Source organism: Leucopleurus acutus (assembly GCF_964270905.1).
Source record: "Leucopleurus acutus genome assembly, chromosome: 11".
NCBI classification, from domain to species: domain Eukaryota; kingdom Metazoa; phylum Chordata; class Mammalia; order Artiodactyla; family Delphinidae; genus Leucopleurus; species Leucopleurus acutus.
The window spans coordinates 84035792-84107712 of NC_139152.1; the positions used below are offsets into that span (position 1 = coordinate 84035792).

General features: G+C 38.3%; 2 protein-coding genes across 3 annotated transcripts; one reads left to right on the top strand and one right to left on the bottom strand.

Annotated features, from left to right (window-relative positions):
• Positions 1 to 612: 612 nt before the first annotated feature.
• Positions 613 to 35724, top strand: CHPT1 (choline phosphotransferase 1). Of its 2 annotated transcripts, none has more exons than XR_014326586.1 (9): positions 613 to 1051; positions 15959 to 16106; positions 16386 to 16527; positions 24392 to 24476; positions 27265 to 27396; positions 29623 to 29781; positions 30247 to 30372; positions 32573 to 32772; positions 35538 to 35663. XR_014326586.1 is itself a non-coding variant. In XM_082849878.1 (9 exons), exons 1-9 carry the CDS (start codon positions 779 to 781, stop codon positions 35580 to 35582), a joined length of 1221 nt encoding a protein of 406 aa, XP_082706004.1. In that variant the 5' UTR covers positions 615 to 778; the 3' UTR covers positions 35583 to 35724. The 2 variants fall into 2 exon arrangements, 1 of the variants encoding a protein (XP_082706004.1); XM_082849878.1 differs by having other exon boundaries at positions 615 to 1051; positions 32573 to 32683; positions 35538 to 35724.
• On the bottom strand, positions 35564 to 41142 carry SYCP3 (synaptonemal complex protein 3; the record flags this gene model as incomplete). Its single annotated transcript, XM_082849879.1, is given in 9 exon segments — positions 35564 to 35617; positions 35747 to 35851; positions 36812 to 36910; positions 37551 to 37650; positions 38488 to 38605; positions 40320 to 40354; positions 40519 to 40585; positions 40948 to 41110; positions 41113 to 41142. Coding segments are annotated over 9 exon segments (771 nt in total).
• Between the last annotated feature and the right edge of the window lie 30779 nt (positions 41143 to 71921).

Genomic DNA, 71921 nt, shown 5'->3' on the forward strand with positions numbered 1-71921 from the left:
AGTGGTAGGTCCTATACCTTGGAATCTGAACCCTGAACATTGATCCCTGAACCTGCAAGTGAGGTTTCTCTAGAGCTAATACACAGCCAGGGCCCCAGTCCTCGGGGTTGGAAGAAAGAACTGTGCCCGTGTGTTTATCAGGCAGGACCTCTCTTCGGGCCGACGGATGGAGACCTCATGCCGGTGACCCAAGACGTGCAAAAATCATGTTCTCACACAATACTTCGCTCCCCACCCCCCGGCTCTGCAGGCTGCGGCTAAAGGCCAGGGCGTTCGCACACTAGGAGATCTGAGCTGTGCACACCGCATGAGTTAGAGCAACCCGCTTCTAACTGTCCAGCCGTCGAGACTTCCTTCTAGGGAGCGTCACCAGCCGTCCCCGGAGAAGAATCGGGACTTAGAAGCATCAGGCTCTTGGGGAAATCTGGGCCCTTTTCGCGCCAATTAGAAAGTGACGATCGGCGGAGCCACCACGGTGACCCGGTGGCCAGTGCGGGCCTGTCCCACCTGCCCCGACACCTCGCGGGGCGGAGGCGGCCCCTCCCCCTCTCCCGGAGCCCTCCCCGAGGCCCCGCCCCCCGCGGCCGGCGGCTCTGGGGGCGGAGGCCCCGGGACCAGGGGCGGCCTGGCCTGACCTCGACCTCCGCCGCGGACCCGACCGGCGAGTCCCACCGGGCCGGCGTAGGCCCGGGCCCGCGAGCCCCTCCCTCCACCTGTCCCCGCCCGGGCGCCCGGCTCGGGCTGCGCTCGCTCGCAGCGGCGGGGCCCGCAGGCGGCCATGGCGGCGGGCGCCTGGGCCAGGCCGGCGCCGCGCTGGCTGAAGGCGCTGGGCGAGCCGCTGAGCGCGGCGCAGCTGCGGCGGCTGGAGGAACACCGCTACAGCGTCGCGGGCGTCTCGTTGCTTGAGCCGCCGCTGCAGCTCTACTGGACCTGGCTGCTCCAGTGGATCCCGCTGTGGATGGCCCCCAACTCCATCACCCTCCTGGGCCTCGCCATCAACCTGCTTACCACGCTCCTGCTCATCTCTTACTGCCCCACGGTCACCGAGGAGGTAGGGCCAGCCGCCCGCCCGCGGACCCCCAACTGCTCTCCCCCGGAGCCCCGCGTCCCCGGCCCGAGCCGAGCTCGCCCCGCCCCGGGTGCGCCTCTGGAGCCGCCCGGAGAGCCCCCTGCGCGGCCGAGCCTCTCGGGGACGCGGAGGGGCTAACGCCGCCTCTGCCCCAGCGCCGCAGTCGCCCCGAGCGTTCCCCGGCCCGCCCTGAGGCTGTCACGCCGCTACCCGGTCCCATGTCCACCCCGAGCCTCCCCCGGACGGCGGAGGGGCTGTCAAGGTCACTGTCCAGTCCCGTGTCCACCCCCACTCTCCTTCGGGCGGCGGACGGGCGGTCTCGGCCACTGGGAGCGGGGAGCGCCTGCCTGCCTGGCCGCCGCCCCATCCCGCGCCAAGTGGGAGGTGGACAAGCAGTCGGTTCCTTGGCGCACTGGGCACTGAACACCCCCAGCTCCGTCCCGCCTGGCTCCGGGGATTGTGGTTGGGTTGGCCAAGCCCGAGATGCCCATTGAACACTTTTATACTCAGCCGTCCGTTTCTCAAAGGTTGCGCTAGTGATCCTGTAATTACTGGTAGCACTGATCAGAGATAAGTTACTTTTAAGAGGTTACTTCCTCGTTGCTTCGTTGACTTTCTCGTGGAAAACAAAAGTATTAGCAAGGTGTTAATCCTTATCTTCACGACCCAGGGATCGTAAAAGCCATCGGATTTTATTAGCAATGAATATTTGACCTATGTCCAAAATAAGACGAGTAAATAATGTGGGCTTTCTATACTTGGTAATCAGGAACATCCCTCGGGCTGAGTGTGATGGGGGACAGGGGGCAGAGGGAGCTACTCCCATATATAGCTTTTTAGAGTACATGGGATAAATATTACATTGCACGTTTTGTGACATTGCTTTCTTTTCCCTCAAATAGAGAACTCCGTTTATAATCATATTTTAGGATAGGTCCTGTGGAGAACTAATTCGAGATGAGGTTGGATAGCAGGAATACAGTGGAAATATTTCATGCCCTCCATACATGGATCCATTTTTTAAAGTATTTGATGAAACCTACATTTTAAACGTATTGAATATCTTGCTGATTGATGGATATGTTATTATATATGATTTTTCAGCAGACGTTCCCGTTGTTAATTCATTTACATGTTGTTTTTAAAAAAGTAAGTTGCAGCCTGTTTGCAGAATTCCCCAGAGGCAGTGCGCCAGAATGAAAAGTGCGCTGGGTTAGAAGTGAAGGCTTGGTTCTAATGTGGCCCTGCCACAACATGGAGTGACATGTGGGTCTTGCTTTCCCTGTGTAAAATAGAAATAATACCTGCCAAACCAACTTCACAAGAATGCAGTGAGGACTACATGATATCTTACATGCAGATAAATGTAGAAAATTAGAATTTGTTCAGCATGTTAAAAATATTACTGGTATTAAAAATGTCCTGAAAACCCATAATAAAATTTAGTTTTTACTGGGCCTAGATTTGTCTAACAGCATTTGGATATTTCTGATATTTGCCAGTTAAACTGTGAACTTTTCAATGTTATTATTAATTTAAGAACCATTTGTTGAGCACTTCCAAAAAGCAGGGCATACCAAGAAGTCCAAGAGAATCTGTTTAGGGATGTCGGGGTGAGGGTGGGGGGCTGATGGAAAAGGTAAAATGATGATTAAATTAATTTTTAGGCTATGCTTCATTTAAAAAAAAAGGTGGCAGGTGGGAAGAATCTGAGGCACTTTTCAAAAAAAATATATATCGCAATGATCCAAAAATGGGAAGTAAGGGTTGAAATAATAAAATGAAACTGAGAAGAGTTTCTGAAATGTAATTAGATCCTGCACTGCTTCCAGGTGGCTGAAGCAGTGAGGGGAAGCACCATTACAGGATTCACATTGCCTGTCTGATAAAATCCCAGCAATAGCACAAAAGAAGCATAGCAGTTCAGGCTATTTGGCTTTCAGGCCGCAGAGCTAGTAAATGACAGGACCTGGTAGGGTTCAGACCCAAGTTGGTCTGACTACAAAGCCGGATTCTTTTTTACCACATACCACCACCATCTCATCTGCAGTTCTTGCCTTTCTGTGTGTTGTGTAGGAAAAATACCTTGGGTTCTATGTAATGCTTATTAGGTATGTAACGTACGTTCACATTCATTATTGCATTTGTGTCTTATATCAACTCAAGGAGGCTGGCAAGTTTTTTCCCTTCCTAGAATGGCCATCCCACCATTTTAGTATTTCTTCTATCCATCCATCCTGAAGTAATAGTAGCATACATTTTTATTGAGGAAATTGAGGCTGGAGGGTTAAGTGACTTTAACTTGGCCTGAAACTTGTTTTCTGATTCTTAGACTTAAGAATTCTTAGTGCTTTTACAGACTTGACAAATTGCTTCCAGAAAGGGTCAGGGAAAACCCATATGGTTTTTGGACTCTGATGCTTGGATTTATCTATCCATTGAGGATGTAATGCTGACTACATATCTATATTAATAATAACATTTGATCTATTTTTTAACTGTTGATATTTCTAGGACATGACGGGATGAAGGGAAATTAATAGGAAAAAAGTTAAATGATTTATATTAAACTTCTACAGTGCTGTTCTGAACTGTATTTCACACCACTATTTCGTTAAGGAACTTTCCGCTCCAGCCAAATTGAACTACTTCTTTTTTTTTTTTTTGACTGTGTTGGGTCTTCCTTGCTGCGTGCGGGCTTTCTCTAGTTGTGGTGAGCCGGGGCTACTCTTCGTTGCGATGCACCGGCTTCTCATTGCGGTGGCTTCTCTTGTTGCAGAGCACAGGCTCTAGGCGCGCAGGCTTCAGTAGTTGTGGCTCGCAGGCTCTAGAGCGCAGGCTCAGTAGTTGTGGTGCGCAGGCTTAGTTGCTCCACGGCATGTGGGATCTTCCCCGACCAGGGCTCGAACCCGTGTCCCTTGCGTTGGCAGGCGAATTCTTAACCACTGCGCTACCACGGAAGCCCTGAACTACTTCTTATGGCAAAGATTTCTCTCCTTCTTTTCCCTCTCTTTTCTCCTTCCTCTTCCTTTTTCCTGTCCAACTTCATCTCTCAGTGTCCAGTCCTAATGCTACATCCTTAGGAAATTTTTTTTTCTTCTCTGGAGTCAAATCAACCACTTAATCCTATAAGCTCCCATAATAATGACAATGATTACTAACATTTACCGGGTTTTACTTATGTACCAGGCATTAATTTAAGCTGCTTTTGTCTATTATATCATTTAATCTTCTGAACAACTTTAGGTATTATTATTATCCCCATATCATAGATGAGGAAACTGAAGGGAAATAAATTAACCTCTTTAAGCTGATACCAGGATTCCAAGCCAGAAAGCTATACTTCCACCACAGGTCTTTGTAGCTCTCTTGTGGAACGTCTCCATTTTGTTTTGGTTATGTGTGTGATGTGATTTTGGTTATGTATGTCCTTACTGAGCAAGACAGTCTACCATATTTTAAGTTCAGACAGCAGTTGCCCATTTGCACATTCTCCACAGCATAGTGCCTTGCGTAAAGCAGGTGCTTGGTAAATATTTGCTAAATTATTGCCTGCATGCATGAAATAACAAATTGTAATCTTGGGAGATGATGTTTTTCCGCCGTTATTCAGTTTTAGCTGGTCTTAGATTAAATACTTAATCAATTTGGCCCGGGGGAATTTTAACACGAGTAAGCAAAAGTTGGGGCAAACAGAAAACAAGAACTGAATTGCATCCCCCTCACCTTGATGAAGCAGTTCTGTCTGAATGCTGCTCTGTATATAGTCCTTGGCCCCCATTCCTTGGCTCCTTAATCCTAAAATAGAATCACAGACTCTGACTGCTTGAAGGACCTGAGAGCCTCTTTAACACAATTCCTACATTTGTAGATGAGAAAACTTGGTGATTCGAATCTGCTTCTTCTGGCTTCAGCTTAGTAGCATTGTCTACCACAGAACACTCATATGCTTGTTTCTGGCTGGAATAAACTGTGGCTCCATTCCCTTTTCAGCTTATTTGAGTAAATATTTTTGCTCTGCCCTCTTTTTTTTCTTTTAACATCTTTATTAGAGTATAATTGCTTTACATTGTTGTGTTAGTTTCTCCTGTATAACAAAGTGAATCAGCTGTACGTATACTTATATCCCCATATTCCCTCCCTCTTGTGTCTCCCTCCCACCCTCCCTATCCCACCCCTCTAGGTGGTCACAACGCACTGAGCTGATCTCCCTGTGCTATGCGGCTGCTTCCCACTAGCTATCTGTTTTACATTTGGTAGTGTATATATGTCCATGCCACTCTCTCACTTCATCCCAGCTTACCCTTGCCCCTCCCCATGTCCTTAAGTCCATTCTCTACGTCTGCATCTTTTTTTTTTTTTTTTTTTTGTAGTACGCGGGCCTCTCACTGTTGTGGCCTCTCCCATTGTGGAGCACAGGCTCCGGACGCGTAGGCTCAGTGGCCGTGGCTCACGGGCCCAGCTGCTCCACGACATGTGGGATCTTCCCTGAGCAGGGCACGAACCCGTGTCCCCTGCATTGGCAGGAGGACTCTCAACCACTGTGCCACCAGGGAAGCCCCTCTACGTCTGCATCTTTATTCCTATCCTGTCCCTAGGTTCTTTGGAAAGATTTTTTTTTTTTAGATTCCATATATATGTGTTAGCATATGGTATTTGTTTTTCTCTTTCTGACTTACTTCACTCTGTATGACAGATTCTAGGTCCATCCACCTCACTACAAATAACTCAACTTTGTTTCCTTTTATGGCTGAATAATATTCCATTGTTTATATGTGCCACATCTTCTTTATCCATTCATCTGTTGATGGACACTTAGGTTGCTTCCATGTCCTGGCTATTGTAAATAGAGCTGCAATGAACATCGTGGTACATGACACTTTTTGAATTATGGTTTTCTCAGGGTACATGCCCAGTAGTGGGATCACTGGGTCATACAGTAGTTCTGTTTTTAGTTTTTTAAGGAACCTCCATACTATTCTCCGTATTGGTTGTATCAATTTACATTCCCACCAGCAGTGCAAGAGGGTTCCCTTTTCTCCACACCCTCTCCAGCATTTATTGTTTGTAGATTTTTTGATGATGGCCATTCTGACTGTTGTGAGATGATATCTCATCGTAGTTTTGATTTGCATTTCTCTAATGATTAGTGATGTTGAGCATCCTTTCATGTGTTTGTTGGCAGTCTGTATATCTTCCTTGGGGAAATGTCTATTTAGGTCTTCTGCCCATTTTTGGATTGGGTTGTTTGTTTTTTTTTTGATATTGAGCTGCATGAGCTGCTTGTATATTTTGGAAATTAATCCTTTGTCATTTGCTTCATTTGCAAATATTTTCTCCCATTCTGAGGGTTGTGTTTTGGTCTTGTTTATGGTTTCCTTTGCTGTGCAAAAGCTTTGAAGGTTCATTAGGTCCCATTTGTTTATTTTTGTTTTTATTTCCATTTCTCTAGGAGGTGGGTCAAAAAGGATCTGGCTGTGATTTATGTCATAGAGTGTTCTGCTTATGTTTTCCTCTAAGAGTTTTATAGTGTCTCTCTTACATTAGGTCTCTAACCCATTTTGAGTTTATTTTTGTGTATGGTGTTAGGGAGTGTTCTAATTTCATTCTTTCACATGTAGCTCTCCAGTTTTCCCAGTACCACTTATTGAAGAGGCTTCTTTTCTCCATTGTATATTCTTGCCTCCTTTATCAAAGAAAGGGTGACCATATGTGTGTGGGTTTATCTCTGGGCTTTCTATCCTGTTCCATTGATCTATATTTCTGTTTTTGTGCCAGTACCATACTGTCTGATTACCGTAGCTTTGTAGTATAGTCTGAACTCAGGGAGCCTGATTCCTCCAACTCCATTTTTTTCCTCAAGATTTCTTTGGCTATTCAGCGTCTTTTGTGTTTCCATACAAATTGTGAAGTTTTTTGTTCTAGTTGTGAAAAATGCCAGTGGTAGTTGAATTGACTCTGTAGATTGCTTTCAGTACTATAGTCATTTTCACAATGTTGATTCTTCTGATCCAAGAACATTATATATCTCTCCATCTGTTTGTATCATCTTTAATTTCTTTCATCAGTGTCTTATAGTTTTCTGCATACAGGTCTTTTGTCTCCTTACGTAGGTTTATTCCTAGATATTTTATTCTTTTTGTTGCAGTGGTGAATGGGAGTGTTTCCTTAATTTCTCTTTCAGATTTTTCATCATTAGTGTATAGGAATGCCAGAGATTTCTGTGCATTAATTTTGTATCCTGCTACTTTACCAAATTCATTGATTAGCTCTAGTAGTTTTCTGGTAGCATCTTTAGGATTCTCTGTGTATAGTATCATGTCATCTGCAAACAGTGACAGTTTTACTTCTTCTTTTCCAGTTTGGATTCCTTTTATTTCTTTTTCTTCTCTGATTGCTGTGGCTAAAACTTCCAAAACTATGTTGAATAATAGTGGTGAGACTGGCCAACCTTTTATTGTTCCTGATCTCAGTGGAAATGGTTTCAGTTTTTCACCATTGAGAACGATGTTGGCTGTGGGTTTGTCATATATGGCCTTTATTATGTTGAGGTAAGTTCCCTCTATGCCTACTTTCTGGAGAATTTTTATCATAAATGGGTGTTGAATTTTGTCTAAAGCCTTTTCTGCATCTATTGAGATTATCATCTGGTTTTTATCCTTCAGTTGCTTAATGCGTATCACATTGACATTTGCATGTATTGAAGAATCCTTGCATTCCTGGGATAAACCCCACTTGATCATGGTGTATGATCCTTTTAATGTGCTGTTGGATTCTGTTTGCTAGTATTTTGTTGAGGATTTTTGCATCTATGTTCATCAGTGATACTGGCCTGTAGTTTTCTTTTTTTGTGACATCTTTGTCTGGTTTTGGTATCAGGGTGATGGTGGACTCGTAGAATGAATTTGGGAGTGTTCCTTCCTCTGCTATATTTTGGAAGAATTTGAGAAGGACAGGTGTTAGCTCTTCTCTAAATGTTTGATAGAATTTGCCTGTGAAGCCATCTGGTCCTGAGCTTTTGTTTGTTGGAAGATTTTTAATCACAGTTTCAATTTCAGTGCTTGTGATTGGTCTTTTTGTTTGTTTGTTTGTTTGTTTATTTATTTGGCAGTACACGGGCCTCTCACTGTTGTGGACTTTCCCATTTTGGAGCACAGGCTCCGGACGTGCAGGCTCAGTGGCCATGGCTCACGGGTCCAGCTGCTCTGCGGCATGTGGGATCTTCCCGGACCGGGGCACGAACCCGCGTCCCCTGAATCGGCAGGCAGACTCTCAACCACTGCCCCACCAGGGAAGCCCTGGTCTGTTCATATTTTCTATTTTTTCTTGGTTCATTCTCGGCAGGTTGTGCTTTCCCAAGAATTTGTCCATTTCTTCCAGGTTGTCTGTTTTATTGGCATATAGGTGCTTGTAGTAATCTCTCATGATCTTTTGTATTTCTGCAGTGTCAGCTGTTATTTCTCCGTTTTCATTCTAATTCTGTTGATTTGAGTCTTCTCCCTTTTTTTCTTGATGAGTCTGGCTAATGGTTTATCAATTTTGTTTATCTTCTCAAAGAACCAGCTTTTAGTTTTATTGATCTTTGCTATTGTTTCCTTCCTTTCTTTTTCATTTATTTCTCCTCTGATCTTTATGATTTCTTTCCTTCTGCTAACTTGGGGTGTTTTTGTTCTTCTTTCTGTAATTGTTGCTCTGCCCTCTTGATCTATGTATATAAATCCATGTCAGTGTCTGTTAAGAGAGTGTTTGTAGGAGATAGGTGCCCAGCCTAGGGTGGGTCAAAGGGCATTGAATAATTTCTTTCCTTCATGATGATAGAAAGTTGAATCGAAAAGCAAGTGTATCTGTGGAAATTAGAATGACCTTAAGAAATGGTTTATTCCCTGTCTAAATAATTCAGATTCGATTGGATTTTGGACTATAAAGTAAAGAGTTATTTGTTGGGGGAATAATAAGAAAAGGCAATAACCTAGTCTAATTCTTTTATAGGTTTGGTTTCTTTGAAATCTAGAATATATCCTCTTTTTTAAAAATCACCTATCTCCCTCTATTTTTTTTTAACCAGTTCAGTAACTTAACAAGCATCGCTTATTAAGGCAGGACTCTTGTAAGAGAGTGGCCTCTCTTACTAAAGCAAAATAACTTGCAGGAGGTGAACGTTCTAGAAGCAGGGCACAGAGTAGAGTGAGGCAAGCAGGCATGTGCACGACCCTGAGAGTAGTAAATGCCACCTTAAATTCTGCAGCCACGGTGCCTTGCTTGCCTCACCCTAAATCCAGCCCTGTCTAGAAGGAGCTTCTGCAGGTAATGTAGAAGTAGCTTTGCTTTGGGGATCGTCCCTTTGATTCCTGTGGCTTTCCTATACTTGATTCCCAAGAAACAAGCTGTTTCTCCTTTAGAATTCTGGTTCAAGTGTGGATAAAACATGGCATTGTGAAAAAAAAAAAAACAAAAAAAACATGGCATTGTGGTGTATAGAAGGAGCTTTAAATCCCACTCCTGGTCGGTTTGACCTGGGTGAGGGTCCGACCACTTGGTTTCTGTGAAGTTAAAGAGCAGAACAGATGTGAAAGCACCCAGCACAGTTGATGATGATAGATCTGCCCAGGGGATTCTCTTCATTCCCCTCTCTCTGCCTGTTTCCCTTGGCCCAGTGAGAGGCTGGCATTTTCAACAAGGATTCTAGTAAGTACTAAAAGAGGTTTTTAAAAAGAATACAACTATTCACAGGAAATTTACAAAGCAAGAAGAATGCCTTTCAAAGTAAAGATTTCTAATGTCCTGAGAAAGCCCCTCCAGCCCTGAGATGCTGGTTGCCTGGTGTTCGTGCCCAGCCCCCCAGCTTGTAACCCGCCTCATTTCCTGAAGGTGGGTGTGCCTCTCAAATGCTGGCCTGCACCCGAGCTGAAGCCAAAGCTCGTGGTGAAGCAGTAAGCGGCTAGGGTCTTCCTGCTGGGCAGGACTGAGAATGACCCTACCCTTTGTGACCACCAAGTCTTTGGAGCCTCCCCAGCCTCGGTTCCAACGGGAACCCTCCTTCTGTAAACAAGGAAGTGCCCCTGGCCACAGGTTCAGCTGTGTCACAGGCACATAATACGAGTTAGAGTCGTGTCAGATTAGCAGCCTATTAAAATTCCACGAGTTTAGCTTAGAAATCACTAGAATCACTTGACTGGGTACAAAGTCCACCTCTAACGCCACACCAGCGTTACATTTTTTCACATATGCCTGACCTGTCTTCTGATTTTCTTACTTCCTACCTCTTATAAATGCAGCTTCAATTTTTTATGGAGAGAGAAGTCAATTGATGTTTGGATAATTGAAATCTCCCTGTTACAAGGTGACCCAGTCGTTACTGATTATGTAATACCTTTTGCATCTGTATCAACTTATATCGAAAGCTATTTAAAGCAAAGAGACACTTTTTAAGTATGAAAATTCATATAAATAGGCATTGTATAGTTTCAGTATTTCCTAAATTTTAATTGAGGAAGATTTTTGCTTTTCTGTATTACCTATGCTATTTTTTATTTACTGTTTTTCTTTACATCAACTTTAAATCTACTCCTTTTTAAAGACTTACACTTGAAGCCTTAATATCTACAATCATAAATTTGATAGCTATGCTAGATAATTTTTAAATTAATATTTTCCAAAATACATTAAATAAAGATATAAGTATTAAAATGAAACTTTATCTATGAATCACCTAAAATTTTCTTATATAGTATCAGAAATAATAACTAAAATATACTGAGCTCTTCCCATATGCCAGGCACTTTTCTAAGCCCTTGACATGTAATAATTCATTTAATTCTCATAGTGATTACTCCCATTTTTCATAAAGGGAAACTAAGGCACTGAGAGGTTAAGTAGCTCATCCAGCTCACTCAAGGATCAGGTGCAGGTGGAATGCAGAGTCTATACTCCTAACCACTCTGCAAGAAAAACCCAGGACATGTATTATTCCTTTTGGAAACCATTTTACCTGATAGGTTACCAGGTAACCTGTTAACCTGATCAGTTGATTTTAATCGTCTAGTTATTTAGCTCTCATGGTATAAACAGCAGATTTTAAAAACAGAGAACATACCTCCTACTCTTGAGAGGATTCTAGTTCCATATTAAAGATGGGGCCTTAGAGACTACCTAGTCTAGCATCTTCATTTACAGAAAACCTAAGAATGTATTCCCCAAAATCCAGTATTCTAAGTTCTGAGCTGTAAGTAAAATTTGTCCAGTGAGCAGAAATGTGTTCACTGGCACTGGTGGCACAGTGGTTAAGTACCCACCTGCCAATGCAGGGGACACAGGTTCGAGCCCTGGTCCAGGAAGATCCCACATGCCACGGAGCAGCTAAGCCCGTGCGCCACAACTACTGAGGCTGCGCTCTAGAGCCCGCAAGCCACAACTACTGAAGCCTGGGTGCCTAGAGCCCGTGCTCCGCAACGAGAAGCCACCGCAATGAGAAGCCCGCGCACCGCAACAAAGAGTAGCCCCCGCTCGCCACAACTAGAGAAAGCCCGCGTGCAGCAACGAAGACCCAACACAGCCAAAAGAATATAAATAAATTCATTAATAAAAAAAAAGAAATGTGTTCATTGATCACTTTCTAAATCTTTTCGTCCTTTTCCTGATGTGTGTGCTCATTCAAACACGTATAAAAAGGGGTATAATACCCAGGATAAATAATTGATCTATATATGAGTGTTCTTTCTGATCCAGAGTTATTTTGAACGAGAACAGTTACCATACAGTCTGGTTCAAATCTCTGGTTTCTCTAATCCTTTATTTCAAGTAACTGGAAAAAGTAAAATATCCCAAATAGCTAGTTGTATACAGTTCTTTTTCAGTGATGTAACTGAAAAGCAATTTAAATGTATTAGTGGTTTTTTTTTAATGACTAGGGCTTATGATTGATTCTTAGTAATTATTTTGTTTTCTAGAATAAACTTATATAATAGTCTTTCACACAGTCATGTAAGATTCATCATTAGTGAGTTATTACTTAAATTGTGATATAGCTACATAATTGAATACCATGCAGTCATGTAAAAGAATGATGTAGATCTTTATGCTTGACCTGGAAAGGTTTCTATGATGTAGTATAAAATTCCGATCTTAAAGGATACAGTAGATAGTATAAAAATTATATAATTAAGAACTTTAAATATTAAGAATCTAATATGATCTGGAGAAGTTCCACTTTTTATATAGTCTCCTTCTGCAGAAGTACTCTGATATATTGCTTAAGACTTTGTAATCCACACCTGACTTTCCCATGCTTACATTTAAAATTTTAAAAAATAAGTTAACATGAAAACTAGAATTGCGTTGGGGTGGCCCTGTAGATCCTGCTTCCACCCAGAGTGTCTTCTGTAGTGACACCCACGTTAAGCAGACTCCTGGAAGGAAGGGGCATGCTGCTCCCGGCAAGTGGATCTCCCGGCTGGGGCCTGTTTTGCAGAGATAACAGGTGAGAAAAGAAGTTGAAAATTTGCAGACTGTTTCAGAGCTCCCAGGTGGGAATGGAGGTGATGACAACAGAGTAAAGAGAAGATAGGTCCAGCTCCTGTGGCCTTGGGAAGACTGGAAAGGTAGCGAATGAGCAGCTGGTGGACTGGTATGCCTTTCTGGGCTTAAGAGGAAAGAAGTCTCTCTCAGCTGCAGCGCTTTCCCACCCGTCTGGTTCACTGCACCTGGAATTGTATTGTGGGGGCAGGAAAGTGCTTCTCAGCAGGTTTGAAAGAATAGGTAAGAGTCCAGGTGGGAAGCTGCATCCAGTCTGTGTAGCCTGCAGCATGACCAATCTGATAGATCTCCCATAGGGCGGGTCAGAAAACCTGGGTTTGATGCCTAGACCCAGTCTAGCTGCTCTTCTCAATGGAACTTTATCACCCCTCCCTAAGTTTCTCTTTTATCTGTAATGCAAAGAACATGATAATGCCTTGTCCGCCTTGTCTCTGTGGATTGCTGTATCAAATACAATAATGCATTTTTAAAATATTTATTTATTTATTTTTGGCTGCATTGGGTCTTCGTTGCTGTGCGCAGGCTTTCTCTAGTCGCGATGAGCGGGGCTACTCTTCTTTGGGGTGCGTGGGCCTCTCATTGCGGTGGCTTCTCTTGTTGCGGAGCACGGGCTCTAGGTGCATGGGCTTCAGTAGTTGTGGTGCATGGGCTCAGTAGTTGTGGTTCATGGGCTCTAGAGCGCAAGCTCAGTAGCTGTGGCACACGGGCTTAGTGGCTCTGCAGCATGTGGGATCTTCCCGGACCAGGGCTCGAACCCGTGTCCCCTGCATTGGCAGGCAGATGCTTAACTACTGTGCCACCAGGGAAGCCTTTCATAAGTCTTTTAAAGCAATTAATAGTGTAGTCATTAATACTGGGCATGTAATATTAACAAATGATGAAATGTTTATTGAAGTTCAAAGTAAACTTCTACTTACTTAGATTGAAGAATGAGGTAGCAGGTTGATTGGTATTTGCAGAATTACCACATAGACCATACATACATTGATGGTTTAAAAACTATATTTGCCACTAAAAATATGCAAAACACAATTTAATGACAATAGCTAACTTTTTTTTTTTTTTTTTTGGCCACTGTGTGCAGCTTACAGGATCTCAGTTCCCCAACTAGGGATTGAACCCGGGCCACAGCAGTGAAAGCCCAAAATCCTAACCACTAGGCCACCAGGGAACTCCCTACAATAGCTAACCTTATTGAGCACTTACTATGTGCCAGGCTCTGTGTAAAGCGCTATCTAAGAATATTTTTCATCAGATACAATTGCAAGTATTATTCACATCTTACAAATGAGATAACCAAAGTTTAGAGAGTTTAAATGACTTTCCCAGGGTCACTTGGCTATTAAATAACAGAGCCAAGAACTCAAACACAGATCTAACTTTAAAACCCTAGTCAACAATTTTGCTGTACTTCCTCTCTGAGACATAGAATTCTGGGTTGACCATTGCTATCATCACACAGGTCCCTGAGGAAGTGGAATACATTTATAAAGTGCTGAAAGAAAAGAATGGTCATTTTTAAATCTTTTTTCTCTCTCTTGTTTAAATTGCATCATTTCTATTGACCTACCTTCAAGTTTACTCTTTCGTCTGCCATTATTATCTATGCTTCTGTATGTAATGTGTCTTTTTCCTCTGGCTTCTTTAATGATTTTCTTTATCACTGGTCTTCAGTGATTTGATTATGATGTGCCTTGGTGGGTTTAAAAAAAAAAAAAACTTATTCTGCTTGGGGTTTGTTGAGCTTCTTGGATATGTAAGTTTATAGATTTTAATCAAATTTGGAAATTTCCAGCCATCATTTTTTCTTATATGTTTCATGTCCAACCCTCTTTCTTCTCTCCTTCTGAGATTTCAATTACATATATGTTAGACTACTGTTGCCTCACAGGTCACTGATGCCCAGTTCAATTATTTTTAGTCTTTATTTCTGTGCATGATTTTGGGTAGTTTCTGTCAGTACTCTGCAAGTTCACTGATCTTTTCTTCTGCACTGTCTAATACGCTGTTAATCTCATCTAGTATATTTTACATTGAAATATTGTACTCTCCATTTCCAGAGGTTACACTGTAGTCTTCCATGTTTTCCTCCACCTTCTTGAACACATGAGGCATATTTATAAGAACTTTTAATGTCCTCATCTGCAGATTTCGTTATCTCTGTCATTCCTGGGTCTGGTTCTATTGACTGATGTTACTCCTAGTTGCAGAGCATATTTCCCCGCTTCTTTGAATGACTAGTAATTTTTATTGGATGCCAAACATTGTGAATTTTACATTTTGGGGTACTAGGTTTGGTGGGGTATTCCTTTAAGATGTTGTACTTTGTGTTGGCTTTAGTTAAGTTACCTGGAATCAGTCAGATCCTTCTGAGGCTAGATTTTACATCTGTTAGGGCCTTTGGTCTAGGGCTAATTAATGCCCACTGCTAAGGGAATACACTGCTGAGAACTCTACCCAGTGCCCTAAGTATTACATGGTCTTACATGCTGTGCCTGGTGGGAACATAAACCATTCGCAGCTTTGTGTGGGCTTCAAGAATTGTTTGTCCAGTGGTTTTTTCCCTGGCCTTGGTTAGTAGTTTTGTCTCATTAGGCACAGGTCACTCTCAGCCAAAGACTCCAGATCTCCACAGTTTGTGCCTCTCTCCTCTCCAGTGCTCTGCCACACAGATTCTAGCTGTCTTGACCTTCCTGACCTCTGCTGCGTTTCTTCTCAGCACAGCAGGATTGCTGGCCTCTGTTCCGGTTCCCCACTCCTGTACTGTGGCCTGGAGACTGCCTATAGGCACTAAGCTGGAGCAGTCACAGGGCTCAGTTCATTTGTTTCCCTTCTGTCAGGGATCACAGTGCTGCACTGCCTGCAGTGTCTGAAAATGGTTGTTTTATTTATTTTATTGCTTTTCTAGTTATACAAGATGGGAGAGTAAATCCAGCCCCTGATACTCCATCATGAAAGGAAGCTGGGGTCTGTGGTTTGTCTACAAGATCTTCTTTCATAGCAGAGACTTACTGAATAATTTCAAATCCGTGCCATATATGAATAGTATTATATTAAAAGCGCTGTGGACTAAGAATCAAAATCAGGGTCCTAATCCTTGCTTGGTCATTTAACTTTCGGCTTCTCACAGTACGGACTTTTGTGACACTCTACGCAGATGACCTAGAGCAATTCACTTCTCAATTTAATTCTCACCTGTAGAAGGAAGGTTATAAATGTTCCTTGTAACATAACACACTGAGGTGATATAAAGTGCGAACATAAGAAAATGTGTCACTTGGCTTGGGTTGAGCTGTTTTCAAGCAGAAGCTGGCTTATTGTCACTCACCAGTCTTCATTGTTTCCATTTCTTTTCAGGCACCGTACTGGACATACCTTTTATGTGCATTAGGACTCTTTATCTACCAGTCACTGGATGCTATTGATGGGAAACAAGCCAGAAGAACAAATTCTTGTTCTCCTTTAGGGGAACTTTTTGACCATGGCTGTGACTCTCTTTCCACAGGTAAGGTTTTAGTGGAGGTTTTTTTCCTATAGTTGTTTTTTTTTTGTTTGTTGGTCTTTTAATGATGGCTTAAAAACTGAGCTGTTTGGTTTGTTTTGGTTTACAGTTGGAAGCAGTTTTGCACAGTGTGTTTTGAAAGTCTGTTCAGGAATTTATTTTGCTTAGTGTGCCTTATTTTCATGCCAAGATTATGCACCTTAAAATTCTGTATTTCTAAACAGTCAGTGGCAATCATTTAATTAATTATTTTAAATTCTTAATGGTTCTTGTTTCTTTCAGTTTTTATGGCAGTTGGAGCTTCAATTGCTGTTCGCTTAGGAACGTATCCTGACTGGTTGTTTTTCTGCTGTTTTATTGGGATGTTCATGTTTTATTGTGCTCACTGGCAGACTTATGTTTCAGGCGTGTTGAGGTTTGGAAAGTAAGTATGTATTTTAAGTTGTACATTTAAAAATATAATCAAATTCATTTTCACTATCTGTCATACTTCATTTATCCATAGTAAGGGGGACAAAGTGTCAATCAGGAATTCAAGTTACCTTTTAACTTATTGAAGCATCCATAAATGCTACACCTTAATTTTAATCTTTCAGGTATTCTTCATGTTATAGTTACATATTTGATGATAATTGTATTTTTTTCCCTCTTCTCCAACTTACTAACCCAAGTTTACATTAGACAGGAGAAAGAGAAAAATAAGGGACCTGAATAATATAGAAAAAGGATATGCAGTACTTAAAAAAGTAGCATTTGCAGCAAAGGAAAGAATAAACAAGACGAAAAGACAACCCTCAGAATGGAAGAAAATATTTGCAAATGAAGCAACTGACAAAGGATTAATCTCCAAAATATACAAGCAGCTCATGCAGCTCAATATCAAAAAAACAAACAATGCAATCCAAAAATGGGCAGAAGACCTAAATAGACATTTCTCCAAAGAAGATATGCAGACTGCCAACAAACACATGGAAGAATGCTCAACATCATTAATCATTAGAGAAATGCAAATCAAAACTACAATGAGATATCATCTCACACCGGTCAGAATGGCCATCATAAAAAAATCTAGAAACAGTAAATGCTGGAGAGGGTGTGGAGAAAAGGGAACCCTCTTGCACTGTTGGTGGAAATGTAAATTGATACAACCACTGTGGAGAACAGTATGGAGGTTCCTTAAAAAACTACGAATAGAACTACCATATGACCCAGCAATCCCACTACTGGGCATATACCCTGAGAAAACCATAATTCAAAAAGAGTCATGTACCAAAATGTTCATTGCAGCTCTATTTACAATAGTCCAGAGATGGAAACAACCTAAGTGTCCATCATCGGATGAATGGATAAAGAAGATGTGGCACATATATACAATGGAATATTACTCAGCCATAGAAAGAAACAAAATTGAGTTATTTGTAGTGAGGTGGATGGACCTAGAATCTGCTGTACAGAGTGAAGTAAGTCAGAAAGAGAAAAACAAATACCATATGCTAACACATATATATGGAATCTAAAAAAAGAAAAAATGGTACTGGTGAACCTAGGGCCAGGAAAGGAATAAAGACACAGATATAGGGAATGAACTTAAGGACATGGGGAGGGGGAAGGGTAAGCTGGGACAAAGTGAGAGAGTGGCATTGACATATATACACTACCAAACGTAAAATAGATAGCTAGTGGGAAGCAGCTGCATAGCACAGGGAGATCAGCTCTGTGCTTTGTGACCACCTAGAGGGGTGGGATAGGGAGGGTGCTAGGGAGATGCAAGGGGGAGGGGATATGGGGATATAAGTATACGTACAACTGATTCACTTTGTTATATAGCAAAAACTAACACAACATTGTAAAGCAATTATACTCCAATAAAGATGTTAAAAAGAAAAAAAAGCATTTGGCTTATGTGATAAAATAATGAGATATGGAATCTAAAGGTCCTTTTTGGTCAAATTTTTGTGTGTCCAGAAAGGGTAATCCCTTTACAGCAGTCACCAACAACAGTAATCATGAGACTCTCAGCTGTGGTAGACAGTTGATGAGATGATGTAATAACATTGTAATATTGCCCCGATGCCTCATTCTTAGACACCAGGAAATAGTGCACAAGGCAGGAACTCTGTTCTCTATCCCTCTTTCCATCAGCTCCCTTTCTGCCTGGTCCTTTAATAGCTGTCTGCCATTGGCTCATTCTCTGCTTTGGCTTCCCCGTCTACTGATTCTTTTTAGCCACACTTTATTGCTGCATGGGAAAAACAGTAGCTCTGAAAAAAATCTCTGATGATGATAAATGAAAGAAGCTCAAAACTACGGATCGTTAGCAGAGTGAAGGCCTTTGGCAATTTTCCACATTGACTCTAAATTAGGGAATACTCACAGCTATCACCTCTGAGCACTTGCATGGTTCTGGCATTGTACTCAGCGCTTTACATGCCCTATCTCATTTATTCCTCACATTAATCCTGTAAGGGTATTACCGCCACTGTACCAATGAGGCAGAGAGGTTCTGTAACTTCCTTATACTGCTAAAAAGTGTAGAGCCAGGGTTAAAACTCAAGTCTCCCACACTCTTAACGACTGCTGCTCAGTACTGTGGGATTATCAATGTATTAGGTACTGTGGAAGGATACAAAATGCATTTTTAAAAAATCCGTTTTAGGAACTATATAGTATACTGTAATAAAGGGATAGGATAATACTTCTGTGACACTGCTAATACAGTCCATAACCATGTGGAAAATGACCTGCTTTAGGTTTCCATAGCACTGAAGAAATCCTAAGTAAGGAGAAGCTGGCTGTAGGCTGAGTTCGTTTAGGAAAGCTTTTATGGAAAATGTGAGTCTTCAGCTGATTCTTTACCCACTGGTCAAGAACCCAAGGATCAAATTCCCAGGCTAGGGAATTCCCTGGCGGTCCAGTGGTTAGGGCTTGGCGCTTTCACCGCTGGGGCCTGTGTTCAATCCCTGGTCAGAGACCTAAGATCCTGCAAGTCGAGCAGCCAAAAAACAAAAAAGCCAGGCTAAAAATTCAAGGCAAGAATGTAAAATTAAGAATCTGTACCTATGTATAGATTAAAATAGGCTAAAACAGAAACATAGCTTTGCAAAGTCTAATGCATTTTAGTTAATATGGTGAACTTGCTATGGTAAACTGGAGTCATATAACAATGCAATGTTCTGGTTAATTGTTATTTAATGACAAATGCAATGTTCTGGTTAATTGTTGTTGTTATTTAATGACTTAGACTTTACCTTTCTGGCTTATAACTTCATTCAAAATCTTTCTGAAATGAATCAGTTCACATTCCTGGCCCAGGTGTATATTTTATACTCATTTGCTATTGACTGAGAGCCTAACGTGTGCCTAGAACTGCACATACAAAGATGAGTCACTTGCCGATGGAATATGCCAGACAGATTGGGGTAAAAGCATTCTAGGCAGGAGCATGAGGAAAGGAAGTACTCAGAACATTCGGGGAATGGCTGTTATGGTTGAGCACCATGCATGTCAGGGACTGGAGGAGATCCTGCAGTGCCCAGGGGTCAACCATGTAAAATACTTACTCTGTATGGCACAGATCCTAGTCTGTGTATTTTTTCACTTTACCAAAGTAAAGATGCCATTGAGCATTGAGTAGGATACATTGGTTCCAGCTTAACACTATAAGAAGGATCTGTATGTAGGACATCAACCAAGCCTCTGGAAATGCTTACAAACTCAGTCAGTATCAATTGTTGACTAGGACGTATTTCCTGAAAATCTGTCAATTTTTGAGAGGTTTAATTTTTATGGTGTTTATGTTGTTAGAATACAGATATATGAAACCAGGCTAAACAATCTCAGAATCTACTGTGGAAATTCGTTTTATGAATGTATTCTTGGTTTAAGCCTACTTAACGTGGTTTCCCTTGTTCTGAAAGACTGAAGAAAAATATGCCAAATGAGAGCTTAATTGGACTAAAAAACTTACTACATTTTGCTGTTTAATTTTTTTCCAATTTTCAAAGACCTTTAAGTTATTTATTACTATTGCTCCTGTTTTAAGTTTACTAGTGAAAAGCATAGGCTCTAGAATCAGATTGGGTAGAATCAAATTCTGTCTCCAAGATACCAGTTGTTTGACCACAAATAAATTATTTAACCTCATTTTCTTCAGTTTCTTCATCTGTAAAATGAGAATAATCATAATTGTGTTTAAAAGGTTATTGTAAAGATTAAATAATAATGTATATAAAGGACTTAGTACAGAATCTGGAGGACAGAAGTACTCAGTAATAAGGTTAGCATTATCATGACATATCCTTTAATTTAATTCAGTTTCTTTTGTATGTTTACTTTGAGTGACATTGAAAAGTAACTCTTACTAAAAGAAAATCAGATATCATGTATTAATCAGTAAGTTACTGATAAGGAACTAATTTCATAAGGAAATAAGCATACAGAAGAAACTGAGTTAAAATAAATTTGAGGATGGAAGGTCAATATAATTTGAGTGATTTTATTGAATACTGATGTAATATTTTTACAATGAATTTTAATAAATATTTTTGCAGTATTCATACAAATATTTATTAAGCATCTGGTATATATGCCAGGCCTTGTTCTAGGTTCTAGGGTAACATGAGTAAACAAAATATGAGTAAACAAAACAGACAAAAATCCCTGCCCCCCTTGGAGTTTATGTTCTAATATGGGAGACAGACAATAAAGCAAGCCGAACAAGTAAATACTGCACATAACACATTAGCTAGTGAGTGGTGAGTGCTCTGTGTCATGAACTGTGAAGCGTCTGGGATTTTACCCTTACAAGCTACCGAGCGAGCCGGTTAATGTTTCATGAATGCTGAGAGAAGACACAAAACTCCTGGGTCAGAGGCAGAGGACAACTTTATAACTCAGGGCAAAAGCAGTAGCCTGAGGTTCAGGTTCATGCCGGGTTCCCCTGCTCCACTCCCGAGCCCCATGGGGTCATGCGGTGGGACTGGATGAATGCCTGCACATGTGGTGGGTGGCATTATGGGAGAGGAACACTGAGGGATCTGTTGCTTTTATAGTAAGTGGAAGCAAGCCTGCTCTTTGCGGGGAGGTGTAACCTCATCCTTCAAGGTTGCTCACTGCATACACAGCCCTGAGAAATGGCCCGGGTAAAGGGTGCTCAGGATCTTGGATTCCTTGCACACCCCACAGGAACGTGCAGGGATGCTCAGGGTCCATGGCAGAGTGCCTCTCCTAATTGTATGAAGAAAAATTAAACAGAGAAGGAAGAGAGTTACGAAATACTATTCTGTTTTTCTTATGAACATAAAAATACTGTTTTATACTGTTTCATAGAACAGAAAAAGAAATACTATTCTATTTTACTTGTAGATATTTTGTTGTATGTTTTATCTCCTGAAAATATGTAGATTTTAGTAGAAATATGAATTTGTTATCTTGAATAAGATAATTTAAATGACAAAACATTAATAACTATCTCAAACTATAATTTTCAACTTTTAATTAAGGATTTTTAAAAGTTAATCAGTGATATATTAGTATTTTCCTTAGTATAGTTAGTGAAATAATTTACAGGATAACAGTTAAAATCTGTCCCTATATTAATACTTGCCATGTGAGATAAGGCATATCTTATTTATAGCATATTTGCTCCCATGTATCAAGGGTCTGCTTCCATGCAATTCAACACAGCAAACAATACTTAAAGTTTAATTAAAAAATCTAAACCAAGTCCAATGTTGACTTGTATTATGTGGTACTTTGTTATTTACATGTGAATATGTAGACTCGGTGTTAATTTTCTCTTCTTTCAAAATCCTTAGAATTTCCATATGGTATTATGTCCATTTTTCCACATATTTGTGGTAAAGAACTAATTTCTACCCCGCCCGCCCCCCAAATCCATCATGGAGAGATAACATGCAATTAAAAAATTAAAAAACAGACTTACAAAATGCAGTCCCCAATATTTCATTCAATTCAAGAGATACAAAATTACTCTATCAAACTATGATGAAAGTTTCTAAATGCTTACTCTCAATTTCTATACTTATTGCGGACTGTAACAAACCCTAGACCACACTTTGAAGAGCACTGTTGTAGATTGTTCTCTATAATAGTTTGAGAATGTACCTGCACCATATCCCCAGTATCCGTCTTTCTTGGATTTTTTATGTCTTTGGATTTACTTTTTAAAATCTTGGACCCCCTAATGAGTTCTCTAAGTTTGTAAATTGTTATACAGATTATTCTTTTCCTTGTCTAATATATCTTTCAAGCTTCAACTGGCTCTTCATATTTCAGATATTTAAGGATTTTGTTAGTGATTCCACCCTTTTTACCATATCCTTTCAGCTTTCTTTTTTCCAGACTCAAGAATTGTCATTTAACATACATGCATGAACACCAACATTCTTCATTGTAAAGAAAAAAATTACTGAGAAAAAATAAACAATAAAAAATTTCCAAAAAAAAATTGTCATTTATTTCGTTTATCCTTAAAAGGCAGAGAGGAAGAATGAAGCTTTCAGTTTAATTTAAAATCTGTGGTGTGAATGATGCATATGTGAAACCAAGGTTCCTAGCTCAATCCCTGTATGTGTCATTTAGTTCAGAGAAAGTTTGTTCTATAATTTCTGTCAGCTTTTCTAGTTGCTTCTGGTCACTAATCATATCCTGGAAAAATTATGGATCAACTTAATGTAATTCTACCACTGTTACTGGAAAAAGAGTGCACAATTCTAATAATAAATCACAGGTGTAGTAGCAAGAATGTTGGCTCTGGAGTATAGTAATATCCTATAGTAATATCCCCTGTTTCAATACAGGCATGAAAAATCATTTCAATTTCCCCTTCCCAAAAAACAGGCATAATTTATAGTTCATAAGACTCATAACTGATCTTAGTAAATGTTATTACTTTTCCTCCTTTTTCTCCACAAAATACCGTACATTATATTATTACATTTACCTTTTTCAACTAACTTGACTATTTCTCCATGCAGCCTGGAGGCCTTGGTTTGCCCAGCACTGATCTTACAAATCCTGGATGTTATTATTTTCCTTTTATTTATGCATTAATGTTCCATTCACCTTCTCCTTCTAAATGCCCCCAAAATAACTCAGTTGAGAAGTCTTTTCTTCTATATCTGGATCTGTTCCCTACATTTCTTATATTTGCAGAACAATAAGTATTCCTCTAGCATCTAAAAACTCCAGGGCATCCGAATGGAGATGCGAAGTAGGTAGACAGATATAAAAATTTGGAGCTTGGAAAAAAAAGATGTGGATTAGGAGAAACGGATTTAGAGGTCATTAGCATATAGATGGTAGTCTTAGGTATACATGTAATACTCAGAGAATCTAAAAAGAGAAAAGAGGAATTCTGGAAACAGCATTTAAGATGTGGAGGAAGGAGCCTGGGAAGAGCTTCCAGCAAGCTAGGAGAATCACGAGAGAACATGGCAATAAAAACATAGCAAAGCATTTCAAGAAAAAGGGAGTGATCAGCATTTTAAATATTGAGAGGAGTTATGCGAGATAGTAACTGAAATGTATCCCTTGCATTCAACAAATTGAAAGTCACTGTTTACCTTAAACAGTTTTAATAGAACGGGGCCAAAAACTGGACTATAATGGATTAAGCAGCAAATATGAAGAGAGGAGGAAATTACAAATGTGGACTACTTCTCAGCCTGTTTTTGGAGCAAAGGAGAGAGGAGTTGATAGCTGCAGGGGATAGAGATTAGAGACTGATGTTGGTTTAGTGGGTTTTTGAAAGAAGTTTGTTTATATATAGGGGGAAAATGTCTGTGGAAACCAAAAAACTATAATGACTATTAGTAACATAATGAGAAAAACTGTTGGAATTTTCCCTACTTTTTAAATGAGATTGACTTGAGAGTGTTTAAGAATTTGCCTTAAATCATCTGGTGGTTTTTACATTATCATAATTTTTCCTGATTACAAGAGTAATACATGATTGTTATTAAAAAATTCAAACTTTGCAGAAGTATGTACAGTAGAAGATAAAAGCCTTCTGTAATCTCCGTGATAACTGTTATTAGCAATTTTATATATGATATACAAGTTTTTTACCTATATGTAAGTGCATTGTTCTGTAGGCTTTTTCACTTAACAGTGTAGTTAATTGATAATTCAGTGATGAAACTAAAGGTAAAAATAAACTAAGCTTATAGAGATTTTTACATCTTTTGATTTTAATATAAGGTTAATTAAGCTTCGTATTTAGGAATTTGATTTACAAACATCTGTTCTTTATCTTTCCTCTTTAGAGTGGATGTAACTGAAATTCAGGTAGCTTTAGTGATCGTCTTTGTGTTGTCTACATTTGGAGGAGCAACAATGTGGGACTATACGGTAAATCTGAGGATTTAAATTTATATTTAAGTACTTTAAAAATATTTAGGAAAAATATTGCATTGTTAATTTTCTTCAGAAATCCTTGGAGTTGTATTTAATAGTCATTCCATTTCTTAACCTTTTTTTTCATTTTATAATTTTACTATGCTATATACCTTATTACAGCATAAATATACTACCCTATGCATGAATGTACTACCACATAAAAGAAAACGACCCCATTTCCCTAATATAAAATTAGACTAGTTGAACTACCTTTTCAGGCCAAAATTTATTTCATAAAATAGATACATAAAACATAAATTCAGTAAAATATTTTATGCTTGAAACTTGTCCCTCAATATTAGGAAAGAAAAGTTGCTAATTTGCATTTTTTTATAACCTACTATAGTGAAGTTTCCCATGTTAAGGAGTGTTTTTATTTTCTGCGTGGTTGGAGACCTCAGTATTTTGATAAAATCTGACTCTCAGGAGGCCACTGTTATAAATTCATGCTTTGTATAGGCAGAAAATTTATGAAGAAACTATTCTGTCTCTACAACCTAAGTTTACAGTATTGGCTGACTAACACTTCATGCCCAGAGAGTTAAGAAGAGTAATAAGGATAATATCAATAGTAAACAACTAATACTTACTCAACATTTACTATGTTCCTAAATATTTTACTATCACTGTTTTCATCTGACCCTCAGAACAACCCTGTGAAATAGATACTGTCATTTTTGTGTTTTATAAATAAGTCTTAGAATGATTAAGTAATTTGTCCAATGACACATAGCTAGTAAGTAAGTACTGGAGCTGATTCCAGACTCTGTTTTTAGTCACTAAGCTATATAACCCTGGTAAAAATAGTAAGAGATACAAAACTAAACATACTCTTACCATAGGATCCAGCGACTATGCTTCTTGGTATTTACCCAAATAAGTTAAAAATTATGTCTATGCAGGGAATTCCCTGGCAGTCCAGCGGTTAGGACTCTGTGCTTTCACTGCCGTGGGCCCAGGTTCAATCCCTGGTCAGGGAACTAAAATCCCACAAGCTGCATGACACAGCCAAAAAAAAAAAAAATTATATCTTTGCAAAAACCTGAATACAGGTATTTATAGCAGCTTTATTCATAATTGCCAGAACTTGGAAGCAAGTCCTTCAGTAGATGTCCTCCAGTGGGTGAATGGATATGGTACATCCAGGCAATGGAATTGTATTCAGTGTTAAAAAGAAAGAGCTATCAAGCCATGAAAAGACATGGAGGAAATGTAAATGCATATTATTTAGTGAAAGAAGCCACTCTGCAAAGCCTCCATATTGTATGATTCCAATCATATGATATTCTGGAAAAGGCAAAATGATGGAGACAGTGAAAAGACCTGCTATTGCCAGAAGTTATGGGGTTAAGGAGGGATAAATGGACAAAGTCCAGGAGATTTTTAGGGCAGTGAAACTATTCTGTGTGATACTATAATGGTGGATACCTGTCCACCTGTCATTATGCATTTGTCATTTATGCATTATGCATTGTCATAGAACGTACAACACCAAGAGTGAACCCTAATATATACTATGGACGTTAGGTGATAATGATGTGTCAGTGTAGGTTCATGGATTGTAACGCATGGATTGTATCACTCTGGTGGAGGATGTTGATAGGTGGGGAAGCATGTGTGTATGAGTGCAGGGAGTATATGGGAACTCTGTGTACTTTCCGTACAGTTTTGCTGTGAACCTAAAATTGCTTTAAAAATTAAGTCTGTTTTTTAAAAATTGTAAGAGATTTCCCTGTGGCATTTAGTTTCAGAATTGCCAATCACAGTTCATATCACTAGGCTCAGAAATAGACTTTGAGCATATTTTTAAGTAGAGGAACATTCCCTGAGATACTCATATTCCTTCTTATCATGTAAGAATAAATAATAGAATCAAGGATACATAGGCCTCTAAAATATGCTAGAGGGATGTGATGTGTCTTTCATGGTACCTGTTCAGCCAGTACCCATTAGAAGGGGCATGTGGACTTAGAGGCAGTTAGGCAACTCTGGTCATTGTCAGATGTGGTGTTTTAAATTTGGAATTCTGATTTGGTTATACTGGGGAAGAATTTAATCTTAAAATCATTTCATTCAGTGTTTTGGCAATACCATAGGAAGAAAGCATACCTACTTATTCTCATCAATAAGAATACTTAATTTAGATATAGATCTTCTAAATTTAATTGTTGATCTGTAGTTTCCACAAATTTTGGTGCAGTATTTCAAAGTATATTTTCAGTACACAATAGCCTACAGCTTTTGGCAATTCATTGTTACTGTCTTTTAAATCCTTTGCTGCCTTTGGAAGTTTTCTTGAACAGCAATTGACCAACAGGTAAATATATATTGCTAGAGATTTAATCCTGGATATTAACTACACAAAACTTCTGCATGCATACACGTTTGTCACATTCATGATGCAGACCCTGGTGTCTGACTGTCCTGTGATGCTGCCTTTTAGACGTACTAAAGTCAAGTGAACTATCCTTTTTCATGTTTCTTTAAGTCAGATGAAGGCTTGTGAGATGAAATACTTCATCCCACTTATTTAAATAGACTTAGCTGGATTTTTCACTTTAAGAGATAAAACCATTAAAAGAAAAGTTACCACTTCAGGTTACATTCCAGAAGTTAAGGTTTGATTATAAGAAAAAGAATAGCTTATTGTACAGGGCTGTACCATAATGTTTCTTTACTTTTTAATAGGAAAAGAAATTCTGTTTTCTTAATGATGTGTTTCTTTCCTCTACCCCTAAAGATACCTGTCCTAGAAATAAAATTGAAGATCTTACCAGTTCTCGGAGTAGTAGGTGGAGCAATATTTTCCTGTTCAAATTATTTCCATGTTATCCTCCATGGTGGTGTTGGCAAGAATGGATCCACTATAGCAGTAAGACATTAATTTCATCATCATTCAGTATTAATTTTATGATCAATTTTCTTTTCACCCAGCTACAGAGATACTAAAAATATGACAAAGTTCAAGAACAGGGAAGGAAACTAAATATCTTAAAAGAATTCTTTTTAGGCACATAACACAAAAGCATTTTTAAAACAGTTTAGACTGATGTTAAAGAATTTTTCCTCTTTCTACAGCCTTTCTCAGAGTAGACTTTTGTGACATTCGATTTAATCATCTGCTGTTTCATTACTGTACATAATCAAGAGTTGCCATTTGTCTTCTTGCTCGTTGTGCCTGGCCCTGATATAGGAGAGGAGGAGGAGGAGGGAATGAGTTCCTGGTTGAATGTCAGGAAAGCTGCCAAAGGTCATGGTTTCACATATGGGGCAATTTATTAGTCATGATGTAAATTTTATTGAAATTTCACTGAAATGTATTTTTAAAACTATCCCAATATTTTAAAAGGTAAAAATTTTATCCTCAGTTCTGGAGTCGGTACAACTTGTATTTGTGTTCTTTACACTTTGCTCATCTATAATTCTTTTGTATTTATTCATATTTGTTTTTTAAAACTTCTTCAATACTTTTACACAGGAAAGAGGCAGAAAGGAATTCTGCCTGGTTTTTAACAAATATAACATAATATCCATGTGTTTAAAAAAACATATTGTCATCTTCAAGGTAGTTGATCACAAGAAGATAAGTACTTATTCCAGTGATGCCATCTTCTGTCAAAACCTTCTTGGAACGCCTTTAAGCTATAGTTAATTCTCTCCAATTTCTTCAGTGCTGTAGTTCAAAATTTCTATCTTTTAAGGGTGGGTTTGATTTTGAGAAAAAGTCATTTGAAGCTAGGTCTAATAAATAAGAGGAGTAAAAACATGAAATATAGCACTTTTAGTTTTAAAAAAGACTCATTCTCTTAAATGACTTATAAATTGGCTCTTAAGCCTATTTTAAAGGAATCCACATAATTCATAAATTATCTTTATGAATATATTTTATATACATAATTCAAAGGCAAAGTATAAAACTCACTTAGATACATAAGTTCTGATATATTTGGAAATTTTAATTTGTTGTGTTTTGAGGTGTTTTGTCAGTTAACCTCAGAATTGCTTTAGAAATGTTAAAGTATTCTGCATAAGATGCTTAAGAATACTTTTTGCTTGACCATGGATGATAAAATAGAATACTTGTAGGAACATGAGCTCCACTAAAGATGATGAGATCTAGTGATAATCAGTGTCCACTTTAGAATATTTTACTAAGACATAATTCATTAAATGTTTGAAGGAAGCCAAGAAATCAAACACTATGTCTAAGGAGTGGTTGATTTCAAACTCTTAAACTGGTCGTTTTCCAACTTTTTTAGCAGCAGATTTCCTTGAATAAAATTTACAGAACCAAAGTACAGGTAAAAGCACTGTTTTAATAATCTAAATATTTATAACATTACTATATAGTATAGTGTTTTATTAAGATACAATTTTGTAATATTTATAATATTCATGTAATTTTATAGTAAGTTCTAATTTATAACATATAGACTTAATAAACAAGAATAAGCCTGCTTTAATGGATACATTTAAATTGGTGGTTATATATTTAGTAAGCCTTAAAATCAGATTTATTTCAATATTTTGTTTAGGATAAGCAGTGCTGAGAGCATCCTGATTCGCATAGATAAAAATGTAATGGGTCGGGTTGTACAATGTTACGTAAGAGGGCATTTGTAGTCTAAATGCAAAAGGCAGGGGCAGGGGTGGGATATTGGTATAGTGAGAGACCAGGGCAGAATTAAACTCCTCCTAATCAGTGATTAAGATTGTGAAAAAGTGGCAGGTTAAGCTTTATTTCAATATCTGCACAAAAATATGTTAACTTGGCAATTGGAGTGTTGATGGCCTTCAGCATGGTAAAATTTGGTATGGAATAAATCATGTTATTTTTTTAGTGGTTATTAGTTTAAAATGTGTGTTCATATAAAATTGGAACCAAACCATCTAAGCACTGTATTACCTCTGTGTAACCCTAGGTTTCTGTGGAAGTTTGAAAAGCATGGCTAAGGTCTGTATACTCCTTTAGGCCATACATTATCATACTCTTCTCTAGGTCTCTAGTTCCTAACACAAAATAGATGCTTAGAAAATATTTGCATTGTAATAAATGCATTTTTTAAATTTGGTGCTGATTTTCTGCTTTATCCATTAGGGTACCAGTGTCTTGTCACCTGGACTCCACATAGGAATAATTATTTTACTGGCAATAATGATCTATAAAAAGTCAGCAACTAATCTGTTTGAAAAGCATCCTTGTCTTTATACCCTAATGTTTGGATGTGTCTTTGCTAAAATCTCACAGAAATTGGTGGTAAGAACTTCTTTTAATTTATGATTCATGGTATAAATATGTACTTGTTCCTCAAACACAAAGCTGGAAACTATTTCATACAATGGGTAGGTTTTTTATGGTGTTATCATCACAATAAATAGTTAGCTCTTTGTGCTCCAAGTAATACTGTAAATGAATGTTAGATTCAGAGACAGACTCCTTAGTATAGTAAGTTCTTTTAATTATTTGTTTAGCAATGATTATCAATTATAACTTTCTGATATCAAGGAATTTAAATATTAGAAACTTTAATAAGCTACCCAGTCATGAATTTGAGAAATTTTAGATTCACTATTCCCATATCAAATGTGAGGTTAAATAAATGGTCTCTTTATCCTTATTTGTCTTAATAGTAAATTAAAGTTCTAGGTAATTCTATCCTGAAACTAAAAGCTAAAACATTTAAAATTTAATGGTGAAATTATTTTGTTTACTTTTTTATAGATAGCTCACATGACCAAAAGTGAACTGTATCTTCAAGACACTGTCTTTCTTGGCCCAGGTCTTTTATTTTTAGACCAGTACTTTAATAATTTTGTAGACGAATATGTTGTTCTATGGATAGCAATGGTAAGTGCTTTCTTGGTAAGATTTTTATTTATTTTTAACAAATATCAGATAATACTATGCTTAAATGAGTCATTTCAGTGAGATATCAGGTAGCCTTACTTTCTAATCTATACAGTAACTGTTTCTGAACATTTAAAATTACTTCTTTAAAGCTTGCTTTATATTGTGTTTGAAAACGGCCCACATATCTGGAGATCAGGGTTCCAACAACCTAAATCCTTAAAAACACAACTGTGTACCTTAAAAAAAATAGTACCAAAAAACCAGTACTAAGATGTCAAAAATCACTTCAACTCTCTGGCAAAGGACTACAGACATGTATTAGTGTCTGACTTATTTAATCCAGCTTGTTAGAATTATTATGAGCTTATAGCAGATAACAGGTAAATTAAATGTAGTTGGTGTTAGCAGAGGTGGGCACTATTGTATCAAGAACTGTCAGCTAATACTGAGGAAACAAAACAAAACAGAACAGACAGGACTACCCAGTACAAGGTTCTGGGACCATTTTATGCTAGAAGTAAGCAATGCTATGTATCTGTATGGCCCTTGAGGATAGTGCAAAATTTATATTAATAATGATGCCTCTTATCAAGCAAATTAAATTCTCATTAATTGCATCCTGCTTAAAAAGTGATTTGGATAATACATATATTAATTTCTGTTCAAAATGATTATAAAATAGAATTATGGTGCATAAGAGAGAAGCTTTAGCCATCTGAGGAAAAGAAAATCATTGTTGGTAACATTTTAATCACACAAGTGGATAAAGGAGGCATTGCTAAATTTTTTCTTTTACTAAGACATTATCTTTATGGTTGGTCTTCAATTAATGGTAGTTCTGGACAATTTTGCTACCTCAGACCTCACTGGACTTCACCAAATTGTTAGTGATATACAAAAACTAATATTAAAGTGAGCTAAAAGAAACACTGAACCTTTTGATAATTTAAATGATCTCACACTATTTGTTAGATAGAGGTATTAAAACAAAGCCTGTCTGTTCTGTGCATGGACCCCTGGGGTACATCTGATCATCCTTTATACTAGGTTCTATAGTATTATACTTTTTTTTAGAGTAAGTTAATAACTTAATATCCATTCAGAAGTCTTCCATTCTTCAAATAGTGGTGAGATGTAAATCCTAGTCCTTGAAAGTTTCTCAGGCAATATGCTAAAAAATATCTGAAAATCAGAATAATTTCTTTTAATTTGCTATCCACTATAAATATTATTAGGGCTCCAAAACAATCTAAATGTAAGAAATAGGTGGTGATTTTTCAAAATATCTGAAAATTCAATGTAGGGTTTCTTTTAGTGAACGTTAAGTATTACCAAATGGAATTAACAGAATTAAAATATCAGGTGTTAAAAATTTGAGCACCTCATTTGTAATGAGTGAGTTGGCCTGGTTTTACATCAGTGGTGGAGATTGTGGTGAGAAAGTCGAATTCAATTTTTCTTTAAAACACTTTGTGGACCACAATTAAAAACAAACAAAAAACCACTATGTGTACCAAAATAAGCGTATTGTGCCCTTTGGCATCCTTAGGGAAAAGGTTCTTGCTTCAGAGAGAAAAGAGTCAGACAGAGTTTTTCAAGTAACTGATAAGGAGATTTTTTCCCCCCATTGGTGAGAATTCCCTCTCCACCGGCAGAGCTGTGAGGCTCCTTTTTCTAAAAGGAAGCATTTCCCCCCAGCCTCTGGGAAAGTTCTTAAATAGTGTGCCTCCCGCTTAATTTTGTAAAGAACACAATTTTGTATATGCCTTCCCTCAACTATGATGTCTCTTCCAGGCCTTTACTTTCTTACAGCTACTCTCAAAGGAGTAAGAAAAGTATATGGTGAAGTGATTTCATGATAATGACTGATAGCCCCTTCTAGTAGAAAATTTGAGGCTTTGTTGTACAGTAGAAAATTGAAAGGATATGGAGTCAGAAGACTTGAGTTCTGTTGTTTTCCAGCTTTTGTAATTTATACCTTTTACCACTCTGAGCCTCAGTTTCTGTAACTGTGAAATACCCTGCATATTCTAGAGGACTACAGTGAGGTCCAAATATGAACTATAAAATGTAATATTTTCGGTGAAGAATTTTTGGTTAAGGTTTGAGTTTAGGGGGTGAGGGGACAGAAAAATAGCTGCTGCTTTAGAAAAGATAGACCATAATCCATTTTATATTTTCTTTTTTGCTTCTAAAGGTCATTTCTTCATTTGATATGATGAGGTACTTTAGTGCTTTGTGCCTGCAAATTTCAAGACACCTTCATCTAAGTATCTTCAAGACTTCATGTCATCAAGCACCTGAACAGGTTCACAAGCATATTGACTAATAGCCCAAGGAAAAGAGGAGAAGCAGTTAGGGGAACCTAGGAGTGAAGGGAATCCCCTTTTTCAGGAGGCTAGTATACTATCAAATAAGGTTATATTTTAATATAAACATTAAGTCCTGTAGATTCCATTATGTCTGTTTCAGTGGCAAAGCCCTCGTTGTGTAGCAACATTTTTTATCAAGGTATTATCAGAGTAATACAATCTGTAAATTAATTAGAAACAAAACCAAAGAAAGAAATTTCAATTTTCTGAGTATAAGAAAGTGAACCACTATAGTTCTAAAGAGCAATCTCTTTGTCTCAGAAATCCTTATCAGACAATTGGGGTTTTCTCTGCCAAAGGATTACATAAAAATTCAGGACTTAAAGGATTTTATCCATCTTGAGGGTGATGCTTACTTTGCTAAAAATTGACAAGTGCATTCATAATATTGCATAAGTGCATGAATTGTAATAGTGTAATTATCGAGTCAAATGATGTTATAGGTATTTTTTATTAGCCATTTTCAAAAAAGGTACATTAATTACTATTGTATAAAACGAAATACTTGCTTTAGTGTACCAACTTCTGTAATTTGTAGTCAGTAAGAGGAATTTATCTTACCAGTTCAGAAAAACAAATGAATCTTTACAGTGAGGGCAACTTGTTCCTTGATATCGAAATACTTGCTTTAGTGTACCAACTTCTGTAATTTGTAGTCAGTAAGAGGAATTTATCTTACCAGTTCAGAAAAACAAATGAATCTTTACAGTGAGGGCAACTTGTTCCTTGATATTCTGAGTTTAAACTTCATTGTCACAAAAAAAGGAGACATTAAACATTTCCCTTTGTGAAAAACAAAACAACAGCTAAAGCACAATTGACGTGTAAGAAAATTAGTAATTTATGAAAACATAGCAAAACTGTCTTCCCTTTAGAATATCAGCTAAAGCTACTTCAAGTACACTTTTACTCATTTGAGGTAAAATGGGGATTAAATAAGTATCTGTTATTCAACAACTAACTACATTATGTACTGATTCTCATCTTTCCACTCCCACTTAAAAGTGTTTACCTTGCTCATTATGAATAACAGAACTATTACATGGGTCTTTGGTGATCCAAATCCTCGGACTCCCATCTTACCTGTTTGTAATTTTATCCAACAGTTCTGTAGACCATAAGCCATATGGTGAAATAATTTTTTTTAAAAAAGGAGTAATGAACATGTACTATATCTTAATATGCAAGAAAAAGGCATATTGAAAAAGAGTGAAAGTTGATATTCCTTAAAAGGAAAAAATAGGGATTTCCCTGGTGGTCTAGTGGCTACAACTACATGCTCCCAATGTGGGGGGCCAGGGTTCGATCCTTGGTCAGGGAACTAGATCCCACATGCTACAACTGAGACCTGGTGCAGACAAATAAATATTTTTTTTAAAAAAAAGGAAAAAATATATACTTATGTGAATTAAGTACACAGAAAATACTCTGGAGGACTTATTTTGCCTCTGAAACAACTGGTAAATTCAATAAGGACCTTCTTAATTTGAATAGTACTTAAAACTTAAATTTTATAATACTTAAAATTTACATTCCAGCATGTACTTTGGCTTAAAAGGCTTTACAAAATGCAAAAATTTAGGAAGTAAACTGTCCCCTTAATGTCAGATATTTGTTAATGGTGGAGGACTAATTTCTTCCTACATAAGTTAGCACAGTTAGAAAAAGAGAATCAGTATGGATTCATTTTTAAAAACCTGGAAAACCTAAAACTAAGATAAGTGTGGGTTATGCAGCAAAAATTAGAATTTAAAATATGGAAAAACAGGACAAAGTCACTCCTTTCTCCATCTTTTGGGCATATTTTTTGTTTTTGAATGATTCAGTGAAAGTAGTTTCAGCAAAAAATAGTAAGTTTAACTCAAATATTTCAAACAAATGCTGAAACAATTTAATATTTATTAAATCAAGAGTTTCATATGTTTTTCTATGTTAAAAATGCACATTTTAAAATACAGGACGTAGGAATTAACTGTTCAAATTTGGAAATGAATGTAAAAACATCCATATACTTACTGAATATTAAAACTGAAAAATAAGACATTCTGTGTAATTTATAGTTAAAGACAGATGGTTAAAGACATTCTGTGTAATTTATAGTTAAAGACAGATTGCAGGATGCAATTTGTCATTACTAAGGGCATGTGTCATTTAATTGTGGACTGAGCCAAATTAAATGGCATTTTGATGTTGTGGAAATGACATTCACAAATCCGTGTCTTAAAATGGATTATTTATATATCTTGTTCGGTTGTGTTAATGGTTTTTAGCAGTTTAATTTATTCCAGAACGGAAACTTAAGTTGCGTTTAATAAATTTTGTAAGTCAATAGAATGTATTTTCTTTTGAAATCTTATTTTCATTAGAATTGGTAGTGTAACTTAATGAATATGCATGAAAGGGTGTACGTATAAAACAGATTTTGTGGTTTTTTTTCCCTTAAGAACAAAATTAATTAACCATCTATACCTGTGCTTTCTACCTTTTGGAAGTGATACAAATACACTGAAGCCAAAACTTGAAATTAAATCATATTTATTGCTAAGAGTTAATTGACAAATGTTAGAAAAAATCACTATTAGTATTAAAGAGCTGAAAGCACAGTGGTACATATAATTTAGGAATTGCTGCTACTCACATAACTTCATTATTTTATTTGGAGGTGAAGAAGAAGGGTCTTGCACTTAAGCTAATGATTAATATGATGTAATATTTTAAACCAGAATTTTCAACCACTCTAAAAACTTACATGCCTCTTAGCTAATGTTATAATTGTATCATATTACTTAGGTTCAAGTTATTCCTTCAAAGAGTCATCAGAATAACATGGACTGAAGAGACTTTCGAACATTTGCCATCTCTTGCTGCTGCTGTCAAATGAAAGGAGATATTAAACATTTGTTTAATTTTTAGATAAGTGTTATACATATTTCAGCAAATAAAATATTTCAATGCTTACAATAATCCTTATTTTTTCAATTTTAAATATAATAACTTACCGTTTCCATCATAATTTTTTTTTGCAACATAGCCATTTCTTTTCTAAGTTCGTTTTGTGCACCAGTAAGTAGATAATCGTGATTCTTCTCCAAGTCCGCCATACTCTAAAACACAAAAGGCTAGTTCAGTTACAAACCACCACTTTTCATCTCAGGTTCAAAACTTATACAATTAATTTTCAAAAGCAGGAACTTTTTAATATTCATCAATGCACATTATTTATCTCAAATAAAAATATTCTAATACATGAAAACCAAAATATCCACTGAAGGAATAGAAAATGTCAGACATAAATCAAATATTATTAAAGGAGGTACAATAGTAGTGTACCTTCTCACTGGAAGAAACAAACAAAAATCACACAAAATTTTATAAAAGGAATAGAAGCACAACTTCCCGTAGCTATATAGTAGAAAATGGGGACTTAATTCCAATTTAGTTGGCAAAAGAATAAGACTGAAAGGAAGGTTAGGAAAAGGGGTTAAAAGTATTCTAGGGCAAGAGCATAAACAAAAGCATGAAAGTGCAAAGTGAGTGAGTTCAGAGAAAGCCGTTATGTGGAGGGGGTGGAAGTAATGGATGAATGTAGTAATTGGAGCATTAAAAAAAGAATCATATTTTTTGGGGGTGAATCTTGAATACCTAAGAATTTAGCATGAGAAGCTACTGACAGTTTTTCAGGAGGGAAAAGGTAATGTTATAGAAAGATAATATGGCAGACCCACGAAGGATGGGTTGGAAAACAGAAATCAGTTAAGAGTTTTCATAGTATAAGCAAAGAATAATGAGGTTCTGAACTAGGGCAGTAGCAGTGGTTGTGAAGAATAAGAGAGATGGAGGAGTCAAATATAGTACTAAAGTTCCTACACCAAGTGGTAATACTTAGTGATAGCATTTAGCACTTAAATTAAATCGAAAACAATGCATTCAAAATGGAAAACTGTTAAGAATTTAAAATGTATAAGCAAAATGTTCTTCCCTTAAACTGAGAAAAAATTTATCTTCTACTTCCACAAATGAATTATATTTTATAAGAATGTATTATGTTACCAAATACAACAAACCTTTATGAACTGCTCATATAATTGTTTAATTGTTTTCAGTCTCTGGTTCTGAACAATTCTAGACTGTTGAAAAACTTTCTGTTGCTGTCGAAACATATTCTACAAATGTAAAAGAAAAAATTATGAAATAACAATTTGGGTAAAATTTAGCAAAAATTAATTCTACATTACACTTAAAAGGAATAGTTTTTAAATCAATATTTTTAAGATTTTAGCATTCACTATGACTGAGTTTACATAATTTGTGTTCACCACTTATATACAATAATATAATAACCCTACCGGTCATTGAGTAGGAAATCTCAACAGTACTCAAAACATATTTTAATTCTTGGTGCTTTCAGTGTCAACACAGATGATCCTTACAATATTGCTGGTCTTTCAGTTTCTTGGCCTGTTTTCCACCGATGATTTTTGTTCTTCACCCTACTTTAGCCATCCACTTACATACGCATACCCTAGATTTTGTCATTACCAAAAACTATAACCTCTGCATAGTATTAATAATAGCAAACTTGATATTAACAATATGTTACGAAGCAAAGACCAACAGCTTTTATGAGTATGGTATGTGCCTGTACTTCTGCATTCAGCAGAACCAAACTCATATAGCCAGCAATGGGCAATGGAACCTGGCTAAGGTCCATGGATGTACTGCAAGGCCGGCCTCTCCCTTCCTACTTGACACTTGGTAATAGTAGATTAATTATAAAGCTATAAAGCTAAGCATAATACTAACAGTTAGTTTTTCTTCTTGTTCATCAGCTTTCTGCACATCTATATCCCACTGCTGGAACAAAGTCAGAAACTGCTGAGAATATTCTTGGTTAAGCTTCTGCCTGTAAAACATAATGAATATTGTCATATTTCACATCAATATGGAAAGACTTTCAAGACAAAACTGATTTGACTAATTATACTATAATAAAAAAGAAAATAATATCAAATTTTCAGATGTGAAGCCAAGAAGTAAAGTTATGATTTATCATGATTCAGAAGTATTTATTTTCCTAACCAACTAACAGAAAAACCCTCTCATGTACTTTAAGCTCTTGAAAACTAAGGGAGTTTTATTGTACATATACATTTTCCAGAAAAGTCCATTTTATCTCCAAGCAATTTATTTTTCATTTTCTCCTACTGAATATAGGTTGTGATATGATAAATAGATTCACTGAAGTTATTATATTTATCATATAACATTTCCAAATAGAAATATTTCACTTAATTTTTTCTCATTTTGGTACAATGATTTTGTACAAAAGAATAGTTAATTCAGCTAAAATATACAAATTATTTATAATACATAAGGTTGATCTTTTTCTACACTGTTAAACAGTTAACTATCATAAGACTAATGGTTTATATGACATTTACTTTTTATTCAGCTAGTGTATTTTTAGAATGAATATAAATTATCTTTATTGTTAAAAAAAACCCTCAAACATTATTTAAAAGGGGAAAAAGGACATCTTTATTGATTTCTAGGAAATATATCTCAAGTCTGTGAAGGAATGAAGTTATAGGACTAAAGGACTTAGAGGAAAATCAAGCCAAATATACTTTTTTACTAGAGATCCCAATAAGTAGAAGATGATAGTACTTCTCATAATTTGCACCGATGAATACTAAGAAATGATGCAAATGTTGTGGCAGTGAAAAAAACAACATCCTACCTTTGCTCTTGTTGGGTTTTCCAAATGTTTTCAATTTTCTGGTTACTGGTTTTGAGAGAAGCCTTGGTATACATTTCTAGTCTTTTTCTCTTGGCAAGAAGAGCCTTGTTAATATCAGCTATATTGAAAATAAATACTCATTAAATTTAATGTGGAAGAAAGTTACTTTGTTCCCACGTATTCAAATAAACATCGATAAAGCTGGTTCAAGAGTTTTGAAAAGATCTTTAAAAATACACATAATATCAAAAAGCAAGATTATTTCCTTGCTTTTTTTTTTCTGAGAAAACTTTTAGTTATTGGTATCCCAATTCTGATTTTCCTAACTAGAGATAATTTTTTAATTTAGAGGTGATTAAAAAGAGCTAATAACTGAAAGAAAGGGTCTGAAGGACAGACTTTAATTTCTTCATAAGAAAACACTAATAAAGGCTAAATTTAGAACTCATTATATGAAACGCAAAACTATTTTAAGAGTCTAAAAAGAATAAAAATAGTTAAAGAAAATACTTTTTTAAAATATAGTCAGTGATACTTTAAAAAATATTTTTACTAAAAGAGACAAAGACCAACCAAGCATAGGAAAATCTTATTTTAAGTAAATATCTAAATAAATTCATTCAAGAATTCTTTTAGGGCTTCCCTGGTGGCGCAGTGGTTGGGAGTCCGCCTGCCGGTGCGGGGGACACGGGTTCGAGCCCTGGTCTGGGGGGATCCCACATGCCGTGGAGCACCTGGGCCAGTGCACCACAACTCCTGAGCCTGCTCTCTGGAGCCCCGCGAGCCACAGCTGCTAAGCCCATGCGCCCGGAGCCCGTGCTCCGCGGCGGGAGAGGCCACCGCAATGAGAAGCCCGCGCACTGCAACGAGGACCCAACACAGCCAAAAAGAAAAAAAAGAAAAAGAAAAAAGAACCCTTTAAAATACATTTTTATGGGACATTTTACCAATAATATAAGTACTGCGTTTCATAAACTTTTTAATACTTCAGGTAATCCTTTGCTAGGCACGTGCATAGGGATCTACCATCAATAGTTACTTTTCAGTAATCACGATGAGGTGACCTACACTATTACATAAATATTTTGTATTTCCAATATCCATCTATAATAATAAACTTATAAGACAGATTATAAAACAAGCATTTTGTTACTACCAAATACGGCAAAGCTTTCAAAAAAGACTTGATTATATGAATAATACTAGAGAGGAGCCAAATATTGACTCTTTTATAAGAATACTATCCCCTAACACAGTTAACGTAACTGATATTTGACATACAATTTAAAGTTTATGAACTTTTTATCTGATCTCTTGCTTACTAGCAAGGTGGTCTTTAATTCTCAACTACATAGTTTAATAATGTAAACATAAAAATAAAGTTATTTTAAAGGCTTTAATTTACACTGCCCTTCCTAAAGAACACAGGAATGCCATAGAAAATAACTAAATTGAGAAAATGAAAAACTGACATATACAGATATGTGCGTGTGTTTGTATCACTTAGTCCGTGAAAGTCCAAACAGAGGGATAGACACTTTTCCCATCCATTTTTGCTCTAAAATTTCATAGTCCATTAAACTCACACACCTATAAAGTAACAGGACCATTCTTAACTCACCATCGTTAGCACCATCTCTTTTCACGTCAACAACTGGAAAAAGTTAGTAAGGAAATCTATGAAGCCGAACCACATATACTTGTGCAAAATCTTACATATGAGAACAAAGCATTATTAAATAACAGTCTTATATTCCACTGATTATTACTTACTATTATACAAATTATATGGTTTAAAACAATTTTGAATACAAATATCTCCTAAAACATACCTCCAAATCTTTCCAGCATATTCTGTACTTCACCCCTGTGAAAAAAAAATACATCAAAAAACTTTTAATTAAGGATCCATAAAATATTCTTGTTTTGGAAGAAATATCACATGCCCAGTATTTTACGTGCAATACTCATTGGACAACCAAATAGACTTTTCTTAAAGTCTAAGAGGTGAAAATTGTTTAAGCATATTACCCCACGTCTTCAACTTTTCCTGCAGAAGTCCTTTTCTTCCCATGTTTATCAAGTACTGGAGTCTTCCCTGAATTGACAATAAAAAAAGAAAAAGTTGAAATTAAGTAGGCTATTTTGGTAATTTTTAAATGGAGTAATATCTTAATTTCGAGGTTTTTTGAGGCTTTGTGCCAAGACAAGTTTTTAAAACAGACATATAGATGCACTACTTTCTCTGCAGGTTAGATGGAATTAAATCAGGATCCAAGACCATTTTATGGGAACAATTTTGCAAGTCTTCCTGTGTTAATGTCATAATAATCTATGTACTGTTTATCAGACAGCAGGCGAAAGATGCTATAGGAGCTTCACTAAGTCCAAATAAGAAACATGAAGTACATGAAAATAAATGCAGGACATGGTCACTGCCCAACATTAGCTGTACGGTACCTTCGATGACATCCTCTGCACCAATCAGATGTTTTTTATCTGCTTTCTCAAAGTCACAGGCTCTTATAACCTGATCCTCCATGAATGTCCTCCCAGATTTCCCGGTATGTTTTCTTCCTGAGGGCACCATTTTTCGATGTTTTCTGATTAAAAAAAAAAAAAAAAAATCAAACCTGCTGAATCCAAAGACACCATTTAAATGAACTGGCAAATTTCAAAATGAGAGATATCAAATAAAGATGATTTTAGTCGAATACCACTTTAGGAGTCTCTCATTTATTCTGTTGGACCAAAAGTTAACAGAAGAAGATGATGACTGCGCCGCCCCTGGCGCCGGCGGTGGTTCGCCCCTGAGGACCGGGAGGGCGGCGGAATCCTAGCCCGGCCAGGTTCTGGCTAAATCGGGGCAAATCTAGATCCAGCTGATTTCGGTCACAATGTGAAAATCGTAATTACTGACAGGCTGGATCACGAGCCCGCCCCAAAGAAGCTGCCAGCAACAGAAATACAACATAAAACGTTCTGCGTCCTGGGCCGCAGAAAATAACGTCCCGTAGGAGTTCCACGACCCAGGCCTCGAGGACCAGTGAAGGGGAGACCTGGCTCCATCTAATGGTTTCTGCGGGGTGTGGGCCCGCTGACGAGGGCCCACCCTCCTCGCCTGCTGTCAACCTGTCCCGCCCAGCGTCGCGTCCAGTCGCGAGGCAGCGCAGCTAGCGCCTTTCCGCCCACTCACGGCCCTGCCCGCAGGCAGCTGGACTGCCTTCAAATTCCTGTCAGGCGCCCCAGGGAGACCCAGCGGGTAAGATTTACCTCACAGGTCAAGAATAACCCCTGGCTCACATTCCCGCGCGGGACAAACGCTCCCCTCCTCACACCTGAAAAACACCCCTATGGCCGACGGCCACAGTTTTACGCCTCAGAACAGGAGTCCCCGCCGCTCCCGCCTCCCCTGCCCCAAGCCCTCAGACTTGACCTCTTCACAGCCTCGAAGCTATTCCGAAGCAGGTCAGAATTCTCGCGGAAGAAAAGCCGGCCTCGCCTCGTCCGGGAGCGCCTCTGATTGGCTGGCAGGAGGGCACATGCGTGCAGCGACCCTGGGGGCTCCGCTCCCTCGCACGCCACGCCCAACGAGAGTGTTGACCCAGAGCACCTTGCGGGCGGCATCTATGGCTAGTACACCGGAAACGAGGCACTTTCCAGTTTCTTTTTGTAATTTAAGTTTAAACTTTTCACAATATTTTAATAATAAGTTCTGTTTGTGTTCGGGTAGTATAGAAAGTTGTACCATGTTCTATGTAGTATTCTGTCATTCGCTTTTTAAACTTAACATTATGTCACTAAGAGAATCTAGATTACATGTAGCCATAGTTCTTTCATTTTCACTGCTGCAAAATATCCCATTGTGCCTCTATTCCACCATTTATTCATTTATTTTCTTGTCTGTGGACATGTGGGTTATTTTCAGATTACAGCCTGTATAAACAATGATCCTATGAATATTCTAATCTCCTGCATATATGCTAAAGTTTTTACAGATTATCTGGGTGTGAAGTTTCTCAGTCATAGGCTAGATGATGTAAAAGCCAAATTGGTTTCAAATTTATACTCCCACCAACAGTGAGTTCCCATTGTTCAATGCACTCATCATCACTTGGTACAGTCAGATTTCTTAATTTTGCCATTCTAGTGGGTGTAAAATGATATTTCTTTAGGGTCTGCTTTTGTATTTCTCCAATCACTCATAAGATTAAGCTCTTGTTATGCTTATCGGCTATTTGCATTTCCTTTTCCTTAAAATATCTATTTGGGTTTCTGGCTCATTTTTCAGTTGGGTTATGTGTTTCTTATTGATTTGTAGCTCTTTATATATGGGAGTGGTGTTAATATTTATGACTGCTTTCTGTATCTTTTTAAATGAATTTATTTTTATCCTGAAGTCATAAAAATACAAAAGTTTTTTTTTTTTTCTTCTTTTTTTTTTCTTTTTTTTGTGGTACGCGGGCCTCTCACTGTTGTGGCCTCTCCCGTTGCGGAGCATAGGCTCCGGATGCGCAGGCTCAGTGGCCATGGCTCATGGGCCCAGCTGCTCAGCGGCATGTGGGATCTTCCCGGACCGGGGCACGAACCCGTGTCCCCTGCTTCGGCAGGCGGACTCTCAACCACTGCGCCACCAGGGAAGCCCTACAAAAGTTTTAAGGCTTTATTTTTCATTTTTAAGCCTTTGTTCATCTAGAATTTATTTTTGTGTCTGGTGACAGGTAGGGTCCAATTACTCCCCCCCCCCCCGCCCCTCACTGTGGAAACCAGTTTATTGAATAGTGCATGCTTTCCCTTTAACACCTACGTCATCTGTCATGTTTCTGTATGTTCTTGAGTCTGCTTCCCTAGCCTGTTCCACTGGTCAGTTTGCCTATTCCTGTGCCAAAGTCAGTTTTCATCATTCCAGCTTTATTAAAGGTTTGGCATCTAAGAGGGCAAGTCACACCTTATTTTTTCTTCAGGAGTATCCTGTGTATTCTTGAACTTCTGCTTTTCTAGTAAATTTTAGAATCACTTTTCCAAGTTCCAGGAAAACAAAACAAAACAAAACAACCTACTGGATTTTAATTGGAATGGCAATAAATCTATACATCAATTTGGAGAGAACTGAGTCTTCCGATTCTTGAACGTAGCATATTTTCCATTTATTTAGAAGTTCTTTAATATAATTCAATAAAGTTCATTTTTTTCTCTGTGTAGAGTTTGCACTTTTATTAGATTTATTTATAAATAACTTATATTTTGTCTCTATTTTTTTCAAATTGTTATATAATTTTGTTCTAATTGGTATATAAATATCCAATTGATTTCGATATGGGTCTTATTTCTTTTTAAATCCACATTTTAAAAGTTTATTTATCTGCTTACACACAACATTTTTCCAGAAAGGGTTTAAGGTGGCTTAAAAGACTCCATAAAATACACCAAGGAATTAGTAATAGAAGAACCAGGAATGAAACGTATGCAAAATGCTTATATAATCCTACTCGTTTACTCTGGGTGGACCACAAATTTGGCTCTAAGTTTTCAGCAGGCAGTCAGAAAAGGAAACTTAGTTACATCATTTACAGTGTTCATAAAGCAAAACCAAACCAGTTACCCAAGCGAAGCACTGTTATTCCTAATATTAAGACCAGAAAGAAATTTCTCTTGAGAGGCTTCATAAAGAGGTCAGTGTATGATGTAATTAATAATCAGTGTTCTCAATAGCAACCTAATGGGAGACACAAAGATGAATTTCACAGGGCTCTTTCTTCAATACAGGCAGATGGCATCACATCAACTTGAAAATCAGGAAAAGCAATTTTATCATGAGTTTGGGGGTTGATGGGGGGAACACAATATGATATGGTCAAGGTACTCAGCTCTTTGCTCTGCTCAACAAAACCAAAGATACATTTTGGAGCAACAAAGTTGAATCCAGTACCCAGAATGTCTCCGGAGAAGTCCTGAAACCCTTAAAGTTCTATGCAACATTGTCTGAATAGGTGCCTTTATTCTTCTTGCCAGAGAAAACATAGTTTATCAGATACACTGCACTCAGCGTACCCAGGTGATACACATAAATTAGGAACCATTTCTTTAGAAAATCTACAGAATTAGACTACAAATCATTCATGCTATTCAGACACGTATGTTTTCTTCTTATAGCCTAGCTTATTTTTCCTCTGCAAAAAGAACTTTTTTATTTCCATGTGGTACCACGGCTTGGGTGAAGGTTTCAGGGTGGTTAAAAAAGGTTGCCTCCTGGCTGGAGGAAGGGGCTCGGGCAGAGATCTCGAGGCGGGGGAAGGCAGGGGGGTCTCGCAGAGGCCGCCGGGCTCTGGAGGCTCTTAGTTGCGCTGACAGGAGAGCCTTCCGAAGAGATACTCGCCCAGTTCGGCCTGGGGGCCCCGGCCAGACTGCGCAGGTCTGTCAGGTGCACGCCCTTCTTCTTGAGGAGCTTCTTGATGAGCTCCTCCTTCAGGAAGTGGCTCTCCAGGAGCTCGCAGAGCTGGGCGCCTGCGCTCGCAGAACCCAGGGCCTGCAGATCCAAGAGCGCCCGGTCCAGGGTCCTCTCCAGGGCCGTGGCGGCCTCCGGGGCGCCCACGCTGGCGCCCCACTCCTCCGGGGACAGCGCTGGGCGCCCTTGCGCTTCTCCATAGACAGCTCCCGGAAGAAGCGGCCCACGCCCCAGGCCTTCGAAGTAGCAGCTCAGAGAGAGGTAAGTGGACGAGGCCCGAGGTGCAGGTTGATCAGCCGGCTGACGGCGGCCTCCACCTCGGTGGAAGAACTCTGCTGGATGGGGGGTCACGGTGAGTCAGCAGTGAGGAGGACTTCCCCGTAAAGTGTGTTGGGAGGATGGACCCGGAAGCAGGGACCTGGGTCTTCTTCTCTCCAGCAACTTGCTAAACACTTTTATTACTTCCAATAATTTGTAGAGTCTGGGATCTTATAATAATATCATCTGTAAATAATGACATTCTCGTGTCTTCGTAGTTCGTAGGCTTTTTTTCATTTTCTGCCTGCACTGATTAGGATTTTTAGTACGAAGATGAATAAAAGCATGGATACTAGGCATTTTTCCTAATTTTAAAGGGCATGTTTCTAAAGTTTCTATTAACAGTGATGATACTGAAACCGTGGGTTAAATCCATTTCACCTGCCGTCACTAATCAAGGTCGTTTTAAGATTTGCCTGACCTCCAAGCTGCACTTAGCCTAGACAATAAGGTGTTTGCCCAAGTTGTTTTCCAGGAACTTGGAGTCAGCTGCTATAGTTTGAGCTGAGCTGGGTAAGTCTGGATAGGACCACCCACCCTTCAGCTGGGCATTCCAGAGTGTCTGCTTGGTGATCCTTTGACATCAAAGGGCTAAAAACTCTACCCTCAGAACATGCAGAGGCCTGGAGCCTAGTTAAACCTGCTCAGAATGTCAGTTACCACACCTTTTTCCAATCACCTTTCCCCGCACTCCCCATGCCTTGGACCGCCCTTCTTCTTTATTCTTTATCCCGTAAATACCCCGAGCCCCTTGCCTTGGGAGGCAGAGCTCAGATTGGTTCTCCTGTCTCCTCGCTTGGCTGTCTTCTGAATAAATACCCTCTTTGCTGGAAACCTCGGCATCTCAGTGTTTCATCTTGCTGGGCGTCAGGCGAGACAAACCTGGTTCGGTAACATGTACCATGTGTGTGATTTTGGTAGTTGCCCTTTTTGAAAGCTTAACTTCTATTTTTAGTTTTCTAAGAGCTTTTTGTTCGCTTGTTTGTTTTATTTTTTTTAAATCATGAATAAGTGTTGCATTTTATTAAATTCTTTTCTGTATCTATTGAAACGATCTTTTAAATTTGTTAATGTAGTGAAAAAAATGTATATCATCTCCTAATGTTAAACCAAATCTACATTCCTGTGACAAACCCAAGTTGATCACGATGTACTAAGTTTTTAAGCACATTGCTGTGTTTGGGTTGTTCAGCTTTTTGTGTCCATTCTCATGACTGAGATTGGCTTGTAATTTTCCCTTAGCCTACTGTCCTTATCTGGTTTGTAATCAAGGCTATGCACATGGCTTGCTCCCTCTTCAAGTCTTTGCTCAAATGTCACTGTTCATCTCAATGAGGCCTTCTGTGCCTCCATTTTTAGATATTGTAATTGTAAACTCAGCACCTTTATTTCTCTTCTTTCCCTAGTCTCCTTCCCCAGCTACCTTTTTCCTACCACTTACTGCTTTCTGTTGTATGTAATTTGATCATTTACTTAACCCCAAATGTTTGAAATTCTTTTGTGAAACTATCTGAACCTAGTGACATCATTGGAGTAGTTCCTTGAAAGTTTTCTTTTTTATCTTTATTTTTTTAACATCTTTATTGGAGTATAATTGCTTTACAATGATGTGTTAGTTTCTGCTTTATAACAAAGTGAATCAGCTATACATATACATATATCCCCATATCCCCTCCCTCTTGTGCCTCTCTCCCACCCTCCCTATCCCACCCCTCTAGGTGGTCACAAAGCACTGAGCTGATCTCCCTGTGCTATGTGGCTGTTTCCCACTAGCTATCTATTTTACATTTGGTAGTGTATATATGTCCATGCCACTCTCTCACTTTGTCCCATTTTACCCTTCCCCCTCCCCGTGTCTTCACGTCCATTCTCTATGTTTGTGTCTTTATTCCTGTCCTGCCCCTAGGTTCTTCAGAACCTTTTTTTTTCAGATTCCATATATGTGTTAGCATAACACAATAACTGTTTCGTTTCTTTTTATGGCTGAGTAATATTCCATTGTATATATGTACCACATCTTCTTTATCCATTCATCTGTTGATGGACATGTAGGTTTCTTCCATGTCCTGGCTGTTGTAAATAGTGCTGCAGTGAACATTGCGGTGCATGTGTCTTTTTGAATTATGGTTTTCTCTGGGTATATGCCCAGTAATGGGATTGCTGGGTTGTATAGTAGTTCTCTTTTTTTTTTTTTTTGTGGTATGCGGGGCTCTCACTGTTGTGGCCTCTCCCATTGCGGAGCACAGGCTCCGGACGCGCAGGCCCAGCGGCCATGGCTCACGGGCCCAGCCGCTCCGCTGCATGTGGGATCCTCACGGACCGGGGCACGAACCCGCGTCCCCTGCATCAGCAGGTGGACTCTCAACCACTGCACCACCAGGGAAGCCCGGTATAGTAGTTCTCTTGATAGTGTTCTTGATTTTTAACTTTCTTCTGTAGAAATTGGTCTTTTTAAGCATTTGTCTCTATTGGGGTCAACTATAGTAAACTGTTTTTTCTAAGGAATTCTCTATTTCATTTAGTTTTATAAACTTACCTGCATAGAGATGTATACAGTAGTCTCCTTTGATTTTTTAAATTCTGCATTAATAGGTATTTCCCCTATGCCTGTCTCTTCTTTCCTTCCTTCCTTCCTTCGGAGTTAGATTGATTCTCCCCCTTCACCCCCCAATTTCTAAGCATTTTGTGGACAGGGTTTCTAGTTCAAGAGCACCTTCTTCTGTCAGTATAATGAAGTGCAGTTTTTTTTAAGCAGTAATGGAGTTGGGGTGAAGAGGATAAGTTGATGTGTCTTGTTTCACTTTTGTTTTTGCAGGACCTTTAATTTTTCCTCTCTTGTCTTTCTTTCTCATAGCTCCAAGACGCACCACTTCTTTTTTTTCCTAATATTTATATTATTTATTTATATTTATGTGTTTATTTTGATTGCTGCAGGTCTTAGTTGCAGCATGAAGGATCTTCCTTGCAGCATGCGGGCTTCTTAGTTGCGGCATGAGGGCTTCTTAGTTGCAGCATGCAAACTCTTAGTTGTGGCATGCATGTGGGATCTAGTTCTCCAACCAGGGATCGAACCCCGGCCCCCTGTATTGGGAGCACAGAGTCTTACCCACTGGACCACCAGGAAAGTCCCAGGTGCCACCTCTTATCACCAGAAGCAATGTTTCTTTAAGGCTGCCACCACTGTTGGTCCTGCTTTCTTTCAAAACCCAGCCAGTACTGTAAACTACCAAGTCTTTGGCCTGTCTTCCTTGTTTTGATTCTTAGTAGTATTACATTTTGCCGTTCTAGGAGTTATTTTATCTTTACTTAATCTAGGTCTTCTGCTCCCCAGCACTCTTTTGCATATAGTCTCTTAAGCTTCCCCTCCTACAGGCTCATGCCGTTCCCACAGGCTGACAGCAAGAGCTCTGTTAGTATTTGTTGTCTACTTCTCTACTAGGAGAAGTTCATTGTATTTTCGGTCTCCTGATAACGTGGAAGGCGTGGGTTATGTGTGAAGTCTTACTTTTCTATTTCATTAATTTCTGCTCTTACCTTTATTACCTCCCTACTTTCTTTTTTTGTTCTTTTTGTAACTTTTTATGTTAGACCATTAGGTTGTTCATTTCCGGCCTCCCTCCTTTTCCAAGATGCTCATTTAAGATGATAAATTTCCCTCTATGTATCATTTAGCTGAACCCCACAAGTTGTGATAGGCAATATTTTCATTCCCATCCAGTTCTAAGTATTTTTAAGTTTCCACTATAAGTTCTTCCTTGATTCATGAGTTGCTTAATATGTGTTTTTAGGCTTTCAAACAAATTTGGTTCTTAAAATTTATTGTTGGGCTATTCTAACTGGATACCCCTATAATCTGAATCATACCTATGATTTGAAATGTGTTAACTCACACAAGGTCCATCTTAAAAAAATATTTTATCCATGCTTGATAAGAATGGGTATGCTCTAATTTGGAGGTGCTGGGTTCTAGATATATCCAAGATATATCAAACTTTTTAATTGTGTCATTCAAATCTTTTCTGTCTTTGCTGATATCTTTGTCTCCTTGGTCTAGGAATAATTGAGGAATGACTGGATATGTGTTAAAATATACTCTGATAGTGGATTTATAAATTTTTTTAAATTAATTTATTTATTTTTGGCTGCATTGGGTCTTCATTGCTGCATGCGGGCTTTTCTCTAGTTGTGGAGAGCAGGAGCTACTCTTGCTTGCAGTGCACGGGCTTCTTATTGCGGCGGCTTACCTTAGTTGTGGAGCATGGGCTCTAGGCGCACGGGCTTCAGTAGTTGTGGCACGCGGGCTCAGTAGTTGTGGAGCATGGGCTGTAGGCACCCAGGCTCAGTAGTTGTGTCACACGGGCTTAGTTGCTCCACGGCATGTGGAATCTTCCCTGACCAAGGCTCGAACCCGTGTCCCCTGCACTGGCAGGCAGATTCTTAACCACTGCACCACCAGGGAAGTGCGGATTTATAAATTTTTCCTTATAGTTCTATCAACTTCATTTTTGTATTTTGAACCTATTTAATTAGGTGAATACAAGTTTAGAATGCATACATCTGTCAGTTGAACTTTTTTTTAAAAAACGTCTTTACTGGAGTTTAATTGCTTTACAATGTTGTGTTAGTTTCTGCTGTATAACAAAGTGAATCAGCTATATGTATACATATATCCCCATATCCCTCCCTCTTGTGTCTCCCTCCCACCCTCCCTATCCCACCCCCCTAGGTGGTCACAAAGCACCGAGCTGATCTCCCTGTGCTATGCTGCTGCTTTCCACTAACTATCTGTTTTATATTTGGTAGTGTATATATGTCCATGCCACTCTCTCACTTCGTTCCAGCTTACCCTTCCCCCTCCCCATGTCCTGAAATAGATTCTCTACGTCTGCATCTTTATTCCTGACCTACCCCTAGATTCATTAGAACCATTTTTTTTTTAGATTCCATATATGTGTTAGCATACGGTATTTGTTTTCCTGTTTCTGACTTACTTCACTCTGTATGACAGACTCTAGGCCCATCCACCTCACTACAAATAGTTCAATTTTCTTTTTATGGCTGAGTAATATTCTGTGGTATATATGTGCCACATCTTCTTTATCCATTCATCCGTCTGTGGATACGTAGGTTTTTCCATGTCCTGGATAGTTGTGCTGCAGTGAACATTGTGGTACATGACTCTTTTTGAATTATGGTTTTCTAAGGGTATATGCCCAGCAGTGCGATTGCTGGGTCATATGGTAGTTCTGTTTTTAGTTTTTTAAGGAACCTCCATACTGTTCTCCATAGTGGCTGTATCAGCTTACATTCCCACCAACAGTGCCAGAGGGTTCCCTTTTCTCCACACCCTCTCGAGCATTTACTGTTTGTAGATTTTTTGATGATGGCCATTCTGGCTGGTGTGAGGTGATACCTCATTGTAGTTTTGCTTTGCATTTCTTTAGTGATTAGTGATGTTGAGCATCCTTTCATGTGTTTGTTGGCAATCTGTATATCTTCTTTGGAGAAATGTCCATTTAGGTCTTCTGCCCATTTTTGGATAGGGTTGTTTGTATTTTTGATATTGAGCTGCATGAGCTGCTTGTATATTTTGGAGATTAATGCTTTGTCAGTTGCTTTGTTTGCAAATATTTTCTCCCATTCTGAGGATTGTGTTTTGGTCTTGTTTATGGTTTCCTTTGCTGTGCAAAAGCTTTTAAGTTTCATTAGGTCCCATTTGTTTAATTTGTTTTTATTTCCACTTCTCTAGGAGGTGGGTCAAAAAGGATCTGGCTGTGATTTATGTCGTAGAGGGTTCTGCTTATGTTTTCCTCTAAGAGTTTTATAGCGTCTGGCCTTAGATTTAGGTCTTTAATCCATTTTGAGTTTATTTTTGTGTATGGTGTGAGGGAGTTTTCTAATTTCATTCTTTTGCATGTAGCTATCCAATATTTTCAGCACCACTTATTGAAGGGGCTGTCTTTTCTCCATTGTATATTCTTGCTTCCTTTATCAAAAATAAGGTGACCATAAGTGCATGGGTTTAACTCTGGGCTTTCTATCCTCTTCCATTGATCTATATTTCTTTTTTGTGCCAGTACCATACCATCTTGATTACTGTAGCTTTGTAGTATAGTCGGAATTCAGGGAGCCTGATTCCTCTCACTGCGTTTTTCTTTCTCAAGATTGCTTTGGCTATTTGAGGTCTTTTGTGTTTCTATACAAATTGTGAATTTTTTTTTTCTAGTTCTGTGAAAAATGCCATTGGCAATTTGATAGGGATTGCATTGAATCTGTAGGTTCCTTTGGGTAGTATAGTCCTTTTCACAATATTGATTCCTCCAGTCCATGAACATGGTATATCTCTCCATCTATTTGTATCATCTTTAATTTCTTTCATCAGTGTCTTATAGTTTTCTGCATACAGGTCTTTTGTCTCCTTAGGTAGGTTTATTCCTAGGTATTTTATTCTTTTTTGTTGCACTGGTAAATGGGAGTGTTTCCTTAATTTCTCTTTCAGATTTTTCATCCTTAGTGTATAGGAATGCAAGAGATTTCTGTGCATTAATTTTGTATCCTGCTACTTTACCAAATTCATTGATTAGCTCTAGTAGTTTTCTGGTGGCATTTTTAGGATTCTCTATGTATAGTATCATGTCATCTGCAAACAGTGGCAGCTTTACTTCTTCTTTTCCAATTTGGATTCCTTTTATTTCTTTTTCTTCTCTGATTATTGTGGCTAAAACTTCTAAAACTATGTTGAATTATAGTGGTGAGAGTGGGCAACATTGTCTTGTTCCTGATCTTTGTGGAAATGGTTTCAGTTTTTCACCATTGAGGACAATGTTGGCTGTTGGTTTGTCATATATGGCCTTTATTATGTTGAGATAAGTTCCCTCTATGCCTTTTTTTCTGGAGGGTTTTTATCATAAATTGGTGTTGAATTTTGTCAAAAGCTTTTTCTGCATCTATTGAGATGATCATATGGTTTTTATCCTTCAATTTGTTAATATGGTTTATCACATTGATTGATTTGCATATATTGAAGAATCCTTGCATTCCTGATCATGGTGTATAATCCTTTTAATGTGCTGTTGGATTCTGTTTGCTAGTATTTGGTTGAGGATTTTTGCATCTATGTTCATCAGTGATATTGGCCTGTAGTTTTCTTTCTTTGTGACAACCTTGTCTGGTTTGGGAATCAAGGTGATGGTGGCCTCATAGAATTAATTTGGGAGTGTTCCTCCCTCTGTTATATTTTGGAAGAGTTTGAAAAGGATAGGTGTTAGCTCTTCTCTAAATGTTTGATAGAATTCTCCTGTGAAGCCATGTGGTGCTGGACTTTAGTTTGTTGGAAGATTTTTAATCACAGTTTCAATTTCAGTGCTTGTGATTGGTCTGTTTATATTTTCTATTTCTTCCTGGTTCAGTCTTTGGAAGGTTGTGCTTTTCTAGTATTTGTCCATTTCTTCCAGGTTGTCCATTTTATTGGCACATAATTGCTTGTAGTAATCTCTCATGATCCTTTGTATTTCTGCAGTGTCAGTTGTTACTTCTTTTTCATTTCTAATTCTGTTGATTTGAGTCTTCTCCCTTTTTTTCTTGATGAGTCTGTGTAATGGCTTATCAATTTTGCTTATCTTCTCAAAGAAACAGCTTTTAGTTTTATTGATCTTTGCTATTGTTTCGTTCATTTCTTTTTCGTCTATTTCTGATCTGATCTTTATTATTTCTTTCCTTCTGCTAACTTTGGGGTTTTTTTTATTGTTCTTCTTTCTCTAATTGCTTTAGGTTTAATGTTAGGTTGTTTATTTGAGATTTTTCTTGTTTCCTGAGGTAGGATTGTATTGCTGTAAACGTCCCTCTTTGAACTTCTTTTGCTGCATCCCATAGGTTTTGGGTCGTCGTGTTTTCATTGTAATTTGTTTCTAGGCATTTTTTGATTTCCTCTTTGATTTCTTCAGTGATCTCTTGGTTATTTAGTAGCATATTGTTTAGCCTCCCTGTGTTTGTATTTTTTACAGTTTTTTTCCTGTAATTGATAGCTAGTCTCATAGCATTGTGGTTGGAAAAGATGCTTGAGATGATTTCGGTTTTCTTAAATTTACCAAGGCTTGATTTGTGACCCAAGATATGATCTATCCTGGGGAATGTTCCGTGAGCACTTGAGAAGGAAGTGTATTCTGCTGTTTTGGGATGGAATGTCCTATAAATATCAATTAAATGTATCTGGTCTGTTGTGTCATTTAAAGCTTGTGTTTCCTTATTTATTTTCATTTTGGATGATCTGTCCGTTGGTGAAAGTGGGGGGTTACAGTCCCCTGCTATGATTGTGTTACTGTCGATTTCCCCTTTTATGGCTGTTAGCATTTGCCTTATGTATTGAGGTGCTCCTATGTTGGGTGCATATATATTTCCAATTGTTATATCTTCTTCTTGGATTGATCCCTTGATCATTATGTAGTGTCCTTCCTTGTCTCTTTTAACATTCTTTATTTTAAAATCTATTTTATCTGACATGAGTACTGCTACTCCAGCTTTCTTTTGATTTCCATTTGCATGGAATATCTTTTTCCATCCCCTCACTTGCAGTCTGTATGTGTCCCTAGGTCTGAAGTGGGTTTCTTGTAGACAGCATATATACGGGTCTTGTTTTTGTATCCATTCAGCCAGTCTGTGTCTTTTGGTTGGAGCATTTAATCCATTTACATTTAAGGTAATTATCTATATGTATGTCCCTTTACCATTTTCTTAATTGTTTTGGGTTTGTTATTGTAGGTCTTTTCCTTCTCTTGTGTTTCCTGCCTAGAAAAGTTCCTTTAGCACTTGTTGTAAAGCTGGTTTGGTGTTGCTGAACTCTCTTAACTTTTGCTTGTCTGTAAAGGTTTTAATTTCTCTGTCGAATCTGAATGAGATCCTTGCTGGGTAGAGTAATCTTGGTTATAGGTTTTTCCTTTCATCACTTTAAGTTTGTCCTGCCACTCCCTTCTGGCTTGCAGAGTTTCTGCTGAAAGATCAGCTGTTAACCTTATGAGAATTCCCTTGTATGTTATTTGTTGCCTTTCCCTTGATGCTTTTAATATTTTTTTCTTCGTATTTAATTTTTGATAGTTTGATTAATATGTGTCTTGGCATGTTTCTCCTTGGATTTATCCTGTATGGTACTCTCTACACTTCCTGAACTTCATTGACTATTTCCTTTCCCATTTTAGGGAAGTTTTCAACTACAATATCTTCAAATATTTTCTTCGGCCCTTTCTTTTTCTCTTCTTCTTTTGGGACCCCTATGATTCGAATGTTGGTGCATTTAATGTTGTCCCAGAGGTCTCTGAGGCTGTCCTCAATTCTTTTCATTCTTTTTTCTTTATTCTGCTCTGCAGTAGTTATTTCCACTATTTTATCTTCCAGGTCACTTATCTGTTTTTCTGCCATAGTTATTCTGCTATTGGTTCCTTCTAGAGAATTTTAAATTTCATTTATTGTGTTGTTCATCATTGTTTCTTTGCTCTTTCATTCTTCTAAGCCCTTGTTAAATGTTTCTTATATTTTCTCCATTCTATTTCCAAGATTTTGGATCATCTTTACTGTCATTACTCTGAATTGTTTTTCAGGTAGACTGCCTATTTCCTCTTCATTTGTTTGGTCTGGTGGTGTTTTTTTACCTTGCTCCTTTATTTGCTGCATATTTCTCTGTCTTCTCATTTTGCTTATCTTACTGTGTTTGGGGTCTCCTTTTTGCAGGCTGCACGTTCGTAGTTCATGTTGGTTTTGGTGTCTGCCCCCAGTGGGTGAGGTTGGTTCAGTGGCTTGTGTAGGTTCCCTGGTGGAGGGGACTGGTGCCTGTGTTCTGGTGGGTGGGGCTGGGTCTTGTCCTTATGATGGGCAGGGCTGCATCCAGCAGTGTGTTTTGGGGTGTCTGTGAACTTAGTATGATTTTAGGCAGCCTCTCTGCTAATGGGTGGGGTGATGTTCCTGTCTTGTTAGTTATTGGGCATGGGGCGTCCAGCACTGGAGCTTGCTGGCCGTTGGGTGGAGATGGGTCTTAGTGTCGAGACAGCAATCTCTGGGAGAGCTCTTGCTGATTGATATTACATGGGGCCAGGAGGTCTCTGGTGGACCAATGTCCTGAACTCAGCTCTCCCACCTCAGAGGCTCAGGCCTGACACCCAACTGGAGCACCAAGACTCTGTCAGCCACATGGCCAGGTATGTGGGGAGTTTCTTGCCTTTTGGAAGACTGAGTTCTTCTGCCATCGTTCAGTAGGTGTTCTGTAGGAGTTGTTCCACATGTAGATGTATTTTTGATGTATTTGTGGGGAGGAAGGTGATCTTTACATCTTACTCCTCCACCATCTTGAAGGTTCCCCTGCAATAGGAGACTCCACTGAAGACACCAACCTCTGCAAGAACTAGAGGTGTAGAGGCATATTTTCCAGAGGGTTTGCAACTTGCTTTTTTTTTTCTTTTCCTTTGTGCTTCGTCTAGTTTCCCTTGTTCACAGGGTGCTTCATGTAGAGGCCTCGCACCCGGCACTTCAGATCAGAGTGCCTAGTGAGAAATGGCTGCGCTGACACCTTAGCTGCATGGGCCGGGCCCTGCCAGTTGAACCTTTAATCATTACGTAGTGATCCTAATAATGCTTTTTGTATTAAAATTCTATTTTGTGTGATATTAATAAAACTTCTCTATGTTTTTTTGTTTTGTTTAATATTTACCTAGGACATCTTTTCCCATCCATTTACTCTCAAACTTTCCATATCCTTTTACATTCATGTGTATCCCATAGTGCATATGTGGTTTTGTTTTAGGATACAATATAATAGTGGTTTTGTTTTATGATACAATGTAATAGTCTATCTTTTAACTGGTAAGTTCTGTCCATTAACAGTTTCTGTGACTAACTCACACTTCTGAGCTTCTTCCTACCATGTAGTATTTTTTTTTCCTTACCTTTTCTTTTTCTCTTGTGTGCTTTGTGTTGAATGGAGTGTTTTTGTTTCTGTTTTAATCTCACATTTTACCCACCTCTACTCATTCAGAAATTATATTTTCAATTTCTAACTCTTGTAGTTTACCATTCACACTTAAAATCTATAATTATTCAATTTCATTTTCTTTATAGAATTTTTTAAAATTAATTTATTTTTGGCTGCATTGGGTCTTCATTGCCGCGTGCAGGCTTTCTCTAGTTGCAGTGAGTGGGGGCTACTCTTCGTTGCAGCACACGGGCTTTTCATTGTGGTGGATTCTCTTGTTGCAGAGCATGGGCTTCAGTAGTTGTGGCATGCAGGCTCAGTAGTTGTGGCTCGCAGACTCTAGAGCACTGGCTGAGCAGTTGTGGCACACGGGCTTAGTTGTTCCATGGCATGTGGGATCTTCCCAGACTGGGGATCGAACCCATGTCCCCTGCATTGACAGGCGGATTCTTAACCACTGTGCCACCAGGGAAGTCCTCAGTTTCATTTTGAACAGCTTTCCTTTGAACACTTTGATTCCAGTCATCCCTTTCCAGTCATGATATATATACATTCCAGTGTATACATATATACACTATTGTTATCCATTATTTCTGGCTTTAATCCCTGAAGTTAGACACTATTATTATTGTAATAATATATACAGACAGTTGATAATTTACTTATGTATTTGCCAATTTCTGCACTCAGAAAATACTCCTTTTTGGATCTCAGACCATCCTTCTGGCATCCTTTTCCTTCTTCCTGAAATAACAGCCCTTAAAAGTTCTTTTGGTAGTAAACTCTATTTTCACTTATCAGAAATTGTCCTTATTTGCCTTTTATCTTAAAATATCATTTTCTGTTTTGATATTTTTTCTCAGCAGTTCAAATATATGCCTCCACTGATGCTGTTAGGAAGCCTGCTTATTGTTGCTTCATAGGCAGTTTATTAACTTGTAGTTCATTTTTATATGATCTGAATATTCTGTCTTGCTACTATGTTTTTTAGGGTTCTGTAGTTTCATTACAATGAGTCTAGGTGTGGATTCTTTCTATTTGTCCCCTTTGGTTCTTCATATGTCTGTAGATTCAATTGTTTCATAGAAACAAATTTTATGGAAAATTCTTAGCTATTCTCTCTTCATTCTATCTCGGACTCTAATTAAATTATATTAGATCTTATTACATCCATGATATCTGTAAACCTCTGACAATTAGCTGTTACCACATAGTAAACCACCCTAAAGCTTAGTTGCTAAAAGCAAACACCATTTTATTTGTTTGCAATTTTATGGGTCATCGCTTTGGGCTGATCTCACCTGTAACTCATGTGACAGCAGTCATCTGGCAGGTCTATGGGGACTGGATGATCTAATATGTCTTTGCTTACACGTTTGGGGATATGCAGGCTGTTGGCTACGGTGCTTCAGTTCTCCTCTAAGTGGGCTCTCCAAGAGGCTGGCTCAGGCCCATTCACATTAAGGTTTCAAGTTTCCAACTGAAGCCCAAAGAGGGCAAGCCCAAAGTACAAACAGTTTTTAAGCCTCTGCATGTGATGTGTTCCATGTGCCAAAGCTATTCAAATAGCAAAGCCAGCTTTAAAGAGTGGAGAAATAAATTCCAGTAAATTGGTGGGAGGAACAGCATAGTCACAGTGCAAAAGTCTGTGCATACAGGGACAGGAGGGATTATTGTGGCCATCTTTACAAATAAGCTATTACAAATCTCTTTCATGGGAATTCCCTGGTGGTCCAGTGGTTAGGACTCCGTGCTTTCACTGCTGAGGGTCCGGGTTCAGTCCCTGGTTGGAGAACTAAGACCCTACAAGCCACACAGTGCAGCCAAAAAAAAAAAGAAAGCCAAAACAAATCTCTTTCATATTTTGCACCTCCCTGTATCTCTGCTGAGATGTGTGTATTTTTGGTTAGTCACTATGTGAAATGCAGCCAAATGCAATTCTGAACAATATAGAGGTAATAACTGAAATTCATTATTTTACCTAGTTTGCATTAGCTAAAATGGACTCTTACTGGGAGAAATCCAAGCATATATAATGACTCAAAATTTTTATTACTTCTGTAACAGTGCTGGGCAAGTGAATAGGTCCTTGGGCCAGTTTTCATCCATGTGGTCAGTCAGGGACCCAAGCTGATAGAAACTGCCGTCTTCAACATGTGACTTCCAAGTTTGCCCTAGAGGTGGTCTCCGTACTCTTTTCCCCTTCTAGCTGGCGGGGATAGAGATTTTTATGGGCTAGGCTTGGAAGATGTAAGCAGTTGACACATCATTTCTGCTCACATTTTATTGGTTAGAACTTAGTCACCTGGTCACACCTAACAGTCAGGAAGACTGGCAAATGTTGCCAAGCTGAGGGCCCAGGAAGAGAAGAACGAGGAGCTAGGTGAGTAGCTAGCAATCACTGCTTCCGACCAAGAAGAATTCCAAAAAGAATCTTAGAAGTTAAGTATAATATTACCCAAGGAGAAACTCATTCAAATGGTTTAAAATGTGACATGGGGGCTTCCCTGGTGGCACAGTGGTCGAGTGTTCACCTGCCGATGCAGGGGACACGGGTTCGTGCCCCGGTCCGGGAAGATCCCACATGCAGCGGAGCGGCTGGGCCCGTGAGCCATGGCCGCTGAGCCTGCGCGTCCGGAGCCTGTGCTCCGCAACGGGAGAGGCCACAACAGTGAGAGGCCCGCATACGGGGAAAAAAAAAAAAAAAAAGTGACATGAAAATCTAGGACAAAATTAAATTGGGCTCTGCCACTTATTAACTGTGAGAACTTGGTCAAATGACTTGAGTTCTCTAAGCCTCCACTTTCTTCACTAACATAATGGCCATAATAATAGCATTTACCTCAGAATTTTTTCTTTTAGAAAAGTGAAATAAATGCGTAAAAACTCTTAGTTAGGTACTCAACAGCATATAGCCAAGGACTCAGTAGATATAAGCTATCGACATTGATAATATTATAATGGGTACTTGTTGAGTCACTGGTGTAGTATTTCCTGAATATCAAACATATGAATGCCTACCAACACCAGACATATTTAACATAAAAAATAAAAATTTTATATTAAAAATTAGAAGTAATATTTTATCAACAAGTGTAGATTTTTAGATGGAAAATAACAGTTCCTTCTTTTTTTTTTTTTTTTTTTTTTGCGGTACACGGGCCTCTCACTGTCGTGGCCTCTCCCGTTGTGGAGCACACGCTCCGGACGCGCAGGCTCAGCGGCCATGGCTCACGGGCCCAGCCGCTCCGCGGCTGTGGGATCTTCGCGGACCGGGGCACAAACTCGTGTCCCCTGCATTGGCAGGCAGACTCTCAACCACTGCGCCACCAGGGAAGCCCAACAGTTCTTTCAAATAGAATAGTTACTTAGGTTATGTAGAAAGCATCTGAGTCTTTAAGGAAGTATTTTCAAGAGAAGATCTAAGGGGACTTCCCTGGTGGTCCAGTGGTTAAGACTTCACACTTCCACTGCAGGGGGCACAGGTTCAATCCCTGGGCAGGGAACCGAGGTCCGGCATGCTGTGCAGTGCAGCCAAAAAAAAAAAAAAAAAAGCATCTAAGAAGTTGACATCTATTTAATCAAAAGGAAAACTGTTTGCATAGACTGGTTTAGAAGGACCCTATGGTAGTCAGTGCTTTCACAATCTTAAGGCCAGTCTCATTCCTTACCCCATCCAATTCTGCCTATAATTGGCAAATTATATTGATTTTTATTAAGTTTAGTGAACTGACACTTTGCACATCAAAGAGAACAACTTCCTAGACATCCCTTTAACCAGGGAGCCCTTTCCCTCCAAGACCCTGTAGGAAAGCTTCATGGCAGCTGCCAGTTCCCTCCCACTGTCTCCTACTTGCTCGCCTCCCCACTACACCTTTATTTTTCCTTTTTCCTGTTACCCTGGATCTTCCCTTTTGTGTTCTTCTATCATTTTCTTTTGTAAACAAGATAACTTTCTCATGCTTTTGTTGCATCCCCTCTATTACTCCATTCACCAAAACAAAGGAGCCTCCTAAGAAGGTCTGAAAAGGACAAGATTATATGTAAGTATTGATATTTTTGCAATCATAGTTAAAAAGAAAGCTTAATTTGGAAAGTTAATCTTCTAGGCAGACGTCCCAAGCAGCCTTGATATGAACCTCTTGGTCACTCCTGTTCACTCACTGAGCACTATGGCATCTGCCACAATCTTCTCATGTTGACTCCTGCTGCCCTCGTCCTTTGGCCTCTCCATTCCTTAAGATTCTTGTCTAAGTGACCTGCCCCTGCACTCCATGCAATGTCCTCCAACTCCTGTGGCCATACCTGGAGCTGTTCCACCTTCCGAATTCCTCTTTCAGAAATCCTACCCTCAAACCAATTCCTCCTACCTTTCTAGCTCAGTCTCATCTGTTCCCACTATAACCATTTGCCAGGCTCATAAGAACTTCCAATTCTTTACCTTTTTATATAGTTTTCCTCTCTCCATGAGCCCCACTCTTGTTGTCTTAGACTCAGATTCCATCATTTCACTCAGTCTCTTGCAAATAACCACCTGTGCTTCCACTGCATTTGTCTGGCAAAGTGTTACTCCTGCAAAAATCCAACTGTCTTTCTTATGCCTACCCCAGCTCTGGTGCCTCTGAAGAAAATTACCCAATGGGGCAAATGTGTAGCATTTAAATTTATGAGTTCTGGCTTCATTTGGGCCCTCAACATTGCCCCAATTTCCCATTTCCCTCTAGCCAATTCATTCTCTCCAGTAAGCCTTTTCTACTCTATTCAACCTTTAACCCTACCACCTCCCTTCATGCTTAGTATTTGTTCCTCTTCCTATTTTTTTCTGAGGAAATGTTGAGACTGAAACCCCCAAAACTCCTGCCATCCAACCTACAACCTACCTGCATCTGTGTCCATCCTCTCTTCCTCTTAGACTAAGGAGGATGTCCCTCCTCCTGTGATCTAACTTCTGTGGCCTCTTGTCTTCCAAGATTCTTATATTATCCATTATTTCTCTCTTTCTCTGCTCAATCCCTCCCATTAACATTAACAAATACTCTCTCAGCTTAATTCCTGAGCCTTATTTCCAAACAAACTGCTACTGTCCTATCTCTTCCTCTTAGCAGCCAAAGTTCTAGAAAGAATTATCTAAGTTTGTCGCCTCAATTTCTTCTTCTCCCATGTGTGCTTTAAGCTACTTTAAAACAACTTTGGCCCCTCCCACTAATTCAAAATGGTGATCGCTCTGAAGTGACCAGTTATCTCCGTGTTGCTGAATTGAATGGATGTCCTCTGGTCCTCACCTCACTTGACCCTCAGCAACAGTCAAAACTATCGCCCACTCTTTCTTCCCTCATTCTGTCTTCCTTGGGCTTCTTCCACAGCTACACATTCTCTTCCTCTTATCGTGGCAGCTTCTCAGTGCTTTGCTAGCTCTTCCTCCTCTAATGGACCTTTAGATGCTGGAGTTCCCCAGGAATTGGTTTTACTTGTTTTTTTTTTTTTCCTCAGTTTGCACTCTTTCTCTAATGTTTTCATATATACATATGGCTTCAAATATCAGTTTTGCAAAGTGTGGTTCATGGGCCAGCCTGTACCAGGATCACTTGCAGAGGGTGAAGTGGGGCATGTGGCGGAGTGGGAGAAAGGGGTGTTAAAATTCAGATTCCCTGGCCCAATCCAGGGCCTACCAAATTAACTGTGGGCGGAGACTGGGAATCTGCATTTTAAATTCATTCTCCAGGTTATTCCCATACCAACTAAAGTATGGAACCACTAATTTGATTTGTCACATTAACAAGGACAGCTCAACATCTCCATCTGCTGACTTATTAAAATCATTGTCTTATTTTCTCAAATGTTAGGAAACAAAAATCAGAAAAACAGGAACAAAGTAAGGAACAAAAGAGATGAAAGAATTATCTGCCTCATGAATAATCGAGATTGGATTATGTCAGCTTTTGACTTTCCTAGCTCCAAATGGGAACTGTTCTATATTTGGGTTTCAATTTTTAATCCTTATCCAACTGAATAAAAATGTAAGAATTGGAATGACTATTTCATCACACACAGTCTCTTAAAATGCTGCATTTTATTCTTTTGTTGTTATTTCTGAGATATACATTTGAAAGTAATAACTAGAATTATGACTTATAACATTATACCAGAACATATAAGATTTTTAGAAATTTCATGTAATGTCTGAAACATTTATATTAACATATTTCCATACAAATAACCCAAAGAAAATTTATAATTAGTTTTTTTGTTTGCTTTTTTTATACTGCAGATTCTTATCAGTCATCAATTTTATACACATCAGTGTATACATGTCAATCCCAATCGCCCAATTCATATCACCATCCCCACCCCACTGCAGTTTTCCCCCCTCGGTGTCCATACGTTTGTTCTCTACATCTGTCTCTAAACTTCTGCCCTGTAAACTGGTTCATCTGTACCATTTTTCTAGGTTCCACATACATGCGTTAATATACGATATTTGTTTTTCTCTTTCTGACTTACTTCATTCTTTGTGACAGTCTCTAGATCCATCCACGTCTCAACAAATGACTCAATATTGTTCCTTTTTATGGTTGAGTAATATTCCATTGTATATATGTACCACATCTTCTTTATCCATTCATCTGTCAATGGGCACTTAGGCTGCTTCCATGACCTGGCTATTGTAAATAGTGCTGCAATGAACATTGGGGTGCATGTGTCTTTTTGAATTATGGTTTTCCCTGGGTATATGCCCAGGAGTGGGATTGCTGGATCATATAGTAATTCTATTTTTAGTTATTTAAGGAACCTCTATACTGTTCTCCATACTGGCTGTACCAATTTACATTCCCACCAACAGTGCAAGAGGGTCCCCTTTTCTCCACACCCTCTCCAGCATTTGTTGTTTGTAGATTTTCTGATGATGCCCATTCTAACTGGTGTAAGTTGATACCTCATTGTAGTTTTGATTTGCATTTCTCTAATAATTAGTGATGTTGAGCATATTTTCATGTGCTCTTTGGCCATCTGTATGTCGTCTTTGGAGAAATGTCTATTTAGGCCTTCTGCCCATTTTTGCACTGGGTTGTTGGTTTCTTTAATATTGAGCTGCATGAGCTGTTTATATATTTTGGAGATTAATCCTTTGTCCGTTGATTCGTTTGCAAATATTTTCTCCCATTCTGAGGGTTGTCTTTTCGTCTTGTTCATGGTTTCCTTTGCTGTGCAAAAGCTTTGAAGTTTCATTAGGTCCCATTTGTTTATTTATTTTTTTATTTCCATTACTCTAGGAGGTGGATCAAAAAAGATCTTGCTGCAATTTATGTCAAAGAGTGTTCTTCCTATGTTTTCCTCTAAGAGTTTTATAGTATCCAGTCTTACATTTTAGGTCTCGAATCCATTTTGAGTTTATTTTTGTGTATGGTGTTAGGGAGTGTTCTAATTTCATTCTTTTACATGTAGCTGTCCGGTTTTCCCAGCACCATTTATTGAAGAGACTGTTTTTCTCCATTGTATATCTTTGCCTCCTTTGTCATAGATTAGTTGACCATAGGTGCGTGGGTTTATCTCTAGGCTTTCTATCTTGTTCCATTGATCTATGTTTCTGTTTTTGTGCCAGTACCATATTGTCTTGATTACTGTAGCTTTGTAGTATAGTCTGAAGTCACGGAGTCTGATTCCTCCAGCTCCGTTTTTTTCCCTCAAGACTGCTTTGGCTATTCGGGGTCTTTTCTGTCTCCATACAAATTTTAAGATGATTTGTTCTAGTTTCATAAAAAATGCCATTGGTAGGTTGATAGGGATGGCATTGAATCTGTAGATTGCTTTGGGTATAGTCATTTTCACAATATTGATTCTCCCAATCCAAAAACATGGTATATCTCTCCATCTGTTGGTATCATCTTTAATTTCTCTCATCAGTGTCTTATAGTTTTCTGCATACAGATCTTTTGTCTCCCCACAGATCTTTTGTCTCCTAGGTAGGTTTATTCCTAGGTATTTTATTCTTTTTATTGCAATGATAAATGGGAGTTTTTCCATAATTTCTCTTTCAGATTTTTCATCATTATAGGAATGCAAGAGATTTCTGTGCATTAATTTTGTATCCTGCAACTTTACCAAATTCATTGATTAGCTCTAGTAGTTTTCTGCTGGCATTTTTAGGATTCTCTATGTGTAGTATCTTATCATCTACGAACAGTGACAGTTATACTTCTTCTTTTCCAGTTTGTATTCCTTTTATTTCTTTTTCATCTCTGATTGCCATGGCTAGGACTTCCAAAGCTATGTTGAATAATAGTGGTGGGAGTGGACATCCTTGTCTCGTTCCTGATCTTAGAGGAAACGCTTTCAGTTTTTCACCATTGAGAATGATGTTTGCTGTGGGTTTGTCATATATGGCCTTTATTATGTTGAGGTAGGTTTCCTCTATGCCCACTTTCTGGAGAGTTTTTATCATAAATGGGTGTTGAATCTTGTCAAAAGCTTTTTCTGCATCTACTGAGATGATCATATGGTTTTTATTCTTCAATATGTTAATATGGTTTATCACATTGATTGATTTGTGTATATTGAAGAATCCTTGCATCCCTGGGATAAATCCCACTTGATCATGGTGTATGATCCTTTTAATGTGTTGGATTCTGTTTGCTAGTATTTTGTTGAGGATTTTTGCATCTATATTCATCAGTGATATTGGTCTGTAATTTTCTTTTTTTGTAGTATCTTTGTCTGGTTTTGGTATCAGGGTGATGGTGGCATCATAGAATGAGTTTGGGAGTGTTTCTTCCTCTGCAATTCTTTGGAAGAGTTTGAGAAGGATGGGTGTTAGCCCTTCTCTAAATGTTTGATAGAATTCACCTGTGAAGCCATCTGGTCCTGGACTTTTGTTTGTTGCAAGATTTTTAATCACAGTTTCAATTTCATTATTTGCGATTGGTCTGTTCATATTTTCTGTTCCTTCCTGGTTCAGTCTTGGAAGGTTATACTTTTCGAAGAATTTGTCCATTTCTTCCAGGTTGTCCATTTTATTGGCATAGAGTTGCTTGTAGTATCTCTTAGGATGCTTTGTATTTCTGTGGTCACTGTTGTAACTTCTCCTTTTTCATTTCTAATTTTATTGATTTGAGTCCTCTCCCTCTTTTTCTTGATGAGTTTGGCTAATGGTTTATCAATTTTGTTTATCTTCTCAAAGAACCAGCTTTTAGTTTTATTGATCATTGCTGTTGTTTTCTTTCTATTTCATTTATTTCTGCTCTGATCTTTATTATTTCTTTCCTTCTGCTAACTTTGGGTTTTGTTTGTTCTTCTTTCTGTAGTTCCTTTAGGTGTAAGGTTAGATTGTTTACTTAAGATTTTTCTTGTTTCTTGAGGTAGGCTCGTATAGCTATAAACTTCTCTCTTAGAACTGCTTTTGCTGTATCCCATAGGTTTTGGATTGTCGTGTTTTCATTGTCATTTGTCTCTAGGTATTTTTTGATTTCCTCTTTGATTTCTTCAGTGATCTCTTGGTTATTTAGTAAAGTATTGTTTAGTCTCCATATGTTTGTGTTTTTTACGGTTTTTTCCCTGTAATTCATTTCTAATCTCAAAGCATTGTGGTCAAAAAAGATATTTCGTATGATTTCAGTTTTCTTAAATTTACTGAGGCTTGAATTGTGATGCAAGATGTGATCTTTCCTGTGCACACTTGAGAAGAAAGTGTAATCTGCTGGTTTTGAATGGAATGTCCTATAAATATCAATTAAATCTATCTGCTCTTTTGTGCCATTTAAAGCTTCTGTTTCCTTATTTATTTTCATTTTGGATGATCTGTCCACTGGTGTAAGTGAGGTGTTAAAGTCCCCCACTATTATTGTGTTACTGTCGATTTCCTCTTTTATAGCTGTTAGCATTTTCCTTTTGTCTTGAGGTGCTCCTATGTTGGGTGCATATATATTTATAATTGTTATATCTTCCTCTTGGATTGATCCCTTGATTGTTATGTAGTGTCCTTCCTTGTCTCTTGTAACATTCTTTATTTTAAAGTCTATTTTATCTGATATGAGTATAGCTACTCCAGCTTTCTTTGATTTCCATTTGCATGGAATATCTTTTTCCATCCCCTCACTTTCAGTCTGTATGTGTCCCTAGGTCTGAAGTGGGTCTCTTGTAGACAGCATATATATGGGTCTTGTTTTTGTATCCATTCTGCAAGCCTGTGTCTTTTGGTTGGAGCATTTAATCCATTCACGTTTAAGGTAATTATCGATATGTATGTTCCTATGACCATTTTCTTAATTGTTTTGGGGTTTTTATTGTAGGTCCTTTTCTTCTCCTGTGTTTCCCACTTAGAGAAGTTCCTTTAGCATTTGTTGTAGAGCTGGTTTGGTGGTGCTGAATTCTCTTAGCTTTTGCTTGTCTGTAAAGCTTTTGATTTCTCCATTGAATCTGAATGAGATCCTTGCCAGGTAGAGTAATCTTGGTTGTAGTTTTTTCCCTTTCATCACTTTAAGTATATCATTCCACTCCCTTCTGGCTTGTAGAGTTTCTGCTGAGAAATCAGCTGTTATCCTTATGGTAGTTTCCTTGTAGGCTATTTGCCATTTTTCCTTTGCTGCTTTCAATAATTTTTCTTTGTCTTTGAGTTTTGCCAATTTGATTACTATGTGTCTCAGCATGTTTCTCCTTGGGTTTATCCTGTGTGGGACTCTCTGTGCTTCCTGGACTTGGGTGGCTATTTCCTCTCCCATGTTAGGGAAGTTTTCAACTATAATCTCTTCAAATATTTTCTCTGGTCCTTTCTCTCTCTCTTCTCCTTTTGGACCCCTATAATGCGAATGTTGTTGCGTTTAATGCTGTCCCAGAGGTCTCTTAGGCTGTCTTCATTTCTTTTCATCCTTTTTTCTTTATTCTGTTCCGCAGCAGTGAATTCCACCATTCTGTCTTCCAGGCCACTTATCCGTTTTTCTGCCTCAGTTATTCTGCTATTGATTCTTTCTAGTGTAGTTTTCATTTCAGTTATTGTTCATCTTTGTTTGTTTGTTCTTTAATTCTTCTAGGCCTTTGTTAAACATTTCTTGCATCTTCTTAATCTTTGCCTCCATTGTTTTTCTGAGGTCCTGGATCATCTTCACTATCATTATTCTGAATTCTTTTTCTGGAAGGTTGCCTATCGCCACTTCATTTAGTTGTTTTTCTGGGGTTTTATCTTGTTCCTTCATCTGGTACATAGCCCTCTGCCTTTTCATCTTGTGTATCTTTCTGTGAATGTGGTTTTTGTTCCACAGGCTGCAGGATTGTAGTTCTTCTTGCTTCTGCTGTCTGCCCTCTGGTGGATGAGGCTATCTAAGAGGCTTGATGGGAGGGACTGGTGGTGGGTAGAGCTGACTGTTGCTCTGGTGGGCAGAGCTCAGTAAAACTTTAATCCACTTGACTGTTGGGTGGAGCTGTGTTCCCTCCCTGTTGGTTGTTTGGCCTGAGGCAACCCAACACTGGAGCCTACCTGGGCTCTTTGGTGGGGCTAATGACAGACTCTGGGAGGGCTCACGCCAACGAGTACTTCCCAGAACTTCTGCCAGTGTCCTTGTCTCCACGGTGTAACAGAGCCACCCCCTGCCTCCAACACTAGCAGGTAGGTCTGATTCAGTCTCCCCTATGGTCACTGCTTCTTGCCCTGGGTCCTGATGCGCACACGACTTTGTGTGTGTGCCCTCCAAGAGTGGAGTCTCTGTTTCCCCCAGTCCTGTTGAAGTCCTGCAGTCAATTCCCACTAGGCTTCAAAATCTGATTCTCTAGGAATTCCTCCTCCCGTTGCTGGACTTGCAGGTTGGGAAGCCTGACGTGGGGCTCAGAACCTCCACCCAGTGGGTGGACTTCTGTGGTATAAGTTAAGTGTTCACCAGTCTGTGAGTCACCCACCCAGCAGTTATGGGATTTGATTTTACTGTGATTGTGCCCCTTCCACCATCTCATTGTGGCTTCTCCTTTGTCTTTGAATGTGGGGTATCTTTTTTGGTGAGTTCCAGTGTCTTCCTGTCGATGATTGTGCAGCAGCTAGTTGTGATTGTGGTGTTCTCACAAGAGGGAATGAGAGCATGTCCTTCTACTCCGCCATCTTGGTTCCTCAAAATGCAGCATTTTATGGATTTTCAAAGTTAGCTTTCCTGGGGTTGGCTAATAAAAACCATTGTACTTTCCATTAAAAATTTAACATGTGTCACTATAATTCTACCTAATATTTATTGTTCTTGTTATAAAAGTATTCATTCTAAAACAATTTTTAGAAGATAAATAATTTATGAAGAAATGAAATTCACTCATAGTCTCACTACCAAGAGACAATACACAATTTTAAATTTGGGATATTATTTCCTTTCTTCTGTACATAAATGTATTTCCCCCCAGATAATGTAAAAGTATATTTTGACTTTTGTACCTGCCTTAGTTTACTACCAGTTCTTCAATTTATTTGTCTGTTTTTAATTATATATTTTTACCTCTTTAAAATTTGGCAAAGGCTTCAGGATTTTATTGACTTTGATCATACTTAAGAGACTGCCTAGTTCAAGTCTCAGGGCTAATTCTTAGAAGACCACATTTTTACTACTCCTCCATATATGTCATTTGCCCATTTATTCCCTCTAATTACCTGGATTCCTGACAAAATGTTTTCTTTTTTTTTCAATTGTTGCACATTTTATCATTGAAGTATAGGTGATTTGTAATATTGTATTAGTTTCAGGTGTACAGCATAGTGATTTGGTATTTTTGCAGATTATATTACATTATAGGTTATTACAAGGTAATGGGTATAATTCCCTGTGCTATCCAGTATATCCTTGTTGCTTATTTACTTTATATATAGTAGTTTGTATCTGTTAATCTCATACCCCTAATTTGTCCCTCCCCACTTTCCTCTCCATTTGGTAACCACAAGTTTGTTTTCTGTATCTGTGAGTCTGTTTCTGTTTTGCGTATATATTCATTTGTATTATTTTTTAGATTCTATGTATAAGTGATATCATATAGTATTTGTTTTTCTGTCTGATTTATTCTGTGGGTCCATCCACGTTGTTGCAAGTGGCAGTATTTCATTTTTTTAAGCTGAGTAATATTCCATTATATATATATATATATATATGTGTGTGTGTGTATGTATGTATGTATGTATGTATATATACCACAACTTCTTTATCCAGTTGTCTGTTGATGGGCACTTGGGTTGCTTCTATGTCTTGGCTATTGTACATAGTGCTGCTATGAACATTTTGGTGCATATATCTTTTTCAATTAGTGTCTTCATTTTTTCTGGATATATACCCAGGAGTAGAATTGCTGGATCATATGGTATTTCTAATTTTAGATTATTATTATTTTTTTTTTTAGGCCGCACCATGCGGCATGATGGATCTTAGTTGCCCGACTGGGGATCGAACCTGTGCCCCCTGCATTGGGAGCGTGGAGTCGTAACCACTGGACCGCCAAGGAAGTCCTGATTTGTAGATTTTTGCGGAACCTCCATAGGGTCTGCACCAATTTACATTCCTACCAACAGTATATGAGGGTTCCCTTTTCTCCAAATCCAATATTTGTTATTTGTAGACTTTTTGATAGCTATTCTGACAAGTATGAGGTGATATCTCATTGTGCTTTTGATATGCATTTCTCTAATAATTAGTGATTAGCATTTTTTCATGTGCCTGTTGGCAATCTGTATGTTTTCTTTGGAAAAATGACTATTCATGTCTTCCCATGTTTTGATTGTATTTTTTTATATTGAATTGTATGAACTGTTTGTATATTTTAGATACTAACCCCTTGTCAGTCACATCATTTGCAAATATTCTCTCCTATTCTGTAGGTTGTCTTTTCAATTTGTCAGTGGTTTCCTTTGCTGTGCAAAAGTTTAATTAAGTCCCATTTGGTTTTGCTTTCACTTATTTTGTCTCAGGAGACTGATCTAAGAAAATACTGCTATGATTTATGTCAAAGAGTGTTCTGCCTGTGTTGTCTTCTAGTTTTATGGTTCAAGGTCCGACATTTAGGTCTTTAAACCATTTCAGTTTATATTTGTATATGGTGTAAGAGAATGTTCTAATCTCATTGTTTTACATGTGGCTGTCCAGTTTTCCCAGCACCACTTGTTGAAGAGACTGTCTTCTGCATTGTATCAATATATTCTTGCCTCCTTTTGTCGTAGAATAATTGATGGTAGGTGCATGGTTTTATTTCTGGGCTTTCTATTCTGTTGCATTGATCTATGTGTCTGTTTTTGTGCCAGTACCATGCTGTTTTGATTACTGTAGCTTTGGAATATAGTCTGAAGTCTGGGAGGGTTATACCTCCAGCTTTGTTCTTTTTTTCTCAGGATTGCTTTGGCAATTCAGGGTCTTTTGTGGTTACATACAAATTTTAGGATTATTTGTTTTATTTCTTTGAAAAATGTCCTGGGTATTTTGATAGGGACTGCATTAAATCTGTAGATTGCTTTGGGTAGTATGGCCATGTTAGTAATATTGATCCTTCCAATCCAAGAGCATGAGATATCTCTCCATTTCTTTGAATCATCTTCAGTTTCCTTAATCAATGTTTTATAGTTTTCAGAGTATAAGTATTTCATCTCCTTGGTTAAGTTTACTCCTAAGTATTTTTTAATGCAGTTTTAAATGGGATTTTTTTAAACTTATATTTCATTATTAGTGTATAGAAATGAAGCAGTTACTGTATAGTAATCTTATATCCTGCAACCTTGCTGAATTCATTTAGGGGGGACTTTAGGGTTCTCTATAAAAGTATCATTTCATCTGCAAATAGTGACAGTTTTACCTCTTCCCTTCCAATTTGGATACCTTTTATTTCTTGTCTGACTTCTGTGGCTAGGGCTTCCATACTATGGTAAATAGAGGTGGTAAGAGGGGTATCCTTGTTTTGTTCCTGAATTTGGCAGGAAGGCTTTCAGCTTTTCATCATTGGGTATTATGTTGGCTATGGGTTTGTCGTAAATGGCCTTTATTATGTTATGTTCCCTCTATACTCACTTTGATGGGAATTTTTATCATGAATTGATGTTGAATTTTGTCAAATGCTTTTAGAGATGCATCTGAGATGATCATGTGATTTCTGTCTTTTGTTAATGTGATGTATGTATCACACTGATTTGCATATGTTGAACCATCCTTGTTAGTCTGGAATAAATCTAACTTGATCATAGTAATGATCTTTTTATGTATTGGTTGGATTCAGTTTGCTAGTATTTTGTTGAGGATTTTTGCATCTGTATTCCAAAGATATTGGTCTGTAATTTCCTTTTTCTGTAGTATTTTTGGTTTTGGTATCAGGGTGATGGTGGCCTTGTAGAATAAATTTAGGAGTGTTCCCTCCTTGATCCTTTTGGAATAATTTGAGGATAGGTATTAGTTCTTTTTTATATGTTTGGTAGAATTCCCCTGTGAAGTTGTCCAGTCCTGGACTTTTGTTTGCTGAGAGTTCTTTTTGTTTTTCTGTTTTTTTTTTTTCTTTTTTTAACAGATTCAATTTCACTTCTAGTGATTGGTCTGTTCAAATTATCTGATTCTTCTTGACTCAGTCTTGGCAAGCTGTACATTTCTAGAAATTTCTCCATTTCTTCTAGGTTGTTGAATTTGTTGGCATATAACTGTTCATAGTATCATGATTTTTTTCCTCTGTGGTATGGGTTATTTCTCCTCTTTCATTTCTTATTTTATTTGGGTCCTCTCTCTTTTCTTCTTGGTGAAC

What these genes read in the sequence shown, in the direction of transcription:
- CHPT1 (XM_082849878.1), top strand. Translation starts at nt 779, where the DNA reads ATGGCGGCGGGCGCCTGGGCCAGGCCGGCGCCGCGCTGGCTGAAGGCG. An exon ending in CAACAATGTGGGACTATACG is followed by an intron (nt 24,477 to 27,264) that starts GTAAATCTGAGG and finishes CTACCCCTAAAG; the next exon opens with ATACCTGTCCTAGAAATAAA. An exon ending in AGAATGGATCCACTATAGCA is followed by an intron (nt 27,397 to 29,622) that starts GTAAGACATTAA and finishes TTTATCCATTAG; the next exon opens with GGTACCAGTGTCTTGTCACC.